Source organism: Caretta caretta, chromosome 1 (assembly GCF_965140235.1).
Source record: "Caretta caretta isolate rCarCar2 chromosome 1, rCarCar1.hap1, whole genome shotgun sequence".
In the NCBI taxonomy this organism is placed as follows: Eukaryota; Metazoa; Chordata; order Testudines; family Cheloniidae; genus Caretta; species Caretta caretta.
In genome coordinates, this window is record NC_134206.1 from 143574304 (window position 1) to 143646392 (window position 72089).

Here is a 72089-nt window from a genome sequence, read left to right on the forward strand (position 1 = left end):
CATGGCTAATTGGGGCCCGGCCAACTACACTTTACCTTCTTGGGCTTATTTCTTGCTGTTCCTGTGTGCAATGTATTTCCTTTTTGTTAAGGCTTTGTCGAGAACCGCCTGGCAGGCTCCACGAGTTATGACCTTGTCTGTCTGGGAGTTAATGGCTTGCAAAAGCAAATTGATGGCTACCATGAGTTGGCCGAGCACAAATAAAAAAAGAGGGGATGTAGGATTCTTACAGGGTTCATGCGCTTGGCAACATTCAGGGCACACCCTGAGTGTTGTGTAGGAGCAGTGCACACACGGCTCCTCTCAAGGGCATGAACCTTGGAAACTCGCCCAGATGACATGAACCGTGGGAAGCCTCCCAGGACTGGCCTCAAGGCCCGAGAGCAAGGAATGCGGTAGATAGAAATTGGTAAATAACAATATTAAACAAAGCCAGTGTATTCCTTTTATCTGTTGGAATATGTAATGTGCAGGAAGAGGGAGAGAAATAAAAGAGAGGGTGGAAAGCTGACAGGCAGACCAGCCCATCTGCAGACCAGCCTGCTTGCTTGCTTAAAGCCTTGTTCTGTCTTATATTTGAACCGCAACAGGGGGCTGCTGTAGTTTGGGACTGGATTAGTGACCCTGGAACTAATTAGATTGGGAATGGGTTGAGGATTTGGACCTTAAAGTCACATTACTGGAAGACCCCAGATTTACTTACCCAAAGTAAAACCCAGATTTGTGAATCAGCGGTTTGATATTAATAAGCAATACAATTATGTAGCCACATCATACAGAAGCACATAGTCACAACATTACTTTGTTACTCTACTAATTAAAAAACCTGACAAAGGCTAATACCAAAACATTGTTATGTGTCTGTGCAGGGCCAGCCTTTGGGGTGGGCCGCCAAAGAGGGCCAAGTGCTCAGGGTTTGGAGTCCCACCTGACCGGCTGAGGGCCAGCTAGGCTGATGGACGCGGCAGGCAGGCGAGCAGCAGTACTGGGAGTGGGGGAGCGGGGAGAGACCAAAGCTGCAGGGGACAGTTGGACGACCAGCCGTCCAAGCCAGGTGAACAGATGACTCCTCCTGCTCCACATGTGCAGCCGCTGATGTTCCTGCCCAGAGCTGCCCGGCCACTGGGACTGGGAGCATCCTCCTGTCTGTTGGGGGAGGAGGGGCTGATGTCGGGGTGTCCCCTCACCCGTGCAGCCGATTTCCACTGAGCTGGGGTGATGGGACATGGGGGATCAGTGTGTGTGCTGCTGCCCCACTGGGTTCCGAGCTGGGGCCGCTGCTTGTGTCTGAACACAAGCCTTCAGGTTACTGACCCCGAGTGCTTTCTTAAAGAGCCAGTGCACTCATACACTCAGGCTCACACACATTCCCCTCAACACAACACACATACTCTGTCACACACACATACATTCTCTCTCTCTCTCTCCCCCCCCCCCCCCCCGCAACACACACAACAGCAGGGCTCCCTGCATTCAGGTCACTTCCCCACCTGGGCTGTGCTGAGGCATCAGCAACTGCTGCTCTCCTGCCCTCTCCTTAGGCAGCCCCGGGGGTGCATAGGGCAGAGGAGCAGCAGTCCAGGGGGGAGCAAGCAGCAATGCTAGCTGGTTTGTGCAGCCAGATGTGTCAGTTTCCCCACGTGCATGCAGGAGGGGGATACAGAGGTTAGGGGCTCAGGAGGGAGGTGCAGGGGTAGGAGTGAAGGGGGCACAGTGAAGGTTAGGGGCGCAGAAGAGAGGTACAGGGGTTGGGCTGAAGGGGGAACAGTGCAGGGGTTGGGGGGAAGGGAGGGAGGGTGAGGAGCCCACGGGGGACCAGGGGCAATGGGGAGCACCATGTCCATGGGGGCCAGGGGCACCAAAATGCAAGTTCACCCAGGGTCCCTAAGGCCAGCTGTGTGTGTGTGTGTGTGTGTGTGTGTGTGTGACATTCCTAGTTAAAATAGCAAAGATCACTGTTCCACGCTGATGACAAATTACCATGCAAAGCATAAGGCGTGTAAGCATAGCATAAGGCATGCAAATCAATTCTACACTGTAAGCCATCTATAGCTACAGAGAGGTGGCATAGTCTAGTTGATAAGGCACTGGACTAGGAGTCAGTAGGTGTGGGTTTTATCCCTATCTTTGCCACTGACCTGCTATGTGACCTTGAGCAAATCACTTCTCCTCTGTTTCCCTTCACACCCTTTGTTTGTCTTGTCTCTTTTAGATTAAGTTCTTTGGTACATGGACTGTCTCTTACTATGTGTTTATACAGTGTCTAGCACAATGGGGCCTCTAGGCACTACCATCAAACAAATAATAATAACGTATCAGTAGATTCAACAACATATATGAAATTGTATTATGGCAGGGTACTGGATATCACATTTGTTGCAACTGAAAAACACCTACAGACAAAAAAAGTATGAATTCTGGTGAAGCATTACAATTAATGAAAGCATGGCATGCAATAACTTAGTAGTGCCATACTGCTCAATCAAGCTCTCATTTCCATGGTTTTCACATTGGAAATCATCAGGGACAAGGTCTAATCCACATGAAACACAGAAACCAACTCTGCACTCAAGTTTGTATGGGGATGATATGAAACTTTTCATATGCCAGCTGTCCATCAACAGACCATTAATCATCATTGTAGATCACACACTATTGAAAGCTGATATTGCCATGAATACCAGCTTATTGTACAATAACCAAGACATGAAAGTGCCACTATTTGATTCAACAATATGTGCAAAACTAAATAGTCACCAAAAGTTTCCTTTTTCACTCATTTTAATATTTCAGGGATAGATAGTAATTGGTTTATTAACAATAAAGTCTCTATGATTTGGGCAGTGATGGCTGGGGTGAAGCTAAGAAAGATGGTTTAACTGTAACAGAAATACACATATGTGGATATCTGGGTATCCAAATATGAAAGCTTTAAACTAGCTGCTAATGTATTTCTGATTTTTTTAAAAATGATTTTATATGGGTATAGTTACACCATTTATTCAGATTAGACTGTAGATGGAGCTAGGTATACAAATGTAATAGGTTATAATATTATACATTACTAGAAAAAAGTTGTTTTGTTTTTTTGAAGAAAGAAAGAAAGAAAGAAAGAAAGAAAGAAAGAAAGAAAGAAAGAAAGAAAGAAAGAAAGAAAGAAAGAAGCAAGCATTGGTAAGGTGCCCCATCAACAAAATCATTAACATTTATAACAGGCAGCAGATTTTTGACAGAAGCAACAGAAAATCTGTTAGTGAAAGAAGGGAAAAAATAAGCCTTAAACACCCAACTCAAGTTAAAATCCAGCCATAAAAATACTGAAAGGAAACCTGAATCAAAACCAAAATTTGAGTCACTCAAGAGAGACACTAGTATAAATCTTAAATGACTCATCTGCTCACTACCCATACCTCACGCTATGTCATCTCCAAGGGAGAACCCCACTGTGACATCACTACACACCTACCAATTAATCAGAGGGGTGGGGGGAATGTCCAGGCACATGGGGATGCCTGTGTCAGTGCCGCTTCAACTTTTTATGGCACTCCTGCAGCCTTTGTATGCCCCACCCTCCCACGATTGAAAACCCCGACGGGAATTCGATACCCTGCTCCGATTTATACATTCCTTCGGCTCTGCATCGCCTACACCCAACCTCCTCCTCCCTCCCGATCAGCTGCTCAGCTCGCCCTCTCACACGCCGCTCGCAGACCCTTTCCCGCGGCCGGCGGCTCGCCAAGGGTGCGTTTGGGGAAGGGGGGTTTTGCTGCCGCTCAGGGCAGAGGCCGGGGGAAGGGCACCAGCTTCAGCGGGGCTTCACTTTGGCAATGGGCATGTGCAGACACTGTGCACATGCCCATTAGGGCCGCATGAGGCCGGGCGGATTCTGCTGTTCCACCGGCAAAGCCCTCGCACAAGCCGCATCCTGAGAGAGCGGCAGAGCCAGACAGGGGGAGACCCACGCTCGCACTCACACGCGGCCAGACAGGGCGGGTGGAGGAATCGCCTAGACGTTTCTGGCTCCTGCTTTCTCCAGCGAGCGACTCCCCCGCTGCATGTGTTGGCCAAGCTAAAGGATCGCGTGATCCCAATGAAATACACAAAACTGTATCTCTGTGCTGATCCTGTGCCGGGAACAATGGGACCCGCGGCCGCCGGCGTGGGGCCCAGCCCCCAAAACGTGCTGCTAAGAGGATTTTTGGAGAGGTGAGGCTGGAAACTTTCCGGAGGAGCGTGAATGTACCAGTGACATGCCTGGCTCCCTCCTTCCCTGAGCGCCTGGTGATTTTCTGATTGGCAGCTTGTCCCTTGGAGGCTCACGGCGGCGCTGTCATGGGGCTGACATAAAGCGGTATCATCAGGTCCTCTTATTTCAAAGTGTGTGTGTTGTGGGGGGCGAGAGTCCTCTGCCTCGATCGACTCCGTTCTTAGTCATTTTGCTTTGCAACCGATCCGCTGTGACTTCTTCCAGCCAAGTTCCCCGCCCGACAGCTGCGGGAGGCGGTCAGCAATGCAACCCACCCGCTCCCGCGGCGGCCAGCTCCGGCAGGCAGGACACTAGGAGCCGCGGCTGAAGATGGGGCGAGGAGGCACCGCGGCGAGCCGCCGGCTGCCCTGAGGACTGACTAATCGTTTTCTGGGCGGCGGCAGGTGGGGAGGCAGAAGGGGGCGGGGGGTGGGGGCCGCCTGCTGAGCAACTTGTGCTGGAAAAGCAAGGAAGGCAACTGGCCCTGCGCTCCACGCGCGGCCACCTCCAGCCCCTCGGTGCCACGGGGCGCTGGTGTGACTCCCTCGCAAGCGGCGATTCCCCTCCGACCGGCGCGCTGCTTTAAAGCCAGACGGCGCGGAGTGTGTGGCAGGGGGCGGGGGACTGGCCGCCCGCAATCCATTCAGCCCAGCCCGGCTCACACGGGGGATCTACAACCGAGCAGCCGCAGCCCCCCTCCTCCCCCCCACCCCCCGCCCCCCCACCGCAAAGGATCCGGCGTGTGCTGTGTGGGTCTGTGTGTGTGTGTGTGTGTATGAGGGGGATTGTTGTTGTTGTTGTTGTTGTTGTGGCGAGCACGCCTCCCCTAGCCGCTCCATGAGGGGGAGTGGGCGCTCCGCTCTCCTCGCTGCCTGCGCGGGCTCGGAGACCAGGCGGCAACCAGCGGCCAGCCCCCGCCTCCCCGACAAACTCGGCTGTGCTCTGGCCACAGCCGCGGTGGGCTCGGGGCTTCTGGCGCTCGCCCGTGCTTCCCTTCGCCGCCCCAGCCCCGCTGCCCTTGGGTGCCTGCTCCCCGGGGCCGGCTGGCGGGTGGAAGTCAGACAATGAGGCGCTGGGAAACTCCTCTAGGGCACAGCCGCGTTCCGGGAGGCAACGAGCCTTAGCAGCCCCCCAGCGCACACACCCACCGAGCGCCTCGGCTCGGCCGGATTTTTTTTTTTTTTTTTTTTTTTTTTTTTTTTTGCCCGGCTGTATTTCAGGCCGGAGGGGCAGCTCCCGTCTGCCTGGGCTCCCCCGATGATTTTGCCTCGGCTCCGGGAGAGCTTCAGATCGCACCTCGCCCTCCTGAGCTCCCTCTGCACTAGGATGTTGCGGCAGGTTTTGCACAGGGGGCTGAGGACGTCTTTTTCCAGACTCGGCCACTTCATTGCCAGTCACCCGGTGTTCTTCGCCTCCGCACCTGTGCTGATCTCGATTTTGCTGGGCGCCAGCTTCAGCAGGTACCAGATCGAGGAGAGCGTGGAGTATCTCCTGGCCCCCAAACACAGCCTGGCCAAGATCGAGAGGAACCTGGTGAACAGCCTTTTCCCGGTGAACCGCTCCAAACACCGGCTCTACTCTGACCTGCAGACCCCTGGGAGGTACGGCAGGGTCATCATCACATCCTTCAGGAAGGCGAACATGCTGGACCAACATCATACTGATCTGATCTTAAAGGTAAACCTCTGCTGTATTCCGAGTTATTCGCCTCCTCCACACCTCATCTCTCTCTCCATCCCATCCCTCTTCTTTGAGCCAACCTTCCCCACCTTCCCAATGTGTGTTATAATAACACAGACACTGTCCAGATACACATTTATGCCTCTTGGGGTATGCCCTACCTTCCATAGACAATGTGTGTCTTGTGAACACAGCTACTAAGTCACATCCCAGCAACAGTTGGGATGACTACTTATTTTAAAAATCAGAAATCTCCCTTATTTGTGGATGAAATAACCTAGACAACGCTGTGTATTTTGGTGAATAAGGAGGTCAGGGCAGTTTGTTAAACAATTCTTCCAGCATTCTTTATTATTCTTACAGTCATGCCTGTGAGTTAAGTTCACTCTGAATTCAGTAACTGTTTTTGAAGTTTGAGTACAAATCTGTAAACTGCTTGGGGGAGAGGGGGGTTGCTCTGTATGGATTGCCAGGTATGGACTGCCTGTGACTTTCGGGTACAGAATAGCTTGAAACCTCCATTTCTCTTGGAACCAAATTACATACCAGATTGATCATTTTTAACTGGTAGTATTTCCTCCTACACTCATTCTCACAAGCCTTTTTTGCGTTTTTTTTTTTTTTAATAGAAAAAACAGCCTGGTTGTAAATTTGAGGCATTGTACAGTTTGTGATGTAGAGGATCAAGTTACATCAGGTTGCATCTTGTCATATAATTTATGTTGCATGGAATATGTAATCTGATGTAATGTGACATTTCATAATACAATTTAGCCTAACGTGTCAGAAATATGAATTTCTTTAATTTCATTATCTGGTCTAGACTGCAATAGTTGAGTAGGTTTTGGGGGGCAGGGAGGGAAAGTGGGATGGATGCAAACATTGAGCTGCAAGAGGGTCGAGTTCCAGAAAGAAAGAAGAATCTCTGGAACATTTGGAAATATTCAAGGTGTGGCTCTTAGAATCTACACACTTTAGCATTAAACTGTAGGAGTACATGTTAACATTGTTCCCCTGTGGAAAGCATAAAGACTGTCAACACTTTTCTCTTTGCTGAATGTCAAACCATCAAAACACGCAAAAGATAATGTTAATGTGAACAGTAGAGAGTGTCTCTCCTAAAATGAGAAGGGAAGTAAAAAAAATATATTCTGACAGAGTTCTGGGAGATTTCACTCTTTTCACTAAACTAAATGAGTTTCAGTGGATTAATTTTTCTTATTTCAACTATAGTACTATTGCACTGATCCACCCAAGTATTTAATATTTTTCCTTTTTGTTGTTGACATATCAACAAACAGCAATCAGCAAATAGACTTAATGAATGTAGTCTCAGTAAGTCTAGTAACATTTCAGTGGTAAATAAGAAAATTCCAGAGAGGACAATTTTCATTCCTTCATTTTCCAGTTTTTCTGAACTGCATTTGCATCCAGGATGTGCACATCCAGGATGTGTAATTCAGTCACAGATTAAAAGTTATAATGGATTTTTCCTCTGTAGTGCTATCTCTAGAAATCTGTAGTTTAATCAATAGAATAGTGACACACAAATAAATGTTACTTTGAATCTTTCCACAAGCAAACTTCTGCATTCGATTTATCATATCAGGGAGAAAGCTATAATTTAAAAAGTTCTATCAGTTTTAAATGCTGCCTCTTTTTTTTATAGCTGAAATGTTCCCACAAAATGATTATTTTTCACTTACTGAGATCATGATTAACCACACTATTGTCATTTGACTCCATTTACTTATTGTTAATCTGACATCATCAAGCATATAAAATACATTTTTACAGAAAATACAAAATACATTTGTTCTAATTATTGGTCTGTTTGTGGGCAGACCCAGGCACAGATAGCAGCCTAAAGAACCCTGTAGATGGCTCAGGAGATTGGTTATGAGCAGTGGGTCTAAACAGATCAAAATAGGAGGCGGAGCTCACAGCTCTTGCTCTTATGTGGTCATGCGGCATTGCATCGTCTTGTGGTGACAGGGCGCAGCAAGTGAAAGAGAATGAGAACTAGATGTAGGTTTTTATGCTGTACCTATCACCACTATATCTGAGCACCAAAAAGAACAAGAGCACAAATGTAATCTGAGGGGAGTTCATGTTTCTATACAGTCCAAAAGCCAGCCAAACAAAGTACTGTGACTACATATAGTGTGGGTGATGGCGAGGTGCTTACCCCACCTGTTTTATAACCGCTGCCACATAGACATGATCAGGATAGAAAATGTGTTTAATAATATCCTGCATTTTAAAAGGTTAAGACATTTCAAAGAGAGAATTTGAACAAATCATTGTGCAGTGTTTGTCTTTTCTTCTGTAGTGGAGGGGAAGTTGGCCTAGGGACAACAAGCTTTAGAGCAGTGGTTCTCAAGCAGGTGTACGCATACCTCTAGGGGTACACAGAGGTCTTCCAGGGGGTACATCAACTTATTTAGATATTTTCCTGGTTTTATAACAGATTACATAAAAAAAGCATAGTAAAGTCAGCACAAACTAGAATTTTCATACAGACAACATGAGAAAGTAAGCAATTTTTCAGTAATAGTGTGCTGTGACACTTTTGTATTTTTATGTCTAATTTTGTAAGCAAGTAGTTTTTAAGTGAGATGAAACTTGGGTACCGCAAAACACATCAGACTCCTGAAAGTGTTACAGTACTCTGGAAAGTTTGAGAACCACTGCTTTAGAAGAGGCAGATGGGAGACTTCAGGATGGGACACCCTGTCTTCTCACATCAGTTGCTGCTGTTCCAGCTACTAGCTGAAGCACTGGGAGTCACAGAAACTCCCCAGCCAGGCACCAGCTGCTTTTGCTGCATCTCCTCCAGATTCCCCTACCTGCTTTCTCCTTCACCTCACCAGCCAAGGAGAAAGGGGAGAGCTTTGGAGTGCTAGCGTTCCCCCACTCACAGAAGGAGAAGAAGGAGAGCTCTCCCCCTGCTTTTAGCAGAAGAATGTGTGCTCCCACACAGTCACCCTGGTAATGATATGAAACATTTAGTCTGGTTGGAATCAGAATAAGGTTGATAGCACTAATACTTACCATCTAACAGCTTTTTGGTGGCCTATCTAAAATGGTTTGGTGGTCTGTGTCCAGTTCCCAATGGACAGATGTCCACAGTGAAGCGGGGAGGGAGAAACTATCTTCACAACAGGCGCTGAAGGACACCTTGTTGGCAGTCTGGGAAGTGAGGTATGAAATGGAGAATAGAATGGAGTCTGAATCACCCTATCACTGGACCAGTTCAGACAATGCTGCCAAACCTAGAGACCCAGCCCTCTCCCCCCAGTGGGCATACTGAGTGTTAGTGTGGTGTAGGTGCTCACGCCTCAGAGCCAAGTACTGATGAGTATAGAAGCTACTACACATGTCCTAGCAGTTTTGTGATGATAAATAGTGCATTCTAGAGAATCAGGCCATCTTGCCCTGTATAACAGCCTGGCTTGGACACAATGCTGATTACCCTTTTCCTATTTAAGAGGAAGCCTCCATCCACTGTTCTCCTAACTCCCACCACAAACCAGTTCTAAACACACTGCTTGTTGCCTCCCCGAACTAGCACAGAAATTACAAAGTAGCAACAAAATAGCTTTATGGGCCTGTGACATTCATGAAATGTCTAATCCCTCTCACATCACATTGAGATAGAGAGACAAAGGTAGTAGGGCAGCGCAGGAATTTTATAATTCCATTGCCTATGCTGTGCCTGTTCAATAGTTAAATACAGGGCACTGACATCCTGCATTGTCAATCCAGACCCCTTTTCTGTCCAAAATGCACTATTTTGTAGAGAGGAGAGAGAAATGTAATAAAAATATAACCAAATATATTGTTTTCACATCTGCACCTCAACACAGACCTGCAAGAAGAAAAAAATATTTGGATATTTGGTCCAGGTCATCATCCAAAAACGTTCAGAGATCTTATGCAAAACTTCTCCCATTCTCTTTCATCTAGAAATGAAGCTGACAATACTGCAAGGGCTTCTTCTATTTTAGTATGGTATTTCCACTTTCAGAGGAAACCAGGAAAATTAAAGGCACACAAAATCTGCAAAAAACACTAGTCAGGCACTTTAAAAAAAAAGTTTGATTTAGATTCAGCTGGAGTTTGATGTCAATATCTGGGTCTTTTGTTTGAGCCTCTTTGCTCAGCCCTAGTCACAGTGAGCCCACTGTATTGCACATTAATTTTAAATTAATCTTTTTTTCTACTCTACCTCTGTTATTATATTGATAAGAAACACTATAAGAATATTTTTGTTAAATTTAAAGTGGCTTAAAGTTAAGGTAAAAGAGTAATATGCCTGAGAGCAAAAAAGGATTTTTATATTCACAGTTGTATAGAGATGTTGAGTTTTTGAGAACTACACTAACCTCACATTTTCAGCAGCAATGTTTATTTACCCCTTCTTTCACATAGCCTGCCATAGTGAGAGATAGATATTTAAGTAAATATCTAGATATATGTGGAGGTAAAAATTAGGATAAAATATTTATTTCTGAAATTCATAGCTCCTACTTATTAATAAACAGGTTAATTGTAGGGGTTTTGTACCATTGTACTCCCCCTTGTTATTTGGTTGTTGTTTCTTTAATAGGTTGTTATTTAATTATTTCATATGTCAGTAAATATCACATCTGCATATGGTAGATAATATTTTCTACGATTTCCTCATTCATATTCCGGATGGATAGTTTCTACAGATGGTGAAACTCATGGGGAAAATAATTCAGTTACGCTCCAATGTTTGCGTTATCTATAATCATTATCTTATAGATATGCTGCAAGTATAGAAAATCATTTTCAAAAGTCAATGGGGGCTGCTGGCTGCTCAGCACTTCTGAAAATAAGGACACCTAAGATTTTGGAGCGTAATTTTAGGTACCCATTTTTGACATCTTGGCCACCTCTTAGCTATAGTTAGTTTTACTAATACAAACACACATACAAATGTACAAGAAATATAGCTACGTGACACTGCATAGGTATGTATATAGCAAATTTTAACTATTTTGCTCAAAAGTTGAAAAACAGTTCTAACCATGGCCAAACTGTGAAGTGAGCTGAAAATAAAGGGCCAAATCATGCCTTTAGGAAAAGGCTGCAGAAAGAAGGAAAGAATCCTCATGTAAGAGGAAAGTGTATGAAAGCAGTGGAAGTGCAAGACATTTGTCCTAACAGCACAATGTCATGAGGCTAAAATGTGCCTTATGCAAAAACCAAGTGGAATTAAGATATGCAGTTAAGATCTGGGCACAGCCAGGTGAGAAAGAAAAATACATAGGAACATGGTGCAAGAACAGCAAGGAAATACAAGTGCAGAAACATCAATGTCAGCATTAAGTTACAGTGACTTCTGTGTGTGAGATGATACAGGCTGTCAGGAGCAGATCTGTCTGTACCAGGACCCATAAAGTTCCCTGCTGCCTTTAATTCACAAAGACCTCTAATTTACTCCCACACATGTGTGTCCCCAGTATCCCCTTCTGCCACCATTTAACAATAGCTCCTCCAGCTACTCTTTGCCTTAAAGAGGTCCCCTCTGCACTTCTCCTTTGGCCCTTTGATGATTTTCAACAGCAGCCACTATCCCTTCCCTGGGATGGCAAAGATCCTGGCACAACCTCAACAGCATGATGCCTCAGGAACTGAGTGGCTTCAAAGGCACAGAACTTTGAGTAATGCTCCTCTTCCAGTGGAGGAGATGACACGGACCAAAGTTTGAACTAAAATGATCATTGATGACTTTACAGCTTGTGACAGACTCCTTTCCCAAACAGAAAGAGAGTTTTATTTGGGACATTTGCCCTCTATAAAGACACGTACCAAGTTGCCAGCCTACCTTAATAATGACTCAAGAATTAGAACAAAAATTGGGGGGTGACCTAAATCTTCCCATCTGAGTGTTAAAACTGCAGCATTTTATCTTAGCTGTAGCACAAATGTTCTTCTTTCAGATGCTCCAAACAGGGATCTACCTTGGCTGTGCACCATGTGCCTGTTGGAGCAACAGCATCTGAAACAGGGTAGCCAAATGAATCGTGTTCAGCTCAATGTAGCACACATTCAGACTGAATTGTCATGACATTGGTTGAAATGAAGATCATATTGGGTACAAAAGCTTTTTTCCCTAGATTAGAAAAGAAAATTATTCATACAGTGTCCTTGGATTTGGAAAAAGAAAAGGAGTACTTGTGGCACCTTAGAGACTAACCAATTTATTTGAGCATGAGCTTTCGTGAGCTACAGCTCACTTCATCGGATGCATCTGTCTGTACCAGGATGCATCCGATGAAGTGAGCTGTAGCTCACGAAAGCTCATGCTCAAATAAATTGGTTAGTCTCTAAGGTGCCACAAGTACTCCTTTTCTTTTTGCAAATACAGACTAACACGGCTGTTACTCTGAAACCTTGGATTTGGAGCCACTAGGAAAATGGATGGAAATATGTATACTGGAAAAGCACACATTCCTGTAATACTCAATTGTTAATGCAAATAATATAGTAACTTAAGTAACTTTCTGTATTTTGAAAATCACTGAAGGATTTTAATTACATTGAAAATTGTTTAGTAGTTCTGTTCCCCTCATGTTTTGTGCAGATTACAAATAGTGCTGGTGAAAACATGACTTATTTAATTAATTGTAATGTCTCGTTCAGACTTTACAGTCTGGGTGAACATATATATATATACACACACACATATATATAAAAGTCCAGTATCCCATACTGTTTGTTTATTGCATATTCTCAAGTTACAGGTGAATTGCCGTTAGTCTTTAATATTTACTTATGAGCTGTTATGGTCTGTTGGTTTCATCCATCTGCTTTGTATGCAGGTTACAAACGCATACTGGAACTTCTTGTGCAAGACAGTGCTTTCCATCGCATTGGTGTACACTGTTACTCTAGACACACAAAAGTGAGGCTGAGAGTAGAATCTGGCCCATTATGAAATGTTTATGGCACAGTTACACATCTTTCCCCTTCATCCTTCATGTGTTCATGTTTTTATAATGAAGAACCCTTATTTAAAACATTGCTAAAGATTCAGGGCTCATTTCTGTCCACATTTGTACAATATGCAAAGTATTTCCCCCTGTAAATTAAGAGAGCTGTGTAAATCTGTTCTCTCACTTAATTCAGATGGATGCATTCCTCTTTACTGGGACAATTTTCTGAAAATATTCAATCAAAAAGCACTATGCAAAAATAGATGGAGATCATAGAAAAACAGAAGAACTTTACAGTAGTTCAATAGAGGTTTTTTCCTCTTTTTCCTTTCCATTGGCACAAGTTACCCGTAAAAATTACCAACAAAATAAACTAGACAAAGGCAACTTTAACTTAAAATGAAACCATAGGCTTAAGTAGCATTGCCAGCCGCAAGCATTCAGAAAATCATGAGATTGTAAACAATAATACATTTGGAGTTCTTTGTTTGCCTTCTGGGTTTTAAGCTTTGCTCGATAGCCAGGAAGGTATACGTTTTTTGGTTTTGTTTCTTTTAATGAAAGTTGAGATGATCAAATAACCTACATGACTTCAGGAGCTGGGGCTTTAAGAGAAACACCAAATACTGTGAGAATCACAATACAATTGCAAGAGTTGGCAACATGTAAGGTCATCTCCAATACTGACCATCAGATGCCCACTGATCCTGCAATTTAGAGACTAAACAAATTACAGTAAAAATATATATTTATGATATGGCATCACAAAGCTCAGACTCTCATAACAACATATGTCCCTATTTTTGTCAAATTACTCATTTTAGGAGGAAAATATTTCCATCTAACTAATTTTATTTAGCTAGCTATTTCTCTACGATAGGTCAAGTGACACAGCATAATCCAGTGTGACGCTATGTATTGTCACCCATAAAATATTATACCACATCATTTGAAAACAAAACCAAAAACAAGTACATTTTTGAAACCCAGACAGCAAGCAGCAAACATTGTGTGAATCAGGTAAAGCACAGTTCACGCATTACCACTATCCAAATTATGTCTGGCTAGTTTTACACATGCTTAGTTTTAATAATCTGACTCCATTAAAGTCAGAGTCTCTTTAATGGGAGTTGAATTAGGCCATAAGATTCCAGTTGATTTTTGGTAACTCATTTGCCTGGAAGTAAATTTATACCATTAACCACAGAGCCTTAAAACCTGTAACAGACATGGGACTATATGTGGTTCTTCAGCTGCTTTCTCTGTGCTGTTCAGCCATGGCTTTGATCACAGTACCATGTTGTATAGCATGGTTTTACAGGATTTCTTGGAATGCATCATTTTGCAAATGAATCAGCAGTTTCAACCCTTTCATCTGGAATATAATTTGTTTACTTTAAAGGGACATTGCTAACTTGAATTTTTATAATATGTCTTTTGATAGAGCCCCATTTACATAGTATGTGCAGACTTCTAAATCAGAAAGTTCCTTTTTTAAAAGGGGAGGAGGATTTTTCCCCTTTCTGAGTTTAAAAGGGCCTTCTGAATGGGCATAAGGGCAAAAACAAACTGTCTCCTTTGTCCTGAGCATGCCCCTGACTGCTGCCTCTTTGCTTTCAGTTCCAGAGTTGCTGTTACTGATGCTACTGGTTAATGCCCTCTAGCAGTTCCTGGAGAAGGACTTCACCATCATCAGAACAGTGAAACTGACTGTAGAGAAAGGTCCTTATTCTCAGTTTCTCCATTCCTGCACTTGAGGCAGATATGGGGGGACTGGGAGCCAAACGTTACTTTAAACTACCTTTGCATTTCCCATATTTGGAGCTATGCAGGGATCTAGATGATCACAGTGGTCCCTTCTGGCCTTGGAATCTATGAATTCGTGCCCTGCCCAACCCAACCCCTGCCCTAATGTAAGTTATAGCAGCCTTACATTCTATTTCCCTTTGACCTCCTATAGGTCTTGGGAAGCAGAAAAGTGGGGGGACTGGGAATGTGAATTTTAGTTGACAATGCCCCTCTAAGCAAGAAAACTTGAAGGGTGTCAATTATTATTTAATTCATGACAGATGCACTTTCAGGTACAAGAGCAAAACCAGCATGCTATCATGGCTGAAGTGATACTACAGAATTCTCATGTGCAGTGCTTTGCTGCACCAGCGATATGCTGGGTTCTAAAGTTACACCGTTAGTGAACTGAGAAACCTGTACGCCATGATGAACCAGCACCACTTGCCCTTTGAGGATCTCGGATAAAAAATATTTGTGCAGATTATATTCATATTACTTCAATTCTCCCTTTCTAGGTATAAGACTATGAGGGATGGGAAAACTGATTAGGAATAAATAAGACTGTCTGACCCGTCCTTACTCCAAGCTTCGAATGTCACATCTTTTTAAATCCTTATTACTCACCATTAAACTACTTTGCAATGTCTAAATGTATCCTCATGCTGTCCCAATTAAACAGTAGTCACAACTATTCACTAAACTAAACACTTTCCCGAAGGGATGTCATAATATACCTTGTTCAAATGAAGTTGTATATAGTGTAATCATTTAACTTCATAGCACCTTTCAGCACAAAGCATTTTACATATTCTGTATCCTACAAAACAAAGAGTTTGGATTTCTGCTCTAAATGAAAAATTCAATGCCAATCTAACAATCAAGTTCCTAAAATGCCTTCATATAAGGAGAGCCATGGAACTGCAGCTGTCTCTGGGAAAGAGGGAAGTAGCCAACTGACACACAGGCTGATGGATCAGCGTGGAGAGGTAGATATTCTATGATGCTGCTGCACCAAACCAAATTCTTCCCGAGTGTTCCTTAGTATTCACACACAAGCAAGAGTGCTTTAGTTTCTAAGATCTGGTCTGAAAACAGCACATAGTAAACTGGAGGGTACTGAATGTATCTGCTTCCAGGATGAAGGTGTGAGTCAACCTTCTTTATGGCTGAAACAGTGCTCAGTGCATGTAGAGGGTGGGGAGGATATGAAGGGAAAGGTGGTTTTACACCACTTTTCCACCCATCTCTGATTCTTGGCCAGGGGTCAATTTGGCTCTCGGCACAATTTAGAGCAGCCTCAGCGCTGCTCTAAATTGCACCATCTTGTAATAACCTTCAAGGGCCGTTATACTATCCAGGGATTGGCAGAGCACAGTGCATTCTGGTTGCTCCCCTTCCTTCCCTGATGCATCCCTGGAATGTTCCCTATGCTGGCAGAGTGGGGAAGCCCAATAGCCATCTCCAGGTTACTTGAGCCTTCTCCTAGGTCAGAAGATATCCCGTCTGTCTGGCTAAGCCAGTATTATAGCCCATTTGCTCTGCCAGTACGCAGAAAAAAGACCACACTACATGATATGATCTGGTCTCTGAATCAGAAATGATGGCCTCCAGGGAGAATGAGTATTTCAAATACCATGTTTAGCTACTAGCTTTTTAGTAAAGATAAACAGAATTGTTGGCAATACAAATTATTTTCTAACCTAAATAAGAAAAGGTTTCGGACACACAAGAAAAGGAAATACAAGAGAGTTGAGGCAAAATAGATAAGTAGAATAAATAATATATATTTTAAATTATATATAATATATATTATTTTAATATAGATTTTAAAATAATATATATTATTTTTAAAAGTTATATCATTGTTTGGGGGGGTTAAATTGCAGCATCCTACTCTGTGCATCCTTCCTCAAAGAGATCAGTTGCTAATCTAATTCAGGCAGCAAATAATTCCATTTTAAAAAGTATTTTATTCTTGTCAGCTACACTTCTATAAATGGCATTTGTTTTTACAAATATAGTTGATGAAATATATTTATTGGCTGCTACCACAAAAACTCTAAACAGATATCTACATTTGATTTCAGGACACTTCCCTAACACCATGAAGTTGAAGGATATATTCTGAAATAACTGTTGCATTAGTTTTCAAACAGAACAGAAGCCTTTCAACTTGGGACAGTCTCAGAAGACAGGAAGGTGACCCATTACCTCCAGCATTTTCCTGTGAAGTCTTCTATTTTGTTTTGCAGGACTTGTGCAAAAATCTTTAATCACAAATTCCTATTTGTAATCTCTCCATGAGGGAGAACTTAGCCTGCATACTCTGGTTAACATTATATCCTTCCAATCCTCTGGAGAGGTTTGCTGTTTCATTTCCTTTTCCCAACCTAGCTTCACGTTGTCAGTATTGCGCTATAATTTTACAGAAAATAAAAGTTACTCAAATACAAGTGAAACAAGCCACATAATTGCAAGACAAACAAGTTCAACGGGCAGGAATTTTGTTTCTTCTTACACATATTGTTTATATCATAAGAATTGGAGACAATTTCAACTAGATTTATCCCAATAGTGGACTATGTAAGATAATTACAAGATAATCGAATCACTGGTAAAATAAATAATACATGGTATGCACGTTTTTCTACAAATATGGTGAAATTCTGGCTACACTGAACCCACTGTGTTTAGACAGCTAATCCATCTCCACCAACAGAGCCTGCAAGCTCCATTGTTATTGTGGGTACCTTCTCTCATTTTCTTTTTCAATCACAGTTTTCTTCTACAGAAAACATGTGTGCTAAATACTGCTTGAATTCAGTCCCTTCACTGTCTGTATAAACTGAGAATCCCCCGGGATTCTGTGGATGGCAGCAAATGTAATATAAAGAGGAAAGGATTTTTTTCTTCCCTAGGACAGTGCTCTCTGTCCTGCCAGGCAGCAGGTCAGATTATAATTACTCATCATTTAAAAAAAATTAGAGACATTTCTAATTCAATCTCCCAACTCATCAGTAAATGTGTGTTAATATCCCTGCTTTACAGATGAGGAAACAAGAGACTTTCCTGACACCAAAGAATCAGGAGAACCAAGATCTTTTGATTTACTGGCAAACCCCTGCACTTTACAAGCAAGTCATTGAGCTTTTCCATATGTCAGTTTTCCTGTCTTTAAAGTTGACCTAATGAGAACACTTTGCACCTACAGAGGGCTTTTCCATCTATAGATCTCAAAAACAGCAAATGTGGTCAAGCAAACATGAGTAGACAGCTTTTATAGGCTATACACACACAAGCACTTAGACTGGATCCTTTTTTTCTAAGAGGAACTGTGCTCAAGTGAATGAGACATGAGTCTATAATCTGATTCTGTTCACAGCTCTGCCACACACCAAGTGATCCTGGGCAAGTTAAGTCAGCTTTGTGCCTCAGTTAACCCATCTGAAAAATGTCAAAGATATTGTTGGCCTTCTGCAAGGAGTGTTGTGAGCCTTCACAAAAAAGGGATTGGGAAGTACATTGAATTATTAAAACCAGTCAGATAAAGGGATGGAAATTGAATTTGGGATATTCTGGCTCCCAGCCCCATGTTTACTCCCCTACACTTTGAGAAGGCAAGGGGTCCCTTTGACCAGATTCCATGTTTCCCTGAAGCATTTTCACAGCAGTCTTGATCATTTCAGAGTAATTCAGGGGCCTATGGAGTGTAGCACTTTGAGCTAGATCCCCAGGTGAGCCAGAGCAGTGCACCAGGAGAGGAAGGGAAGGACACCTTCCTACCTTCCTGATTTTGAGAGCTGCCAAACACCAAGCCAGCTCCTGGTGCAAGTTAGAGCAACCTCAGCACTTTTCTAACTTGCACCAGCTGATAATGGCCCTCAAGCGGTTGCTCCATCAGCCAGGATGGTCGGAGTACATGACATTCTAGCCCAAGCCACTCCCATACCCTGTGTAAAGAGTGGCTATCATACGGGTGGCTTTTCATGGAATCTTGCCTCCTTACGGCAGGTTTAAGTACCCTTTGCACCACTACAGCAGCACAAAGAGGACTTAACTCGTCCTGAGGATCTGCCTCTATAAGTTTATCAGGGTACTATATGCAAAATAAACAATATAGTTTGCAAAGATTCCTAACACTGCCAAGTTAAAACATTTTTTCACCAGAATACTGAATGGGCCTTCACTATACTTAAGGCTATTCCCCTGCCAAATTTCAACCTTCTAACTCCACCTGATTTAGCTGGAAGCTGATTCAAAAGAAGTCACAAGATTTTATTTTATTTTTCCCATGGGGACAGTGCAATTTTCCCACTCTTTTCCTCTTTCAAAAATAACAGCCTTTTTTGCTCACATTTTCCAGAACAATTCACTTTTGGTCAGAGATTAACCATGGAAAATTTCAGCCTAAACAGTATGCTTCAGAAGAATACAAGCACCTCTGAAAAGGAGCTGGGATACAACTGTAATGTAGCAGGCCCCAACCAGCAACTCCTAAAATAAAAGGTTTTGCTAGCTAATATGTTCTTCCAGGAGGCTGTAACGTCTAACTTTAGCCTCCCTCATCATCTCAACTCTTTGCTGTAGTTTGGGTGGATAGGACTACAATTTAATTAATGCCAGATAGTTTGGTCCTGCTATCCTGACAATCCTGGCACATAGGACATGCAGCTGTGATCTTTCCTTTGTCCTGAGAGAGGGTTAACTCTCCCACTACCAGTCAACAGGGTCTACTACACTCACCCTAGTGGCACATTGAAATGACCTGTCATGTTGCTTTTCTGTACTGCATTCCTGATAGTTGTCTGATGCAGTGGTCATTTAGCAATCCTGATTATTATTACATTGCCATAATGTAGCTGGTCTGTAGCTGTGTCTTTTGCTTCACTTGGAAATGAAGCATTCTAGTTTATTGGAATGATATTTTGTTTTGTTTTCGGAGAGGGTGAACAGCAGATGCACCTAGCATTTATAGAAGTCAAAACATAATTGAGTTATGAGTAAAGGAAATTGGGGGAAAATATCAGTACTTTAATGCATGTTTTGCATTTTTATAATGTGCTTACTATTAATATTGTAGCAATTAGAAATTTTTTTTGCCTAGAGTAAATAGGAAATGGACCGAGATGACAAAGCTGCTGTCATTCTGCCTGCTATGGTGCACAATTAACTGATGAATAATGTGTGTGATTTTTCTCCTCTTTACAGTTGCACTCAGCTGTGACCAGGATCCAAGTACAAAGACCTGGTTTCAATTACACATTTGCCCATATATGTATCCTGAATAATGACAAGACTTGCATAGTGGACGACATAGTGCATGTACTGGAGGAGCTAAAGTCTGCTCGATCTTCTAATCGAACTAATTTTGTTATCACATATCCAATCACTCACTTAAAGGATGGCAGGGAAGTGTATAACGGGCACCAGCTTGGCGGGGTTACCGTGCACAGCAAAGATCGGGTGAAGTCTGCAGAAGCCATCCAGCTCACCTACTACTTGCAGGCGATCAACTCTCTGAATGACATGGTAGCAGAAAAGTGGGAATCCATCTTTCGTGACACTGTCGAACTTTTCCAGAAATCCAACAGGAAAGTCAAAATGTATCCCTTCACTTCGTCTTCGCTGAGGGAGGATTTCCAAAAGACGAGCAGGGTGTCAGAACGTTACCTGACCACAAGCCTGGTCCTTGTGGTCACTTTGGCCATACTCTGCTGTTCCATGCAGGATTGTGTCCGCAGCAAACCTTGGCTTGGCCTTTTAGGATTGTTAACGGTGAGCTTAGCCACACTGACTGCAGCTGGAATCATCAATCTGACTGGTGGGAAATACAATTCCACCTTCCTGGGAATTCCCTTCATCATGTTAGGTAATTATCTCATTCTATTTTTTGGTGGGGGTTTCTGGTTCTTTGACATATTTCATGGGCAGCAGAAAAGAAGCCAAGTATCACTGCATGAATCCCAGTACCCATTCACTGTGACACTGCAGTGTACTCCTCCTCATCATGAATTCATCTGGTATTTGCAATAATAATGCTTATGGACATTAAAAAAAAAGGCTCCACTGGGACTCGGTTGTTCTGTAGCACCATTTGGTATGACATTCTGCTCATGTGGCAGATAGAGACAAGTTTGTGCTAGTGAAGTATATTATGCAAGAGAGGGGAACCAACAGCAGCTTCTCTGTGGAAATTTGATTATGTTTTTTGGTACTCAGCTTTATAAGGAAACCTTTGCACAGGACCCTTTTGTGAAATTAAAATATCAGCTGCCTTGGTAAATAAAAGGGGCACTTTTCATTTACAGAACAATAACTGTATCCCCTTGAGTACACACTGTTGTTTTATCATGGGCTTATGTTTTAATCAGTCTGTTTAGGGAATAAATGCAGTAGTAGGCAGTTTTTTGTGGCATTTCACTTGAAAAAAGTGAATTTGCCAAGGCAGTTTAAGTAGCAATATGCACTGTCTCTTGCTGACCAGGCCAGCTCACACCATTCAGCATCAAGCCCTGCAAATGATTAAAGTATTGACAGACAATGAAGATTGTCCTGTACAGACCTGGTGGCTGGTGGCGTTAAAATAGAGATTTCTGTCTGTCTCTATTTTTATACTCCACTCACCCACCATAATTTTTTGGGTATCAAGACTAGGAGAGTCAGACTGTACCTGATCTGAAGTCAGTGGAAAGACTTTTATTGACTTCAAGTGTCTTTTGATTTAGGCACATTTTGAGGAAACTTGGCACTAAATCAGAGCAGGCAGAGGACTTCACTAGTGGACATAAAAAAGATAGCTGGAAAGCTCATTCTGTTTGCTTTTGCATTTAGTCCATGAATGGTAAACACTTTGTACACTGCAGGTGTCTGATGTGTCCTTGTTCGCAACATTATTAATTTGTGAAGAATACCTCATGCATTGATTTGATAGTTTTCCCAGCTGAAAATCAGTGTGCAGTACTACACATTTTCAGCACAAGTGAATCTCCAATTATTAAGTCACATCATGTAGTGATGTTACATGTTTCAGTAGGATTGTTTTATATTCAAAACTAGGCCTACTATGATGTTCATATAATATACTTGTGCTCCTGACATGTTTAATTGAAAGGATGTTACATTTTATAAAGCAGCCATTTAGGTGCAGAATATACGTAGTGAAAAACAGAAAGCAGACCCTCAAATGTCACATCAGAGGCAGCATGTAATTCTGATTTTCAAATCACATCCAAAAAATTAAAATAAAATGTAACATGATCAAAAAGAAATATCTTGCAGGAATTTTCAGTCACAGGGAGGCTAGCCATCTGCCCTGTTTTCATATATTTGACTTTATGTAATGTAAAAATGCCTTGATCAAACTAAGGAGATTATGCAAAATATCCTGTTTTTCTGTGTGTGTTATAAAGAGAATATTCACTGCAAAAATTAAATCTAAAAGTCCATCCATAGAAATGAAAGTATTTTGCATGGAGTGACTTTGAAATATGAAATGTTAGCTAGATTAAGGGATCAAATCTCACTCTGCTTGAAGACAACCTTTCACATTTTTAATTCATTGGCAATGAATATGCTGCAATATGCACTTCTTGGGGGGGTAGAAGGGGCGAAAAGTTAACTATGGTAAATTTGCATGCAGTGTTGTTCTAGCCACGTTGGTGACAGGATATTTGAGAGATAAGGTGGGTGAGCTAATACAGTTTTACTCCGGATCTCCTCTGATTGCCAAACACTATAGACCAACATTATTTTTTAATTCAAGTGTATTACTCTTTTTTTAGGAGTGAGTTTCTAGCAAGTAATTAAACTCTAAATAACTGTCAGAACCTAATAGCCAATTTCACTTGAATCCTCCATATGCTTTGCATGGATTAATATAAACTCCTAAAAATCAGACATGGACATGAAGGACAGATATACATTTTTTAATGAGAACTGGTTTAATCAAGGGGACAATTGGAAACACAATTTTTTTTCTTCTGACAGCAAAGTGAAGCAGGACATAGAATGATTCTGAACAGATTTCAACAAATATTTCACATATATACATTTAAAATATAAAGTCTCCCTTTAGGTAACTGAAGGCTAGAGGTTCAATCTAACATTGATTGTAGTCAGTGAAGATACTCTCAGTTAACTTCAGCAAGGACTAGATCAGACCCTAGATTTACTAACCTTCAGAGAATATAGATTTCTGATCTGTGGTTTAGTGTGGTAGCTACTATTTACCCATGTTTTCTTAGCTGAACATAGGCTCCCAGAGTAACACAGTGGCCTAAAGAGTGAGTACGATCCTGGGATGCATAAACAGGGGAATCTCAAATAGGAGCAGAGAAGTTATTTTACCTCTGTATTTGGCACTGGTGGAATACTGTGTCTAGTCCTGGTACCCACAATTCAAGAAAGATGTTGGGAAATTAGAGAGGGTTTTGGAGAGCCACGAGAATGATTCAAGGATTAGAAAACATGCCTTACAGTGATAGAGCTCAATCAATTTAGTTTAACAAAGAGAAAGAAGGCTAAGGGGTGACTTGATTACAGTCTCTAAGTAGCTACATGGAGAGCAAATATTTAATAATGGGCTCTTCAGTCTAGGAGAGAAAGGTGTAACATGATCCAATGACTGGAAATTGAAGCTAGAGAAATTCAGACTGGAAATAAGGTGCAATTTTTTAAAAGTGAGGGAATTAACCATTGGAACAATTTACCATGGGTCATGGTATATTCTCCATCACTGACAGTTTTTAAATCAAGATTGGATCTTTTTCTAAAAGATCTACCCTAAGAATTATTTTGGGGAAGTTCTGTGGCCCGTCATTTACAGGAGGTCAGACTAGATGATCACAGTGGTCCCTTCTGGCCTTGGAATCTATGAATCCATGATCTCATGACTACAAGCAAAAAGTTGACTGAAAAAAAATACTTATTCCTGATACAAATCCTGACCTTACACAGATGCCACTATGCCACCACTGTGATCAAGTACAGCTGGTCAAATAATATTTCTCAAATAATTTATTCATTACATTTCACAATATTTGTCCAGTTATTCACTGAATGTTTTTAGATGATTTGCCCAGTTACATACAGCCAGACTGATAATTCAGGTTTCAGAGGGGTAGCCGTGTTAGTCTGGATCAGAAAAAACAATGAGGAATCCTTGTGGCACCTTAGAGACTAACAAATTTATTTGGGCATAAGCTTTCATGGGCTACAGCTCACTTCATCAGATGCACGGAGTGGAAAATACAGTAGGCAGGTATAAAAATACAGCACATGAAAAGATGGGAGTTGCCTTCTAAGGTGCCACAAGGATTCCTCATTGTTTTTACTGATAATTCAGGCAATATATTTGCAAAACAAAGTATTCAGTTAATTTTGTACTATTTTTAATAGCTTATTGACAAATCCTTCTCTTAATTATTTACCTTGTGTCTGCCTCAACCCCTCCAACAGTGAACAATCTGTAGTGCAGAAAAGGTAGCTTCAGTTTCTGTATTTATTGAATTCTTTGCCTCACTAAGTCTTGATTGTGGTGGCTTTTATGTTGTGGACAGGCTTCTGTACCACAATTAGGATTCATCAATGCTTATTAAAACAAAGCAGAAATCAAATGAAGTCGTTGAAACAAACAGGCTTCTGAGATATGCTATTCAGTGAGCTTCAGCACTAGTCAGAAGTACAACAGGAGCCTCTCCACCTGGTCCCAAAAGGGCAAGATTCTACTCTCACCATATACGAATGAGATTTTAGGCACAGGGAGGACAGGAAGAGCTGCAAAGATTGGAATCTTATATGGCTCTGACAAGTGCTGTCTCAGCCATTGAGCTAAATATGGGAATTTTTGCAACAATCTTGTTTTCACTGTGAACATTTTGCACAGCTCTCGGTTAAATAACTGCTTCTTGGAGCAGCTAGTCCTGGAACCCACAAGAGGAGAGGCAGTTCTTGATTTAGTCCTAAGTGGAGCACAGGATCAGGTCCAAGAGGTGAGTATAGCTGGACTGCTTGGTAATAGTGACCATAATATAATTAAATTTAACATCCCTGTGGTGGGGAAAACACCACGGTAGCTCAACACTGTAGCATTTAATTTCAGAAAGGGGAACTACACAAAAATGAGAAGGTTAGTTAAACAGAAATTAAAAGGTACAGCGTCAAAAGTGAAATCCCTGCAAGCTGCATGGAAACTTTTTAAAGACACCATAATAGAGGCTCAATTTAAATGTACACCCTAAATTAAAAAACATAGTAAGAGAATCAAAAAAGAGCCACTGTGGCTAAACAACAAAGTAAAAGAAGTACTGAGAGGCACAGAGGCATCCTTTAAAATGTGGAAGTTAAATCCTAGTGAGGAAAATAGAAAGGAGCATAAACTCTGGCAAATGAGGTGTAAAAATACAATTAGGAAGGACAAAAAAGAATTTGAAGTACAGCTAGCCAAAGACTCAAAAAGTAATAGGAAAAATTTTTTAAGTACACCAGAAGCAGGAAGCCTGCTAAACAACCAGTGGAGCCACTGGACGATTGAGATGCTAAAGGAACACTCAAGGACGATAAGGCCATTGCAGAGAAACTAAATGAATTCTTTACATCAGTCTTCACAGCTGAGTATGTGAGGGAGATTCCCAAACCTGAGCCATTTTTTTTAGGTGACAAATCTGAGGAACTGTCCCAGATTGAGGTATCATTAGAGGAGGTTTTGGAACAAATTGATAAACTAAACAGTAATAAGTCACCAGGACCAGATGGTATTCACCCAAGAGTTCTGAAGGAACTCAAATGTGAAATTGCAGAACTACTAACTGTGGTCTGTAACCCAGCTTCTGTACCAAATGACTGGAGGATAGCTAATGTAACACTAATTTTTAAAAAGAGCTCCAGAGGTGATCCTGGCAATTACAGGTCAGTAAGCCTGACTTCAGTACCGGGCAAACTGTTTGGTTGAAACTATAGTAAAGAACAAAATTGTCAGACACGTAGATGAACATAATTTGTTGGGGAAGAGTCAACATGTTTTTTGTAAAGGGAAATCATGCCTCACCAATCTACTAGAATTCTTTGAGGGGGTCCACAAGCATGTGGACAAGGGGGATCCAGTGGATATAGTATACTTAGAATTTCAGAAAGCCTTTGATACGGTCCCTCACCAAAGGCTCTTAAGCAAAGTAAGCTGTCATGGGATAAGAGGGATTGTCCTCTCGTTGATTGGTAACTGGTTAAAAGATAGGAAACAAAGGGTACGAATAAATAGTCAGTTTTCAAAATGGAGAGAGGTAAATAGTGGTATCCCCCAGGGGTCTGTACTGTGCCCAGTCCTATTTAACATATTCACGAATGATCTGGAAAAAGGGGTAAACAGTGAGGTGGCAAAATTTGCAGATGATACAAAACTACTCAAGATAGTTAAGTCCCAGGCAGGCTGCGAAGAGTTACAAGAGGATCTCAAAACTGGGTGACTGGACAACAAAATGGCAAATGAAATTCAATGTTGATAAATGGAAAGTAATGCACATTGGAAAATATAATCCCAACTATACATATAAAATGATGGGGTCTAAATTAGCTGTTACTATTCAAGAAAGAGATCTTGGAGTCACTGTGGATAGTTCTCTGAAAACATCCACTCAATGTGCAGCAGCAGTCAAAAAAGCGAACAGAATGTTGGGAATCATTAAGAAAGGGATAGATAATAAGACACAAAATGTCATATTGCCTCTATATAAACCCATGGTATGCCCACATCTTGAATACTGCATGCAAATGTGGTCGCCCCATCTCAAAAAAGATATATTAGAATTAGAAAAGGTTCAAAAAACGGCAAAAAAATTATTAGGGGTATGGAATGGCCACTCTATGAGGAGAGATTAATAAAATTGGGACTTTTCAGCTTGGAAAAGAGACGACTAAGTGGGTATAGATAAGAGGTCTATAAAATCATGACTGGTATGGAGAAAGTAAATCAGGAAGTGTTACTTACTTTTCTCATAACACAAGAACTAGGGCCCACCAAATGAAATTAATAGGCAGCAGGTTTAAAACAAATAAAATGAAATATTTTTTCACACAACGCACAGTCAACCTGTGGAACTCCTTGCCAGAGGATGTTGTGAAGGCCAAGACTATAACAGGGGTTCAAAAAGAACTAGATAAATTCATGGAGGATAGGTCTATCAGTGGATATTAGCCAGGATGGGCAGAGACGGTGTCCCTAGCAGAGTGACCAGACAGAACCCATAAAACAAAATGTCAGACCAGAGACCCTTTTCTTGAATATCAGCCAGGTAAAGTTTGGACTAGAAGAGAGGGAGTTGGAAAGTCTGTGGGCTCACTGGCATCTGGAAGAAGCAGATCGAGATGGGACAAGGGGCTATATGAAGTCAAGAGAAGGAAAATGGGGAATTAAGCTGATGACCAGATTGACGTGAGCATTGTGAGCAGGAGAAGGGAAATTAAAAAAGCAGGGTAGGAATTGGCTGTGTTTGAGGGAGAGAGGGACAAGGGCAGAATGTGAAAGTGAAAAATGGAAATGAAAGGAACTCTAAAGGTCTAAAGATGTTCAAGCTTGTGTGTAACTAAACAAAACCATGAAAATGTGAAGAGCAGTGGAGGTTCAGGTGGCCCTTCCCAGCATAGTTTGAAATACCAAGTGCAATTTCCTGCACTTTGGAAGATTTTAGACCAAGATTTGAACAAACAGGTAGTCTACCTGCCATTTCTCTGGAACTCTGAAGTAAACTACTAGTGGTGAACTGCATTCTGTTAAAATGTAACCATGCTCAAAAATATCCTGGGCTCTAAAAGCACTCATCATATTCTTCATCAGACACAAAAAATATTCATATATTCTTTTAAAACCTTGTGTCAACATTAATTTCACATACAGAAACATTATTGTCCCATACTAAGTTCCTGAACAGCGCTCCCAAATTTCCTTAATTCCACATTTAAAGGTACAATACACACAAATGTTTGACTTTGTAGAGTATTTTGCCACCAATCTTTGTCATAAATTAATAAAAATGAGAAGCTTATGTGTCTCCCTTGTTTTTATTCTTTTCACTCAGCTTTCTTTCCTTCTCTATCAGCCTGTCTCTCTTCCATGTCTTTTTCTCCTAAGGAGAACTTTATCTCCCCTCTAAATGTGTGTCTCCCCAAGTTTCTGTCCCTCCACCTCTTCCCCTTCCATCTCATTCATTCCTGTTCTCACTTTCCCACAGTCTTCACTCCCACATCCCTTTACCCTGCCGAGGTTTGTTTTCCCTTGCTTCCACTCTGCTCTCTGTATCCTGTTTACTGTCTCTCCATGTTCTGTCTTCCAGCTCCCACTTCAACCCTATATTCTGATTTCTCTCCCTAAGCTTCCCTCATCATTTTTGCTATTTTTCTCTGCCTTTGCTTAGGCTCCCATCTCTTTCTTGACTTCATCTTCCATTTCTTTCCCATTCTCCACCAGCTCAGTCATCTGCCCCCAGTCTAACTTCAACAAACTCCAGCCTAAACAATCCATCCTCTGCCTCCTAAACTTCTAAAATTGCTACTTTGCCCACAATCCGTACCCTTTCCCCTCGTCTCTCCAGTGAACGCTCTGGCCCTGAACAGTTCTTTGCCCTGATCCATCTTCTGCCCCCACTACATCTCTGAATACAATATCTGCCTCCTCAGACCCCTGATCAGTTCCCCAGCCTGTCCTCCGCCCATCCCACCCCTGCTTATCCCCAATGCATTTTCTGCCCACAAAAGTCCATTCTGTTCTTCATCAATCCATCCTCTGAACCCCTCAGTCCCTCCTTTGCTCTTCCAATCCAATCTGATCCAACTGCATTCTGTCTCCAATTGATTTTTCTGCTTCTCTCATCTCCCTGCTCCCTAATCAATTGATTCCCTACCTACCCCAATCATATTCCTCTTCCCAATCCATCCTTTTCCCCTCACTCACTTTAACAAATTTTCAGACTTCCAATCCATCTTCCGCAGTCCCACCCCATCAGTCCTGGAGCAATGTTTCTAGTCCTTTGATTATATGAGCATAAATCCCCCCCACAGCCATGCCTGTCCCCCCGTCCCCCCGATCTCAACCTATACTTTGTCCCCACAGATCTCCAAACAAATTCATCATCTACCCCCAAACCCACTGGCAATTGATCACCCATCTTCCCCAAACAACTGCTGCTCTCCCTCCCTCCATTCTGCCTCCAGTCCATTGAGGAAAGCAAAGGAGGCATTAACATTTGAAAAAAATGTATTTAAAAATACAAATAGTTCCCAAACATTTTATGCCATGTTCTCCCAGCTCTCTTCAAGTGCAAAGAAAATACATAGCTTACAAACTGGGGTGAGATCCACGGCAAATATTAGTGCAGCAAGAACTGTGTTTTCCCCTATAAAAGGTCAGGAAGCAAAAGTATGTTGTACTCAGATACATATCCTTGTCCCAAGTGAAACATATCAGAGATGGTTCAGCATGGGTATAGGCATCAATTTAGGAATACAACCTCCGTTTGCCAGAAGCTGGGAATGAGTCACAGGGGATGGATCACTTGATGATTACCTGTTCTGTTCATTCCCTCTGGGGCACCTGGCATTGGCCACTGTTGGGAGACAGGATACTGGGCTAGATGGACCTTTGGTCTGACCCAGTGTGGCCATTCTTATGTTCTTAAAGGTGTTCCTTGCAAAAAAAAATTCTTTTTAAAAAAATCAATGAACCAAATTCTGATCTGTTACATCTGTGCAACCTCAGCAGCTTCCATGACTTGCCTGAATGTAAGTGGGAGCAGAATATGGCTGAATAATTTAAACATTATGGCCCCAAATCATCAGCACACTTAAGCATGGGCATAAATGCTTTGATAAACAGGAATATAATTATTTAAATGCTTGAAGTTAGATACTTGAATAATACTTTGCTAAATCAGGGCCTATATACTTTTAGCCTCCAGAAGTATGTAATGACAAATCAAATTCTTCATAATTATATTAAACAAATTATATAGGTGGCCATGAACTGCAAAGCAGAGATCCAGATTTTGATTTACCATAGCCTCCCCAACCAAAGTTTTGGGGTGTTTGTTATCTGGGCCCAGGCCAAAGTGATGTATCAAAATACCGTGGATCACCATATCTAGTAAGTGTCATTTAATGATTCCTGATCCTTAAAAATATATCCACTTCCTCAAAAGCACTGTGTGTTACATATCAAACCATTTAAAAATAAGCTGTGCTCATGAGACAGTCTACATGTTATTTCATATAGCTATAATTACACATTGATCTTAGACAACTGAAATGAAAATTTCAGTGTTAATCTTTCCATTTTAAAAAGGCAGTCTGTTATTCCTTTAGAAAAACTGTACAGTTTGTTCAAGAAGATTCAGCTCTTTTAACTAGCCACATTCACTGAAAGAAGCATCCATGTAAAATAATTGTGGGATGTCAGACTGCCAAATATGGGGAAAGATGCAGTAAATGTTCCACTGACTTATATTTAGCTTCTGATTTAAAAGTGCATGTAATGCATTAAAATAGGCATGGAAAAAACAGTTCATCAGAAATAAAAATGGCCTAAACTTTCAGCCATCCATAAACTGATCAAACATTTTGCTAAGTTTGATAAAATACAGATATGTGCAGTGCCAACACTCACAGTCCTCTACAAGCCTCTTTCCTTTGTCAAAACATTCTTTGCAGTCTCAGCAAATTGAGGAATCTCTGCTGAGCCAGCAGCAATCTTCAAAATATGCAACTTCTCAAACTTCCTTAGGCTCAGAGGAGAAGGTAGTTCACATGGCAGTTAAAGTCTAGAACATGTGAAATTTTAGCATGGGTATAGGCATCAATTTAGGAATACAACCTTTGAAGCAAAATTAAACATTGTCAGAATCTACCTGGTTTTGATCTCCTGGTGTTTTTCCCATGTTTCATGAAAAAATGTTCCATGACCATGAAAAAATTTAATCAAATTTGGGCATGAAACTTTGTTTTAAAAATAACTTTCTAGAATCTGAACATTTTGAGGAAGTTTTGTGATGCATTTTGAATTTTGAGCCGGGCTGGTCCCTGGGCAGAAAGGGAAGTTACATGGCATATATTCATGTTTGCTGATTGGCTGAGCCTGTCTCAGATGCTCAAGAGGGTGAGCAAAAACCAATTTGACTCTTTTTCTCGGGGGGGGGGGAGGGTGTGTGTGTGTGAGAGAGAGAGAGAGAGAGAGAATCCCATGTGTCATAACAGTCTTGTGGAGGACAGCGGATGTGTCCCTGAAATACCAGAGCGGGGAGCAGGCCCATCTCTCTCTCAACCTGATGTAGCCCAAGGATGCAGTATATGACAAAGGCCCAAAAGGAGAAGCATAGAAAATTATTTATTTAGGAAACATGCATAAATGCTGTGGGGTTCCTTCCTTTAGTGTAAATAACTTCAGTCATAACATCAGTTTCATGATCCTGTTGTAAATAATTTTCAAAAATAAAATGTCAGGTTTCAGCATAACAGCCGTGCTAGTCTGTATTTGCAAAAAGAAAAGGAGTACTTGTGGCACCTTAGAGACTAACCAATTTATTTGAGCATAAGCTTTCGTGAGCTACAGCTCACTTAGTGTACACTGTAGCTCACGAAAGCTTATGCTCAAATAAATTGGTTAGTCTCTAAGATGCCACAAGTACTCCTTTTCTTTTTTCAAAAATAAAATGAGACACCAAATTTGTATGGAATATAACTCATTTTGGACCTAAAGTGAATGACATTTCTCAAAATGAGAGACAACTGTGAGGTATGTGTAGGCCTGTCATCTTTGGGCAATCGGACAGGGTGCTGGGAGGGACAAAGGAAGAGAATCTGTGACTAGGCCTGTTGGGGCAAGGGTGACTGTGTAGGGACAGAGGTCCATGGCAGGTTCGGGGAGTTGCCTATAAATTTGGACATTTCAACTAAGTATCCAAGATAATCTCTAAACCTGAGATTTCCCCATCACTAAATTTACTCTGTCTCCTATTTTTATGAAGTTTTTCAATGTTATGGGCAGTTTACTGTATGGTTTTCTATGTTAATCTGTTCTATTCATTATCCTGGATGCAGGGCAAAAAGTATTTAAAGGGATAAAATTAGTGCATTATTGAATTATATTGGTTTCAGTGTTATTAGGCAAATGGGGAAATTGGAAGTGTTTAAACTACTCCATATTCCAGTAGACCATGGATCCAAAAAAGAAAAAACATAACCCAGAATCAAAGATGCTTTGGCTTCTGAATTCAGATCCAAAACCTAAGATTTTGCCCAAACTAAAATACACCCAGCCTCATTCCATCCTTTGGTAGTATTCCTGTGTACCATACCCAAACAGTGGTATTTGGCTGTTGTGTTACACACAAAAATTATTTTTACATGGGCAGGTTGACATGGCCTCAGTTTTCTTTTTGATTGCTGTTGCTTCAATTTTATATATTTCATGTAAGGTCTGTCAAGAAAACTCATTTTATTCTCTGTTGAGAAGGTCAGCTCACAGTACCTTCTGCTCTTGCCTAACAGTTATTTTATTTAACTTTCATTTGCTAATCTCAAGTACTTTGAATATCAGTGGATAGAATAAAAGGAAGAATCGGTAGTACTTTGCATATGGTGACATGACAGCAATGGGAATCTGTCTGGGAGGTCTGTCTTACTTTGTGCCTGCTGCCCTACGCCAGCTGCTGGCATTCATGCTGAAAGCTCTTCTCTCTTGATTAAACGTGGTTTGGCGCACCTGAATGCTAGGGAAACTTTCTCTGTTTGCTTTTGCTGTGTGTCTGCAGTACCAGTGTCCCCTTATGTTTCCTAGCAGCATGATTGAAGTCTCTCACATTCTATGCAACTCACCCCATTCCTCATGCAAGGTAAAGTATCCCTAGATATTCTGTGGTCCAAACCCCTGCACCATCCTCCATCCTCTGCAGCCACAGTATACTCCCCTCTTCTTCTCTGTATCCATAACAGGTGTGTGGTTAACCAAACAGAATGTTTCTCTTTCTGTTCCTTTCATGCTCTCTCCACAGCTAAGAACTCAGCCACAGTACTGTGTGTTGGAGGGGGTTTGCGCATTTTTCACACATTTCAATGTGAAAGACCACTCAGTGGCAGATTTTTGAGGGCACAAATGGCAATTAGGCCCCCAGCTCCCATTGAATATCAACATGAGTTAGACCCCTGGCTGTCTTTTGTGTCCTTGAAGATCTCCCCTTTAACAATCCAAAAGTTTGTTTTGAAGCGTAGACCAGTATTTATTAGTGATCAGCAAATCTCCAAAAAACTTTAAGAACAGATTCAGTTCAGAGAAGCATATAAAAAGTTTGGATCGTCATACATAAATAAATAACCAGCCAGCTAAAAGCACATAGCTAAAGAGCAGCATAAATCTTTTTCAATGTGCTAAAAGAAACATATGATCTGACATTTCAGCCTCAGCCAGTTCTCTCTCAGAGTGAGTGGAGTAATCCACAAGTTGAAATAGAATTGACATTCTGACGTTTAAACACCAAAACAAGCCTTTGACATGGAAGCGTATTGGATTATTTTCTTAAGACAAATATTTGAACTGTAGGAAAAAGTGGTTTTCTCAAACGGTTTTCTGCTACCAGATTAAATATTCAATTTAAATAAAAACAGATTTTGAACCATATTTTGCCTTGCTTATCTCTGCTTCTCAAAATAAACTTGTCTCTTAGATGTTTTTCTATTTATAAAATGTGCTGACATTTTGCTGTCACAATAACAAACACAAACATTGCATTGGATCAGTATCCAAAAATGAACGCTCCAAAAGAAACAGTTCCAACCCACATTAAAAATATCATCCTCTGAACTCCCAGTCTACCCAACCAGGTCTCTTGACTCCATTAAAGTCAATGGGACTACACAAAGGGCATAAAGTTAGCCATGTGCAAATGTCTTTGCTGGATCGGGTCATAATTCCTATACAAGCTCCACATGTAGAGCTTTTGTCCATTTATTTTAATTGGATTTGGTATGCTGCATCATACGCTGATTGGGAAACATAATATATGGATAGAGATTTTTTTGAAAGTGGACATGATTAAAATATGTTGTGTTCAAAGTTTAATGATTAAAACATAAAATAGAATCTATCAGATTATAGGTTTCTAGTGTTATTGCTCATGATCATATTAAAACTAGGAAGAGAGATTGTGACTAGATCATTGAAAAAAAAAGAACTAGTTAAATTCATGGAGGATTGTTCCATCGATGGCTATTAGCCAAGATGGTCAGGGATGTAATCCCACGCTCAGGTGACCCTACACCTCTGACTGCCAGAAACCAGGAGGGGAAGATAGGGTGGGTCTCGCCAAAGTTGCCCAGTTCTCTACTCTCCCCCTGAAGCTGTGGTACTGGCTGCTGGAGACTGGATACTGAGCTAGATGGACCAACGGTCTGACCCAGGATGGCTATTCTTATTTCACTCCAGTACTTTACACGTACTTCTCCTTTTCCATATTCCTCTATCTGTTATATAGATCAGGGTAGAGAGACAATGGAGATGAAGTATACATATCTTATGTGCATGTGTTTGTACATACTAAGGACTTACATCTAGACAGTAATTCTGGTTTGAATGGTACTACAGATAACATAGTTTGTTCTTTTTATAGCCATTCCTAAAGTGTATGTCGATTGTTATTTGTCTGTCATGATAAAATACTATTATTTATATTATAGTAATTTATATAAATATTTTCATTTTTAGCTTTAGAAAAATGACACCACTCACCCTGGTTTATTATTCTGTGATAGGAAATATTGGGGAAGAGTTGCATTTGCTAGAGCCCTCTTTGTGCAAGTTTGGGAGAGTAGAAATCAAAAAGGGTATGGCCTGACCAATATTAAGTGTTCCATCCCAGAACAGAAAGTTGGCCCTATGCCGCCTTTCCAAAAAGGTGCATTCTTCAGCAACGTAGGATGGGTGAAATATTCTGTGTCTACTGTGGAACACCCAAATGACCGAGGATGAAATTCACCCCGGGCAGAGGGCCCACACAAGTCCTATTCACCACCTAAATGCCATATCAAGTATTTTGAGGGCTTGTGTGGGTCCTAAGTGATACCTAAGGCTTGTGCTAGTGAATTTCACCGTGAATGTGCAAGATAAAGTAGTGTATCAAGCAGTTTGACTAATGGCACATGCATGTCTGTTCCAAAGATCCAAATACTATAAGGTGAGTGCACAACTGGTTGAAAGACCATTCTCAAAGAGTAGTTATCTCTCACTGTCATACTGGGAGGGTATATCTAGTGGGGCTGCACATGGCTCAGTCCTGGGTCCGGTACTATTCAATATTTTCATTTATGACTTGGATAATGGAATGGAGAGTAGGTTTATAAAAAATTGTAGATGATGCCAAGCTGGCAGGGGTTGCAAGCACTTTGGAGGACAGGATTAGAATTAAAAATGACCTTAAACTGGAGAATTGGTCTGAAATCAACAAGATAAAGACAAGTGCAAAGTACTGCACTTAGAAAGGAAAAAAATCAAATGCACAACTACAAAATGGAGAATAACTGGATAGCGGTAGTACTGCTAAAAAGGAGGGGGGGCTATAATGGATCAAAACTGAATATGAGTCAACAGTGTGATGCAATTGCGAAAAAGGCTAATATTCTGGGGTGCATTAACAGGAGTTATCCCACTCTACTCAGTACCAGTGAAGCCTCAGCTGGAGTACTGTGTCGGGTTCTGTGTGCACACTTTAGGAAACATGTGGACAAACTGGAGAGAGTTCTGAGGACAGCAACAAAAATGATTAAAAGGTTCAGAAAACCTGAGCTAGAGGAAAGGCTACAAAAACCTGGACAGTTTAGTCCTGAGAAAAGACAACTGAGGGGGGATCTGATAACAGTCTCCAATATGTTAAAGGCTGATATAAAAAGAAGAGTGGTCAGTTGTTCTCTTGTCCACTGAAGGTAGGACAAGAAGTAATGGGCTTAATCTGCAGTAAGGAGATTTAGGTTAGGTATTAGGACAAACTTTCTAACTGTAAGGGTAATTAACCTCTGGAATAAGCTTCCAAAGTAGGTTGTGGAATCCCCATCATTGGAGGTTTTTAAGAACAGATTAGACAAACACCTGTCAGGGATGGTCTAGATTTATTTGATCCTGCCTCAGTGCTGGACTTGATGCCTTCTTTTGGTCCCTGCCAGCCCTACATGTCTATGATTTTATTATATTCTTCCTTGAGGTCCACAGACCCAGAAGAATGTTGTCCTCTAAGAAGAGCAAGCTATTGTACATTTGCTATAGTTTTCCTTATCAACATGCATTGATCATGTTTGTACATGACAACTTTTACCTCTCACCAGTGTTCCTCTCTCAGTGCAACTAATTAACTGTGTGTAAATGCTGCAACATAGTCAACACAATCACTACACAGGTGGATATTGTTAAACATTTCAATCTCTATTCCTTTTCTCCCAAATGGATCCCATATAGGACTCAGACAGACAATGTATCTGGAAACAAGGAGCCAGATTCTTAGTTCATGTAAATGAAAATCTGGCCAATGCACTCTAATTTTTGATCCATAGAATAAACCAATGAATGAACCCTAAACTGGGATGGATATGGGCATACCTGGGTTTGTGACTATGATAATGATAAAAGCGTAGAGTTATGAGCTTCTGTCAGGAAGGCAGCCATGTTTCAGACTTGGACAGCAGATAAGGTAATATATGGTTTGCTGCCATCTGCAGTGTGGACATAAATGTAGAGTGCTACCCAGGCCAGTAAACAGTTACAAACTCAGTAAAAAATGATAGTGTAAATTAACTGTGGTTCTAGTTCAATCAGCTTCTTTGAATTTTATTTTTCTCGTCAGGAAGATTTTATCTCAACTGTGTGCTCACTCTTTTGCTCTATGTGCATGTTCATGAACATTTTGAGACTGCTATTCACTGGTGTGTTTTAAGTTCCAACCATATTTGAAGGGAGAGGTCACACCTGGCAAGTCAGATAAGATTTTTACTTTGTCTTTGATTGGCTGTTCTTAACCCTGGTGATCAGGAAGGCCAGCAGTGGCCTTTTCACTTAGCTTCACAGAGGGTGGAGCTGGGTTTTAGGTGAGCTGTCTGATCCTGCTGGAAAAATTATGGAGCGAATCATCCCAGGCTCTTTGTCTAATTCTGGAAGGCAGTCACGTAGCTGAGCAGAGCACAGTTTTATTTTTTATTCTATCAGCTAGTGGAATCTAGTGTGTCTTCATTATATCATATACTATTACTGTTCTAGTTTTGTAAAAGAAAATTCCCTGGGCCTGATTCTGATATCCCTTACCTAGGTTAGCTCTTTTGACTTCAGTGGAATTATTTTGGATTTACACGGATGTAAGTGAGATCAGAATCAGGCCACCTGAATCCATGTGCAGCAGTTTCCCACACATGCATAAACCTTGCATCAACATCCATATCTAGTCCCTGTGACTGATTATCCCAGGAAGACGGTAGCCTAGATTAGCTCATTATTATTCTTAGTCTTTAATGCAGAGGTCAATCATTATTAATGTTTTGTGTACAAGTGTGCTAAGATGGGGCAAATAAAACTAATTATTCATAAAATCATGGGTGGAGTTTGGGGGGCAGGGTGGGGCATTGCACCCCCAAAACTGCAAGCATCAGGCAGGCAGCCTGAGTGTGCAATGAGTTCTGCAGAGGAGACAGGAGACTTCTCCCAGCTTGGGCCCCTGTGAGGCAGGGAGTCAGAATTTTGTTTATAAACAGTATCAGAGGGGTAGCTGTGTTAGTCTGTATCCACAAAAACAATGAGGAGTCCGGTGGCCCCTTAAAGACTAACATTTATTTGGGCATAATCTTTCATGGGTAAAAACCCCACTTCTTCAGGTGCAGGGAGTGAAAATTACAGATACAGGCATAAATATATTAGCACAAGAAGAGAAGGGAGTTACCTTACAAGTGGAGAGCCAGTGTTGACAAGGCCAATTCAGTCAGGGTGGATGTGGTCCACTCCCAATAATTGATGAGGAGGTGTCAATACCAAGAGAGGGAAAATTGCCTTTGTAGTGAGCCAGCCACTCCCAGTCCCTATTCAAGCCCAAATTAATGGTGTAAAGTTTGCAAATGAAGTGTATCTCAGCAGTTTCTCTTTGCAGTCTGCTTTTAATTTTTTTTGTTGAAGGATGTGTACTTTTAAATCTATTATTGAATGTTCAGGGAAATTGAAGTGTTCACCTACTGGCTTTTGTATGTTGCCATTCCTGATGTCCTATTTGTGTCCATTTATTCTTTTACGTAGAGACTGTCCAGTTTGGCCAATGTACATGGCAGAGGGGCATTGCTGGCACATGATGGCTTATAGCACATTGGTAGATGTGCAGGTGAATGAGCCTCTGATGGTGTGGCTGATGTGGTTGGGTCCTATGGTGGTGTCGCTAGAGTAGATATGGGGACAGAGTAGGCAACGGGGTTTGTTATAGGGATCGATTCCTGGGTTAGTGTTTCTGTGGTGTGGTGTGTGTTTGCTGGTGAGTATTTGCTTCAGGTTGGAGGGCTGTCTGTAAGCGAGGACTGGCCTGCCTCTCAAGGTCTGGGAGAGTGAGGGATCGTTTTCCAGGATAGGTTGTAGGTCGTTGATAATGTGCTGGAGAGGTTTTAGCTGGGGGCTGTACATGATGACCAGGGGTGTTCTGTTGTTTTCCTTGTTGGGCCTGTCCTGTAGTAGGTGACTTCTGGGTACCCCTCTCGCTCTGTCAATCTGTTTCCTCACTTTCCCAGGTGGGTATTGTAGTTTAAGAATGCTTGATAAAGATCTTGTAGGTGTTTGTCTCTATCTGAGGGATTGGAGCAAATGCAGTTGTATCTTATTGGCTGTAGACAATGGATTGTGTGATGTGTCCTGGATGCAAGCTGGAGGCATGTAGGTAAGTATAGTGGTCAGTTGGTTTCCAGTATAGGGTCAGTAGGTTTCTGGTATAGCCAGTAGGAGAACACTTCAATCTCCCTGGACATTCAATAACAGATTTAAAAGTAAACATCCTTGAACAACAACAAAACTAAAAAAACAGACTGCAGAGAGAAACTACAGAGCTACAATTCATTTGCAAATTTAACACCATTAATTTGGGCTTGAATAGGGGCTGGGAGTGGCTGGCTCACTACAGAAGCAGTTTTCCCTCTCTTGGTATTGACACCTCCTCATCAATTATTGGGAGTGCACCACATCCACCCTGACTGAATTGGCCTTGTCAACACTGGGTCTCCACTTGTAAGGTAACTCCTTTCTCTTCATGTACCAATATATTTATACCTGTATCTGTAATTTTCACTCCATGCATCTGAAGAAGTGGGTTTTTTACCCACAAAAGCTTAGTCTTTAAGGTGCCACCAGACTCCTTCTTGTTTATAAACAGAGTGATTAACAGGTAATTAAGATAAGAAAGGGCTGTTAGGGTGTTTCCTAAAGTTAAATGATCTGTTCCAAGCTTGATGAACTGCAAAAAGAAAGTAGCCTACATGATAGAAAGTAATTGTAGATTTTTCTACAATGATTTCAGTTGTTGGATTCAAGTAACAAAGTTACTAATTTTTTTTTGAGATGATAACTGATTTTTTAGACAAAGGAAATGCAGTAGATATAATCTACCTGGAAGTTAGTAAGGCATTTGATACAGTTCCACGTGAGAATTTATTAGTTAAATTGGAGAAGATGGGGACTAATATGAGAACTGAAAGGTGGATAAGGAACTGGTTGAAGGGGAGACTCCAATGGGTCATACTGAAAGGTGAACTGTCAGGCTAAAGGGAGGTTACTAGTGGAGTTCTTCATCAGTCTTGGGACCAATCTTATTTAACATTTTTATTACTGACCTTGGCACAAAAAGTGGAAGTGTGCTAATAAAATTTGCGAATGACACAAAGTTGGGAGGTATTGCCAATGTGGAGGAGGACCAGAATATCATAGAAGAAGATCTGGATGACCTTGTAAACTGGAGTAGTAGAAATGGGATGATTCTTAATAGTGCAAAGTGCAAGGTCATGCATTTAGGGACTAACAACAAGAATTTTTGCTGTAAGCTGCGGACTTATCAGTTTGAAGTGACAGAGGAGGAGAAAGACGTGGGTGTACTTGTTGATCACAGGATGACTATGAGCTGTGAACGTGATGCAGCCGTGAAGAAGGCTAACATGGTCTGGGGTGCATCAGGCCAGGTATATCCAGTAGAGACAGGAAAGTGTTAGTACCATTGTGTAAGGCACTGGTGAGACCTCATCTGGAGCACTGTGTACAATTCTCATCTCCCATGTTTAAGAAAGATTAATTCAAACTGGAACAGGTGCAGAGAAGGGCTACTAAGATGATCTGAGGAATCGAAAACCTACCTCATGAGAAGAGACTCAAAGAGCTTGGCTTGTTTAGCCTACCCAATAGAAGGCTGAGGAGAGATATGATTGCTCTCTATAAATACATCAAAGTGATAAATACCAGGGAGGGAGAGGCATTATTTAAGTTAAGCACCAATGTGGACCTCAAAACAAATGGATATAAACTGGCCATCAACAAGTTTTAGCCTTGAAATTAGGTGAAGGTTTCTAACCATCAAAGGAGTGAAATTCTGGAGCAGCCTCCCAAGGGGAGCAGTGGGGGCAAAAAACCTAACTGGCTTCAAGACTGAGCTTGATAAGTTTATGGAGGGGGTGGTATGACAGGACTGCCTACAATGGTGTGTGGCCCATCAGCAACTGTAGCAAAAATCCTGTAGCAAAAAGCCCAATGTCTGTAGATAGGACACTAGATGGGGTGGTCTCTGAGTTACTACAGATAATTCTTTTCCAGGTATCTTCTTGGTGGATCTTGCCCACATGCTCAGGGTCTAACTGATCACCATATTTGGGGTTGGGAAGGAATATTCCCCTGGGTCAGACTGGCAGAAACCCTGATGGTTTTTCACTTCCTCTGCAGCATGGGGCATGAGTCACTTGCAGGTTTAAATTAGTGTAAATGGTGAATTCTCTGTAACTTGAAATCTTTAAATAAGGAGTTGAGGACTTCAGTAACTCAGCCAGAGGTTAGGGGTCTATTACAGGAGTGGGTGGGTGAGGTTCTGTGGCCTGCAACATGCAGGAGGTCAGACTAGATAACCATGATGGTCCCTTCTGACTTTAGTAAGAGTATCTGAAAAAGAATATACATTACAATTTTAAACCTAACCAGTGTCCCATAAGTGACTTGCCACAAGATGTCAGAACATGTAAGTATTAGAACTGAGTAGGTCTAATATTTATTTAATTTTCTTTCTTGATATAGGAATTAAATATAGTGCTCCTGTCAGATAATTTCTAAGTTATTATCTGCAAAAAAAAAAAAAAAGAGAGAGAGAGAGTTTTCAGTTGCCTAAGTAGCCCCTGCAATCACAGTTAAAGTCCCCGCCCTCCCCCCAAAAAAATCTGAAATGGTGTCCCTGTGTGGTGGCACAGAATTTTTTCCCCTCCCCCTGCCCCGCCCCACCCATGCACGTCCCTGTTGGCTTGACTGGAGCCACCCTCCAAAATATAGAAGTCAAACTACACCTAAGCATAAAATGCTACCATGTGTAACAGACAGCCATGGAAGAGTAGAACTTCCTCCTCCATCTTTAGCGGGTGTCCCACTTTCCAAGGATAGTAAACAAACACTTGAAACCAACACAGGGCAGTTCCACACCACAACGTACTGCTATATTCTATCTATGTGCCTGTAAAACTAAAGTTATGTCTATACTCGCGTTTTTGTCGGTAAAACTTTTGTCGGGCAGGGGTGTGAAAAAACACACGCACCCCCCGACTGACAAATGTTTTACTGACAAAAGCACTGGTGTGGACAGCGCTATGTCAGCGGGAGACACTCTCCCACCAACATGGCTACCACTCCTCATTAGGGGTGGTTTAATTATGCCGGCAGGAGAGCTCTCTGCTGCTGGCATAGAGCGGCTACACGGGAGACCTTGCAGAAGCACAGGAGCAGGGGTACAGCTGTGCCGCTGTAAGGCTCGTAGCGCAGATGTAGCCTTGTGAAAGGGAACTAATATTTGATTCCCAGTCTCTCTCCTTGTTTTCCTTTCCTTTAAATACATACATTGAATCTTTTTATGGGGGCTGTGAGAAAACCCACATAATTTTTGTATAAAATTAAAGAGAGCACATTGCATTCTTTAAACAAAGACAATCTAACAGCAGCTGTTATTTTAGGCTGGCAGTGTTGCCTAGTGGAGAGAGCACTGGACTGGGACTCAGGAGACCTGCCACGGGGCAATTCATTTCACTTCCCTGTGCCTCAGTCTCCGTGTTGTAAAATAAGGATAATGATACTGACCTCCTTGATAAAGTACTTTGAGACCCTGATGAAAAGTGCTGTGTAAGAGTGAGGTATTATTTATGACCTTATTTTCTAAAGACAAAGATGGGTGAGATAAAAACCCCAGGCTGCTGCAGAAAGTACAGTCGAAATGTGTACAGCCTGAATTCACAGAAGGGCTTAAGCACTGCAACACAGACATGAATGAGGGAGGCAAACTAGTGACAGAGGATGTGGAAAAAGCTAATGTACTCAATGCTTTTTTTGCCTCTGTTTTCACTAACAAGGTCAGCTCCCAGACTGCTACGCTGGGCATCACAAAATGGGGAAGAGATGGCCAGCCCTCTGTGGAGATAGAGGTGGTTAGGGACTATTTAGAAAAGCTGGACGTGCACAAGTCCATGGGGCCGGACGAGTTGCATCCGAGAGTGCTGAAGGAACTGGCGGCTGTGATTGCAGAGCCATTGGCCATTATCTTTGAAAACTCGTGGCGAACCGGGGAAGTCCCGGATGACTGGAAAAAGGCTAATGTAATGCCAATCTTTAAAAAAGGGAAGAAGGAGGATCCTGGGAACTACAGGCCATTCAGCCTCACTTCAGTCCCTGGAAAAATCATGGAGCAGGTCCTCAAAGAATCAATCCTGAAGCACTTGCATGAGAGGAAAGTGATCAGGAACAGCCAGCATGGATTCACCAAGGGAAGGTCATGCCTGACTAATCTAATCGCCTTCTATGATGAGATTACTGGTTCTGTGGATGAAGGGAAAGCAGTGGATGTATTGTTTCTTGACTTTAGCAAAGCTTTTGACTCGGTCTCCCACAGTATTCTTGTCAGCAAGTTAAGGAAGTATGGGCTGGATGAATGCACTACAAGGTGGGTAGAAAGCTGGCTAGATTGTCGGGCTCAACGGGTAGTTATCAATGGCTCCATGTCTAGTTGGCAGCCGGTATCAAGTGGAGTGCCCCAAGGGTCGGTCCTGGGGCCGGTTTTGTTCAATATCTTCATAAATGATCTGGAGGATGGTGTGGATTGCACTCTCAGCAAATTTGCGGATGATACTAAACTGGGAGGAGTGGTAGATACGCTGGAGGGGAGGGATAGGATACAGAAGGACCTAGACAAATTGGAGGATTGGGCCAAAAGAAATCTGATGAGGTTCAATAAGGATAAGTGCAGGGTCCTGCACTTAGGACGGAAGAACCCAATGCACAGCTACAGACTAGGGACCGAATGGCTAGGCAGCAGTTCTGCGGAAAAGGACCTAGGGGTGACAGTGGACGAGAAGCTGGATATGAGTCAGCAGTGTGCCCTAGTTGCCAAGAAGGCCAATGGCATTTTGGGATGTATAAGTAGGGGCATAGCGAGCAGATCGAGGGACGTGATCGTTCCCCTCTATTCGACATTGGTGAGGCCTCATCTGGAGTACTGTGTCCAGTTTTGGGCCCCACACTTCAAGAAGGATGTGGATAAATTGGAGAGAGTCCAGCGAAGGGCAACAAAAATGATTAGGGGTCTGGAACACATGAGTTATGAGGAGAGGCTGAGGGAGCTGGGATTGTTTAGCCTGCAGAAGAGAAGAATGAGGGGGGATTTGATAGCTGCTTTCAACTACCTGAAAGGGGGTTCCAAAGAGGATGGCTCTAGACTGTTCTCAATGGTATCAGATGACAGAACGAGGAGTAATGGTCTCAAGCTGCAGTGGGGGAGGTTTAGATTGGATATTAGGAAAAACTTTTTCACTAAGAGGGTGGTGAAACACTGGAATGCGTTACCTAGGGAGGTGGTAGAATCTCCTTCCTTAGAGGTTTTTAAGGTCAGGCTTGACAAAGCCCTGGCTGGGATGATTTAACTGGGAATTGGTCCTGCTTCGAGCAGGGGGTTGGACTAGATGACCTTCTGGGGTCCCTTCCAACCCTTATATTCTATGATTCTATGATTCTATGACATGCATACACGCTCCCTCCCTCAGCCATTTTGTGTGGAGTTAGGTATACTCGGACCACACCTACCGGATGGCATCCCATTCGGTGAGAAAGGTGGGGCAACACCTGTCTTAACCTGATTTGAGGATCAAACTGGAGTTTAGGTGTGAGATACGTATTCTGGGATTCCTGCCTGAGGCAGAAATACTGCAGACATTTACGCACCGAGTGAGTTTAGGCACCTACAGGTTTAGGCAGCAGCTGTGTAGGGGTTTTGTGGATTGCAGTAGCACCTAAATCAGGGGTGACTCTCTGTGACTCTGGGCCTACTCTCTGAGCTGCTTTAATCAGTATTGCTGTGATGGATCTCGAGCAACAGCAAACATGACAAGGGGAATCCTGTGTCCCAAAGGACTGGCTCTTTAGTGCAACAAGAGGATTTTTGCCTGACTTTCTCCAGTGCTATTATTAGTTATTTGTATTATTGTGGTGCCTAAGAGCGCCAATCACAGACCAGGACCCCATTGTGCTAGGTTTTGTAGAAACACAGAACAGACAGTCCCTCGCTCTTATTTTTCCAATACCTCATTGTCATTCCTCCAACAACCTCATTTTCCCCTTCAGATCACACTCTCCAGCCTCCACAGCCCTGTCTTGGCTCTATCTCTACTCATCTTCCTATTACTTGTGCCAGCTAATGCCACCAGGTCCTGCACCATCATGTCTCACTTTTCCTCTCCACCCAGAGTGAATAAATATTTGAGAGCGTATTCACGGCTCATTTATTATTGCTATTTACACAAAAGATTGGTTAAAAAGAGTTGTGAATAGTGAACAAACTGGTATAAACAGAAAAGGGGACTCTGCCTGATGATACAGTTAAAGTCACCCAGCCAAGCAACAAAATCAATACCTTTTGATCTAGGTGACCAAGTGGAGGGTACACACAGTGAACTATGAATAGTAAGTAAATGTTTGTAGTGAATAGTTTGCTAATAACCCATTGGCTAAATGTGTTCGCACATTATTTACTGCACAATTGTGAAAAACAAATCAGTACAAATAATGTATTGGATAACTAATTAGCAGGAAAAGGTTTAAAATAACAGGATTATTTATTTGCAAGGAATGATTTGATCACCTCTAGCTGATGGCTTATAGGACAGACATCATAACATTGAGAGAGAGAGGAGCAATAGAAGTCAAAAATAGATGGGCAGATGTGGTAAAAATGGAGAACATGAAATCAGCATAACCACAGAAGGAAAGCCAAATTCGTACAAAATGCCTCCATACACTAGACAACAAGAGCTAATCTTTAACATGCTGTGCCTAATTACCATATGAAATTAAGGCCTGCTCCTTTCCATGGACTTCTGTGGGCACTGCATCAGGCCCTGCGTGTGACTGCATGTAAAAACTGTGACTTTGGGTTAGACAATTAAGGACACTTTGCAGACTTCCCATTTTGAAAATTAGGCCTTCACTACCCTTCACAAATATTGTACGTTACAGAGCATGGTTGAGAAATACACAAAATTCAAACCGAAAATACCAATCCATAATGTACGGAATGTATATAAGACAAAAAAAGTAACCCATAAAATAGGATGATATGCGAGGCAATCATTTTTTTCAGTTAGCTTTCTAGATTATATGCATTTGAGCCTCACTCATTTACTTTAATCATTTTATTAATCCAGTTCCTTTTCAAGTTATCCTCCACAATTATGTAAAAGCAAAGTAGAAAAAGTATCCTAAAGTATTCTATTATTAAAATTTGTCCTTGTTGTAAGTGGCAATCAGAAGCATAGGCGCAGAAATGAGGGGTGTGTGGGTTGCTGCAGCATCCCCAGGTTTTATGAGTGGCCACGGGCCCCATGCCCAGGGCTCCACTCCCCGGCTTGTGTCCCTGGGTTCAGCCCCATGCCCCGCTCCCCAGCCACTGGCTCCACACATAAAACCTGGGGGTGCTTCCCATGCCTATGCCCTCCTCCCAGCCCTCTGTCTGCACTCCACTCCCCAACCCCTCACCTGGGCTCGGGTCCTGGCCTCCGGCCCCACTCCCCAGCTGCTGGTCCTGTACCTGGGGCCCATGCCCAGGGCCCCACCCACCAGCCCCACTCCCTGGCCCTGTGCCCGGTCGCACCCCCCACTCTCAGGCCTCTGCTCCTGGGGCCCCACGCACCTGGCTCCATTCCTGGGGCCCCGCACAGCTGGGACTCTGCTCTTGGCCCTGCACGTGGGGTCCCTGCTGCTGGCCCCTGCCTGGGGATCCACTCCTGCCCCCACACTCGCCCCCAGCTGTGGCCTCGGCCACCTTAATCCCTTAATCCTCTTGGTCCCCCCAGAGACACAGTCCTTCCCAGCCTCAACTCGGGGGGGTGGCAGCACGGACAGGAGTAAGGGGGCTGGCTTTCAGCACCCCCTCTACTAAAAATGTTCCAGCACCACTGATCAGAAGTCAGTCATCAGACATTACTATTATCCAAAACATACAAACAAAAATCAGGCCTTACATCATTTTTAACTATATCTAAATTTTGGTGTATTGCAAGGACTAAAGCCTTCCAAATTAATGCTTCTGTTTGAAATTGTTATGCAAGACCTTATTATTGCTGGAGCATTTTTTTTTAAAATGTGTTCAAACTAAAGCTCATGGTGAAAGTAATTTGTAATACGATGCTGCGTGGAATAGTCAGACATGCCTGTCTGCAGGACTTATGGGAACCATAAAGAGATTAAACCTCTCATTCCTTGCTTTGGCAAGTGATCTGTGACTTTTAAATAAAGGTCAATCTGTCTTTACAAAGAACACAGTGAAAGCAAGTTTAATAGTTTTCCCTACTGAACCTAGAACATAACTATTTAAAACATAATTAACAACGGGGTGTCAGTCGCTGATTGTACTTTTTCCTTTTTCTATGTCTGGGAAGTTTTGGCATCCCCAATTAGTTTTAATAGGGGGCACTGTACTAGCTATCAAATTGACAGTCTTGACCTGCCCTCCAGAAGCAGCTGTAAAACAATATTTGGACAAATTAAGATAAATGCCTCATTGGAAACATGACTAATGTTACTACAAAATGGATATTCATGTTTTATGCCATGATGTAGATTTTTTTTAATCTGATATGCATGAGGGCAAGCACTCTGTTACTGTAAATAAGAGACGCTGGAGAGAAAAGACACTAGTTACATTAACTCATTTTAGTTCCATATTTCAAATTTCTCTGTTGTTTCAAAGTATCTGTGAATAGTGATTTCATTGTTTTCCGTTATTACCAGAATGGACAGCCATGCCATCAGCTCAAAACTTAGATATGCTAATTCCTGCAACAAGGCCAAGGTTGTTATTATCAGTTTTGTGGATAATCTGATTATGTAAAGGGGGCTGACTATAAGAACTACTTAGGCAGGGGTGTCAAACATACAGCCCACAGGCCAGATCTAGCCAATGGTATGTATGTATGTGGCCTTCATGACACACACATGCTCAAGCATCGATTTATTTTTTAAGAAAATTTTCAGCGCTAATGGTGGCAGAGATAACCTTCCAAATGTAAACCAAATGTAATCAATGCAAAGATGTCTGCCCAAGTTTGCAGACAGTATGAAACAGTAGTGCAGAGATGGAATGCCTCGGACCCTGAATCAATTATTACAATCCAATTTACACTTCGATGCCCTCATTAAATACATTTTAATCACTGAACATTGGTAGGGGAAGGAATGAGGATGAAGATGAGAGCAAAGCAAGCCTACTGGGTTGGGAATTGGGCGTTGCTGAAGAGAAGGAAATGCAGAGAAAAAAGCAGAGTAGACTCACAAAGGCAGGGAGGGGGAGAAACACAAAGAAAGCAGGAAGGGAAAGGAAGAAAAACAAAAGGGAGATACAGTGGCTGGCCCAAAGGGGAAGTCTTATCACTGAATGACAAATGCAACAAGAAGAAGAAATCATAACTAACTAAATTTTTAGGCCCAAATTCACGAAGGGAGTTAGGCACGAGTCACCTAAGCTAGCCAGTGGGAGATGCTGACAAGAGGGGAGTATCCTAAACCCCACCCCGCTCAGAGTCAGGCACCTAAGTTTCCTGACTCTAGGAATGAGGATCCCAGTTTGTGGCTCACCAGTGAGACAGTCACTTCTCTGCAGTCTGGACTTAGCACCGAAGTCAGTTTCTGACAGAATGAGTTAGATCCTGCCCCACGCCACACAAAAGAGCCAGAGAAGGTGGTGTCACCACCACCCCATCTTATAACCTATAGCTCAGTGATTAGAGCACTCACCAGTGATGTGGGAGACCCATGTTCAGTTCATCCCTCTGCTGAGGGGGAGAAATGATTTGAACAGGGGTCTCTTAACCCTTTCAGGGTGGGGCTCTAACCACTGAGCTATGGGATATTCTGATGTGGGAATCTCTCCTGTTGAAGCTGTTCCACTGTGGATAAACACTTAAAGAGTCATTGGGTGAGAGAGTGTGAGCATGATTCTTCAGGTTAGTGGTCAGAGGACTCACCGGGGAGTGGGAGACCCAGTCCCACTGCTACAATAAATCCCACCCTTAGTTCCCACATAAAAACCATATTTTCATTTGATCTCTGTGCAAACTTCAAACTGAAACCAATGGGCATTCCACTATGAGAAGTATACAGTCCAGAATATGCACCCAGGCCCATAATTAGCTTAGAATTTAGCCTGGGGGAGGGCTCAAGGAATTGTTAAAGGGGTGCAGAGACACTGTCAAATCATCCAAGCCTAGGACTAGTATCCCAGAAATCCTGAGTCTAAACACTGACGCCCCTTCAGGAGTCACTCTATCTCAGTTTTCCTAGATCAAATCAGTTTAGTACTTACGTACTTCCCAGAAGTGTATTTTTAGAGTTGATTAGGTATCCATCAGCTGGCATTTTACAAACTTCAACTTATTTCTAAACATTATTTTTACAGAACTTTTCTCCTCTAAAATACGTCTAGTTGTGTCTCATAACTGTTCCCATCTGATAGCTCTTTGGTGATGTATGTAAACTGAATCTGTGTTCACAGTTTAGTTCTGCTGCAAATGAGTAGATGTCCACATCACCAAAACCATCATCACAATTGGTACCTTTGTTGGCAGGTCACAATAGAGAGACCAAGGATTTAATGGGCATATAGGACAAAAGAACCAGAGACACAGGGAAAGCCATGCATTTTGCCAATCCTATATTTGTTCTGTGGTTAAACAGAGGATTTCAGTCTCCAGGTCTTTCAGTTCAGCTCTTTCATGAACACTATATTTATTTTAAGAGGTAATTAAATAAATTACAACATTTAGGGTTTGTTGAAAAATTAAATGGATCTGCATTTAGTTTTGCAAACTGTGTAAGTATACACATTAAAGTAAGGAAAATAAAGCATTATGTAGTTTTGTACATATAAGCTTGTTATAATCCTCATTAATTCTGCTTTTGTAAAATTTATTCATGCTTTTTTTGTTTGCTACATTTCTATGATTTATCTTTTTTCTAGCCAGAGGATGTGGCAAGGGACTGGGAAAGTCTGTGATTGATTCACCCAGCAAACCTCAACTCAGATACAGCATTCCTTCACTTTATTTTTTCCTAGTTTTTCAGCAAGAAGACCAAATAATGCCCAAGCTCATCCGGTTCCTAATCACTTGTTCTAATCACTAGTCAGATCTCACCACCTTAAAACATTACAAACTTATTGAATTTCAAAGCATCCTCCATCTCAGGTGCTCTTGAAATCTAAAACCAATGTCTGAGAAAAACAAGTATTTTACCTGGTTACCACCAACCTAGTAACACAGATGTGTGGAAACTCTAGTGAATTCTTTACAAAGACATTAGGCTTCCACATGTTGATCCTTACCAAAAATACATGATGAAAATACTTGGGTTTGCTAACGGCTTTTTTCATGATTAATGTGCTTCTGCAATTTACAAAATCTTAATATTTTTTATTCCACAAGACCTTTGCTACTTATAACTGGGGGCCAATTATAACTCCTTTGTGCCTTTTAGCATGTCCATGTTAAAATTTTTCCATGCTGTTTTGCCCTTCCTGACTAAAAAGATACAGACCTTAAACACTTGCTTTGTTCTTTATTCTAGGTCATGGGTTATATGGGACTTTTGAAATGTTGTCCTCCTGGAGGAAAACTAGAGAAGACCAACATGTTAAAGAGAGAACTGCAGCTGTGTTTGCAGACTCCATGCTCTCCTTTTCTCTCACCACTGCCATGTACCTGGTCACTTTTGGAATAGGTGCCAGTCCCTTCACTAACATTGAAGCAGCTAGGATTTTCTGCTGCAATTCCTGTATTGCAATTTTCTTCAACTACCTCTACGTACTCTCCTTTTATGGTTCCAGCCTGGTGTTTACTGGCTACATAGAAAACAACTACCAGCATAGTATCTTCTGCAGAAAGGTACCAAAGCCAGAGGTGTTGCAAGAGAAGCCTGCGTGGTATAGGTTTCTTCTGACAGCCAAATTCAGCGAGGACACAACCGATTCAGAGGAACCAAATACTTACGAAAGTCATCTTTTGGTGTGTTTCCTCAAACGCTATTACTGTGACTGGATAACAAACACTTATGTCAAGCCTTTTGTAGTTCTCTTTTACCTTGTTTATATTTCCTTTGCCTTAATGGGCTACCTGCAGGTCAATGAAGGGTCAGACCTTAGTAACATCGTAGCAACCGCGACACGAACCATTGAATACACTACTGCCCAGCAAAAGTATTTCAGTAACTACAGCCCAGTCATTGGGTTTTATATCTATGAGTCAATAGAATATTGGAACACAAGCGTTCAAGAAGATGTGCTAGAGTATACTAAAGGGTTTGTGAGGATATCTTGGTTTGAGAGCTATTTAAATTATCTAAGGAAACTCAACATATCTACTGGATTGCCCAAAAAGAATTTTACTGACATGTTGAGGAACTCATTCCTGAAAGCCCCCCAGTATGCCCATTTTTCAGAGGATATCATCTTTTCAAAGAAGTACAACAATGAAGTTGATGTAGTGGCTTCTAGGATGTTCTTGGTGGCTAAGACAATGGAAACCAAGAGAGAAGAACTTTATGATCTCCTGGAAACCTTGAGGAAACTCTCTCTCACATCCAAGGTGAAATTCATCGTTTTCAATCCATCATTTGTGTACATGGATCGTTATGCCTCCTCAGTGGGAGCCCCCTTACAAAACTCCTGCATCAGTGCTTTATTTCTGCTCTTCTTCTCGGCATTCCTGGTGGCAGACTCTCTAATCAATGTCTGGCTCACTCTAACTGTTGCCTCAGTCGAATTTGGAGTCATAGGTTTCATGACTTTGTGGAAAGTGGAACTGGACTGTATTTCTGTGTTGTGCTTAATTTATGGGATTAATTATACAATTGACAACTGTGCACCACTGTTATCAACCTTTATCCTGGGCAAAGATTTCACAAGAACTAAATGGGTAAAAAATGCCCTAGAAGTGCACGGGGTAGCTATTTTACAGAGCTACCTCTGCTATATTGTTGGTCTGATTCCTCTTGCAGCTGTGCCTTCAAATCTGACCCGTACACTGTTCAGGTGCTTGTTTTTAATAGCATTAGTCACCTTCTTTCACTGCTTTGCCATTTTACCTGTGATACTGACTTTTGTGCCACCATCCAAGAAAAAAAGGAAAGAGAAGAAGAATCCTGAAAACCGTGAGGAAATAGAGTGTGTCGAAATGGTGGATATGGATAGTACCCGAGTGGTTGACCAAATTACAACAGTTTGACTTGCTTGTTTGTTGTCTTTTCACAGTAGGTCTTATTGAGAGAAAAGAGATCATTATTGACTAAATATTGGATTTTTGATTTTTCTTTTCCTAAACTAAAACCAAGAATAGCCAAAATGGTGGGGGGGGAGGGAAATTGTACATTAATTGGCCTCCATAACAAAGGTATTATTAGTGAAAGAATTTATACACACACACAAAGAGTGTGAATTTTAGTCCCTTGACGTAAGATCTAATAAGGGAAGATCGGTTACTAAGAACTGTTCTGCCATCTCTATACTGCAGATACAGCTATTATTATTGCTGAGCCAAATCAAATTGAAAGGTCAACTGTCAAGGCTGAAGTAACGCTCAGTGTTCATCCGGAGGTAAAGGCTTTACAAACTTTCTGCACAGCAATAATTCAGCTCAATGAGTCAGCTCTGATAGGTCTTAGCCATCACATTGAACTTTTCTTTTCTCTTTTCCTCGAATGAAAACGGTCGTGCAAGTTTGTATAACAGAAAGCAAATTTAACTAGGGAAGAAGGCTGTATGCAGCAACCAGACACTTTCAGAACAAATTTGTGTTACAAATCATTTTCTTTTCTAAAAATACAGTTATTTTAAAATGTAATTCATCCCCAAGAACATTTTTAAAGTCATGGTTTTTGTAGCTGTTCCTTTTTAAAAAAACAAAAACAAAAAATGTCAGTGACTCTGGTATGGTAGAAGATGTACAATTCTATTTTATGAATGACTTGCTACTAGTTAAACAAGGGATCTGCTTTACCAACCGTAGTTTTGTTAGTACTGTACTAACATATGCCACTGGCTCTAACAGCAGATAAAAGATGGTGTACTGAATACTTCAGCACCAAAATCCATGAAACAAGCCTCAAATACCTAATGTCACCAAGGAAAAGTGAATGTTAGGGCTCCTTTAATAAGAGTCTCTTTCAGGCCATTCACTCGTAATGCACACTAAGAGGATTAATGGATAGTTTTACATAATGTATAACTTAATCCCTCAATCTTCCTAGAGTAGCTGTAAAGCAATAGCCTTTACAGTTATGGGCTCTTCCAGGAGACAGCAGACCACAATGTGAGTTATATATTACAGTTCAAAGGTAGGACCACACTAACGGTATCATGTTTAACTGTCTCCCCAAAGAACCTGTATCAAAGGGGCCTATTGAAAACACCACATTTTTTTTTTTACATATCTGAATCTTTTTGGAGCATTCTGTTCTAAATTAATAATTATGTCAGCATCTGTGATGTGGAGTAATGTGGATAAAGAAGCATCCTCATCCCCACCCCCACTTAAGAACCACAGGACACTGTTGTGCGGTTTTATACCAACCAGTCAGACCCCCTTCTGGGAACATAGGTCAACTGACTTGGTTTTGCTAGAGCAGTCTAAATTAGTCAACTAAAACCAGTAACATGCAGCTGGCTTTTGTGTGAGATGTTTGAGTGACTATTCTCTGTTAACATCTGTCCAGAAAGTAAAAGTACTTGAAAGTATTTCAGTAACTGGGAAATTGTTCACTTAAATCATGGGTTGTGGAACTCAAACTGATGTTTTCAGGTGCTGTGTGGCTTGGGCTAACTAGGGTGCTTTAGTTTCAGGAGGCTGCATGTGTTACACAATGATTAGTGCATCCATTGTAATGAATTGGTGGTTTGCCCATCACTGCCTAGTACCATGCTTTAGCACGAATTCAAAATGGCTCCCATTAGACCTGTATGAAATCCTCAGATTCCATTTTGTGAATTTTAATTTTCAAAGAGATATTTCTTACAACTTTTTGCTTAGCCAAAAATTCAGACCTTTTACCATGAAGCAAAGTTTGATGACTATCTAAGAGCAACTGGAAGCTCTAATGCAACTTCATTCTCGGTGAAAAACTATCAGACGTTGTCAGACCTGTAGAAAGACAACAGAACCTGGGGATGGGTGGAAAGGTACTTTGAGGCGCGCTTGATAGCCTCCTTAAGGACCTGTTGTTTGAGGTTTTTGTTTTGTTTGTTTTTGATATGTTCTTTAGGCTCAAGCCTTGGTCTATAGTTTCCAGCCAGATGGGGGATGGGAAGAGATTTGGGAACACAGAAAATCAGCTTTGTTTTGGTAAAAATTCAAGAGTTTTCCTGTGATTGTCTACTCTAAAGTGTGATTCTTGTCTACCTGTTTCACTTCCACTGTCATTTTTTTCCACAGAACTCTAAGCACACTGTTGCTTTTTGTGAGCTGAACTTTGAGAGTCCTTTGAAAGGTCCAATGTTTCATATCTGTTTCTGAGCTTGATGTGAGTAAGTCTTTAAATTAGGTCCCCAGATGAATATTTATTTCAAATTTTATGTGACAGTCATTGTCATTCAAACAACACTTAATTACCCTGCATTAGAACTGTTCAACAGATAGATAAATACCTATTTATTGAAGTTTAAAAGCTAGTGTAACTATCAGTAGATTTACCAACACACACTATTATAAACTTCTTTACATTTAAGTTAAATGAATAGCTGGGACTGTCTTTAAGTGCTCCTGAGGGAAGAGATGCTTGTAGCTTCATAGGTCTCTCATTAAATCTGAGTAAAGTGGGACATTTTGATATCTCAAAGAAAGAAGGCAAAAAAGAGTTAGAACACCTACTCTTTTGTCCCAAAATCTGCTGGAGGGAGGATGTTGAGGCAAAGTGGTATCACCCTGTTTTAGAAGGCCATCTTAGTTTAAGCAACCAGTTTTTGTCACACCCCTGAGTGATCCCTTGCCATGGGTTTCACTGTGTTTTTAACTGCAGTACAGAAGATCCCTTTTCTGGGGAAAAAAAAAAAAAAAAAAGTTCAGTCAGTGTCTAATACTGGGTTTCTGTCAGGCACTGACTGAAAGTTAAATGAGATATTTTATTATCCTCAGATAAAGCTATTATTCTGACTTTTTATTTTAAACAGGTATAAATATGATTACCCTTCTATTCAGAACATAAATTACAAACATTAAAATTTCCATTTAATACCTTATTGTTCAGAGCAAATTTCTAATAATGGACAAGCATCTTAAAAAAAAAAAGAAAGAAAAGAAAAGAAAAACCAAAATGCATATGACCATCAAGTTCAGTCTAGTCTTTCTTGCAAGATTATTCCCTATGGTGGCTTAACATGAGTTCATTTTCAGTTTACAAGTATTCCATTCTGCGAAAACACTGAGAGAGAAAAACTGGAAAATCTGGAATAACTTCACTGTAAACAGAAATTGGCCATGGCAGAATTTTCTGCCCAAAGCTTTATCAGAGAATTTTCTAGTTGGATTAAAATTAGAACTGTGAAAGCTGAGAAAAACCTATCTGGCAAGGAACAGCTCCTTTTCCAAAAACAAAGAAGCTCAGTGAGGTCAGTTTTATGAGCCTAAAGGGAGAGTGCATCACTGAAGCAGCTTGATATGTCTATGAAACATACCAGCATTTTCTTCAGATCTGAGAGCCTTCCTGATCCAGGGCTGAATTCAGACAAAATGGATGAAGAAGTGGCAGGCTGTAAAGTGACTGTTTGTCTTTTTAAATGCTGTTCTGGATTCAGTCTCCTCCTTCCTGCCAGTTGCCACATCCTACCCCAACCAAAAATTTGATTTCATTCGTTTAAAAAAAATAAAAGTTAAAGCAATGTCACAACCTGATAGTCCGTGTTAAGAATGATGCCCACATCCTTAAACAATAGAGAAGCAAAGCCCTCTGTTAAGGCTGAGTTCTACAAAAGGAAACACTCTAGTTATTTCTAGCTTTCAAATGTTAACAGATACATGGTTTCCTGTTTCTTAAAGTTTGAAAGTAGATAAAATTACTTATGGGCCAAATCCTCCCACAGTAGGCCTTGTATACAGTTCTACTTCATGGGGATGTGGAGACTGGAAGCAGAGGGCATGGATAAAGAGTCCAGGCTCCCTGTGCTTAACGGAAAGGCTACAGCTATTCTAGTGTGGATAGATTTTGGAGACCAGATTGAGGTACACACTGGGGAAAGTGTAAGCTGTGCTCCTTGCATTAGTGACTGTTGCAGGATCCCAACGATAAGCCCACTCCCCACTTTTTTCAAGACTTTGCACAGTGGAGAGGATTTGTCCCCAAATATTTCCTGTATAGTATTACTTAGATATCAATACTTAATGCACTAAGTATCAAATGATACTATTATCTCCAAACAAGATGTATTTTTCCCCCTTTTCTTTTTATAAATACTTAAATTTGCTAATAAATATTTCTAGTGATAAAGTTATCTACCTTTGAATGTTATTAAATTAGGAACAGTATCTATTCATTTCAATTCCAGTCATGAAAACTGACTACCCAATATGTCTTTGGTGAAGCAGACTGGTAGCATCAGCAGGAAACAAACAACTAATCCACTTACCATAGGTGTACGTATGGGCCCTGAGCCTGCATTCACCCACACACAGATGGACCCTTGTCCAACTGGGGCGCTGCACCGGCACAGGGGTCGACCTTCCTGACTCGGATTGGGGCCTTAGGTTTAATTCTGGCAGAGCATTGCGTATAGGAACCCACCCATGAAATTCATTCACCGCAGCGCAGAACTCTTCTGATCCTATCCTTGCTAGAGCCATGGTAGAGGCTGCTCGGCAAGCCTTGCCTACTTGCAGATGCAGAGAGGCGCTCCTGACTGCTTACGCTGAATCACGGGGCATGGCTCACATATTTTTGCAGATATTCCCCCTTATCCAGCAGTGGCACCTAGGCATGCACACATAGCCCTACATAGTTTAGTCATGCTTCTAGCTGTTGCTACATAAAGGATGGGTGCATAATGATGATTCATTTGCAAGCATATATTGTGTGGCCTTTTGGGAGGCACATATTTGTTAAACTTGAATTTGTCTCTGATAGTCTGCCTTCTAAAAATCTTCACAACCATTTGTTTGGGGGGGGGAAACAGATACAAAAAATTCTAGGTCATTTTGAATTTTCCAGCTCCAAGATATTCACAGGTCTTAATCCATGTGGTAAATTAATGTCTTGCAAAATTTCAGGTGATTTTTGGTTACTATTTTTGTATTAATTGAGGGAAAAAATTGTATAACAAATCTCAATGTACAGCCAATGCCTAAAATAAAATGTCTCTCTCTCGCGCGCATGCTCTCTGCTTCCTGTGCTCCCAAACTGCTGCAGAATCATATTCTGTCCCCTAATTAAGAAACTGATTTATCGGGCCAAATCTTAAAGCTGTGCACTAGGTTCTCCACGAGGGCCAGGTGGAGAAGGAATCTTCCCACAAGTCTGCACATTAACAGCAGAATTAGCGAATCTCTCTCTCTCTCTCACACACACACACACACTTTTCCTCCATTGGCCTTTTCATGCTATAAGTAGGGCCCTACCAAATTCACGGCCATGAAATCTGGTCTCCCCCCAAGAAATCTGGTCTTTTCTGTGCTTTTACCCTATACTATACAGATTTCATGGGGGGAGACCAGTGTTTCTCAAGTTTGAGGGTTCGGACCCAAAAGGGAGTTAAGGGGGGGTCACAAGGTTAATTTAGGGGGGTTGTGGTATTGCCACCCTTACTTCTGAGCTGCCTTCAGAGCTGGGTTCCTGGCCAGCAGCTGCTGCTCTCCGGTTGCCTATCTCTGAAGGCAGCGCTGTTACCAGCAGCAGCACAGAAGTCAGGGTAGCAGTACTGCAACCCCCCTAAATTAACCTTGTGACCCCCCTGCAACTCCTTTTCGGGTCAGGACCTCTACAGTCACAACACTGTGAAATTTCAGATTGAAATAGCTGAAATCCTGAAATTTATTATTTTTAAAATCCTATAACCACAAAATTGCCCAAAATGGACCATGAATTTCAGGCCCTACCTATAAGAGGCCCCCACAGCACATAGCCCAACAGCAGCACTGGGACATTCACTCTCTACGCAGGGTCCCCATTACTTGGTACAATGGAACAAAGACAACTCCACAGCAGGCAGGTCCCTCCATGTTCATAAGATTAGCCCTTTAAATATAAACAATAATATTATTCCTTTGCCTTAGCCAATTCCTGCAGCAGAATTCCAGCCCAACCGTGATTTTAACCAATTATTTAAAATAAAAATCTGGAGATAGCTGCAATTTGTTTGAGTGGCTCAAAATGCAGCATTATCTTGATGGCCTGAACAATGGTTCCACCATTATTGCCAAAAAGACTGCTCTTAAAATCTTCCTTACCAACATCCCCAGACCTGAGAGATACACTCCTCCTGACATTTGATAACACAGAGGACATCAAGGCAGATCCCTGTCCATTCACAGCTGTGAATTCTTCCTGTGCATGTCTTTCTTCCCTCTCTCACACACACAGGCCAGTCATTGATTTGTAAAGCATTGTCATTTAATGTATGTGGCCAGATTTTCAGAGGGCCCAGCTCCCATTTACACATCTAGATGAAATGACCAGGGAAGCCGCTGAGTTCTTTTTCAAATCTGCCCAGTAATTACCACCTTTATTCACCTTCCCTCCTTTTCCCACTCAGAGCCTCCCACCAATACTGGAAAGCCAGAAGCCAGCTTCCCTCCGTGCTTTCCCTGAGCTGATTGTCATTCCTTGAGGTCCATTTGGACCGACTGCTTCAGAACTGAAGTAAACAATTACACTGAGTGACAAGTGTGTTAGCAGCAGTTGCTATGTCACATCTGGGTGCAGCAATCAGCTGAAAAAAATGTCCACTCAAAAGAGCAAGCGAGCCGGACACAAGCCTAAGACACAATGAGAAGCAGGAAGTCTGGGAGTTGCAGAGGGTTTGACTGCCGGAGTTTTGCTCTTGGACACTTTAATTTAAATGGAGATTGTGAGTCTGGAAGACAAATGTCAAATTCAGAGGTAGATTGTCAACTTAGTTACCATTGCTGCTCTAGTCCATTTCAATAATTCTTTATCAAATTATCTTACAATCTAGATTTTTATGCATCGATAGCATAAATTCTGGCTGTAACAAAAAAAAACATTGATTTTCTGATTGCTAATCTAATGTAAGAGAGGCTACATCATCTTTCAAGAACTCAAGGAACAAAATTTTAGTACAGTGCTAATGTGTATCTCCCGACGTTACCAAGAGCTGTGTGACTAATTCTCCATGCATGTAACTGACTAATAATACCTTTTTTAAATGTACTAATATATTATTCCTGAAACACACATTCCTGCCTATAGTCATATCTTTAGGAGGTAGGCACATTGGATCTGATTTTTAAATAAGTGAGGTGTGCAGTTGTGCAAAAATGACATGTCCACATTTCATGTGCAATTCCTATGTTAGGGCATGCAAATCAGATAGTTTTAACTACAAATTAGCATAATTAGTCACTTATGCAATTACCTGATTTGCCTGAGCAATTGCAGTAACTTGCACACATAAACAAGGCGTAAATTTCCTGTGCACATAGAAACTCCTGTGTGCTAACATTTGCACTCACCATTTAAGGACGTGCAAGTGTTAGCATTTGACTCATTAGAAAGAACTGGGTTTATTTTGTTAGTGAAAATATGAATACTTGCTGGTGTTAGACAACAAGCTCGTGCACAAGTGTTCCCTTTGTAGCAGGTGTTTGTGTGTGGGAAGTACAGATGCATAAGAAATTTTACACACACACACACAGGTGGTGGTATAGGTCCAGTTTAAAGTTTACCCCTAAAGGAGATAAAGAGTTGTATAGCTAAAGAGCTATCTTGCCATTTGTCATATCCTATGTGTATATAACTTTGTAGCATAAAGGTATGCAAAGTATTCCATAAATGTTCTCTTTGGCCAAGTGCACTACACTTTGTGTCTGAGTTGAGCAGGCACAAATGTTCCCAGAAAGCAAATTTCAAAGTTGCATCAGTGAGTTTGCATAGAATCAAAATTTTAAATGTATACATATAAAGATTTGTGCCAGAAGTATTTGAACACTGTCCAACCAGGGAACAGAAGCAATACCATATGACTTATCTGACCTATCACAAATGAACAATCTAGGAATAACAAATGCCAAATATTTACAGAGCACTGTTCACAATCAATCTATGGACAGTTATAAATAGTGTTCAAAAAAAATCAGTCAAATGCTTTCACAAAGTGACTACATTTGAGAATATACCAATGTGTTTGCTGATACTATAAACAAAAGTGGTTAAATTTGTCAGATAAATTATTTAACAACCAAATGTCCAACAAATACATATGCACTTTATATAGTATTTATACATACACACACACAGATTGCAGTATGAAATGTTGAATACATTTCAGCCCATATGCCCAACTCAACTCAGGCTGGTAAGAGTAGCAGGAACAGCCAATCCAGCAATACATTTGAGTGTTGGTTGGCAAAGCTACTTTAGTGGCCTTGAAAGCAGTAATGAATCAGCACAGGGGGAGCAACAGGGAAGCTGTCAAGGAGTTCAGGAAAAAAGAAGCTGGATGAACAGATGCACAGCCAGAGGTGTTGAGGAAGAAATAAACAGACTATCAAGTGACCAAGACAGAAATGGTGTAGAAGCTGTTGAGTTTGAAAGAGAAAGGATGCACTGGTGAGCAGACGGAGATAGCAGTATTGCTTGAGTGTGTGTGCAGGATATGGAGCTGGAACATATATTAAGATTACCTAACATAATTTATACAGTAAAAAAAAGTCTATAATTCCATCTCTTATTTGTACTGGTAACTATAGAAGATGGTCCAGCTTGACTCTCATTGTATGTGGCATCAAATTTCACAGCTGCCTATATAAATAACATATATAAAATCAAATCAGAAGTAGACTTAACATCCCTGAGCTTTTGGGTAAAATATGGAATCTCAGAATCGGAACCCAGATCCAGAACTAAATTCTGGAGAACTCAAAACAGAACTCCTCACTGATATTTATAACATAATTTGGAATGAAAAAACATTCTGATAATTTGACCCTTTGGGTCAAAACTCATTGGCCAATTATTCCCTTTCAAAATGTCTGTATTCTAATAATTGAATGAGAGAGAAAGAGAGAGAGAGATTTAGAATCCTAGCAAAAGGATTTTTATTTTATATATATATAAAGAATTATTGAGGATTATAAATTCTAAAGAAGCAAATGACTTAACATTTTTAAAACCTACATCTTCCCTATAAAATATTCATGTGTTGGATGGTTTTGGTTTTTTTTAAATGTCATCAATCTTTTTTCGTGCTCAAAAGTGAATCCATGTGGTACATTACCTGTCACAGGAAGTGGGAAATGTCAGTTCTCTCAGAAGATTCTTGAGTCAGGATCATCTGCAATTGAATTTTTCCCTTTTTTTTTCTTTTTTTTTCCCCTTTTTCTTCTTCTCAGCGTGTTATTTATTGATCAGATTGTGAGCTGTCCCAGCATTGCCTATTCACACCACTATACAATTCAACATACCGTGACTCTTATTGTGACTTTTGAATCTCTCCATCTCTGCTGATTCCTTCACCTGTTCTTACTGTGAGCGTCCCTACTGCAACTCCCAGGGGAAGTCAGACACTGTGCTGCTCTCATGCCTCTGATATGGGTAACTGACACTGTGAAGCTCACTTGGGTTATTCTGGGGAACACTTCAAAGCCGTATGTCCAATACACACCTTGTTATTGTTTATTGCCCATGTACATGCATACGTAGTTTCTAGACAGACATTAGACTATTATAATGCGGCACTAGCAGAGGAATGGAATACAAAACAAAAGAGGTGATGCCACTTTAGCTATTTGTTAGACACATCTGAAATACCTTGTGCAGCAATGAGGGAAAGATCACTGCCTTGCGGACAGTGACAGCCAAGCCTGAAGAAACTGGTTTATAAGGAAAGGTTAAAGGAACTGGGCTTGTTCTCTTTGGGAAAAGAGAAACTTGAAGTTGATGTAATAAGAGATTTCAAGGCTTACAGAGTTCATTTCCGCCTCCCCTGCCCCCTGGTATGTAGTTCAAAAACTAAGGTACTGAGTCTAAAACAATGTACGGAATGAAAATATATAAGAATATTTAGGGATAGGTATTTCACAGAAAGGATAACAAACACACATTTGAAATGGGTAGTTGACAGGAAAGACAAGTGACATGGAGACAAAAAGTGAAATAAAAAAACACCTAGATTTATTTTAGAGAAGACAATAGAAGAGCATTATGTAAAAGCCAAGCAGAGAAGAAGCATTCAAATATACTCACAGCCCTGAACAAATCTTCAGGTGGTCTGTTCCATCAGCTTGCTGAAAATAAGGTAAGAATTTTAAATTATTGATTTTTACAGCCTACCTCACTTTAAACTGGGGGACTGGGGAGAGAGAAAAATGTAAAACGTGACTGGGGAAATTCTTTTCAACAAATAACTCTTGGTGATTAATTAGCTGCAAGTGAAGAGATGAAATTTAAATATACTTAAAACTAAAAGACCAGAAATTCAGCTAGTATAAATCAGTATATCTCCATTGGAACTATGAAGATTTACGCTGGCTGAAAATTTGGCTTTCTATGTTAAAAAATCAGGTCCTCCTTCACTTAGCTGCCAAGGGCTGAGAGTACACTTATTGGTTTCTCCTCTAAAGTTGGTAGTATCTCTTAACATTGACTGGAATAGTTGGAAGTACAAGAAATGCATCCCTATAATACCTCAGTGGGTAGGAGACCATCAGCTGTTGAAAGAGAAGCAACCTGAGCCCACTTGGAAGTGCAAAAGGCCTTTAGTTAACCTTTTGTTTAAAAAAAATGAAAACATATTTTAAAGGAAACTATTTTTAAAAGTGTTCTTTAAAAAACTTACAAAAAAACCCAGCTGTGTCTTTCTTTAACTTGTATAATGTTTTATAAAAGCAGTAACAGAGACACCTGTACTGGATGCCTGCACATCTCTAGCACTTAATGGCACTCAGCCTTTGGCTTCATACCTTGCAACCCAGCTGAGAGTCATGTGACAAGATTTTGTTCTCACAGTTGCTTGCTGAAAAAAACTTTATTTGTCTGTGAACAAGTATTTACATGCATGAATTAGTATATTTGCACTACAAGTGCTCACCCACATATCCTACTTTTACTGGGTTTGTGTGTTTGGAAAAGAGGGTGTCAGAGACAGGAAGAGAATAGGAATTTGAGAAAAACCATTTTTAAAACGAACAAAGGCCCAGATCTGGAAAGTGGCATCTGATTCAGGTGCATGATTTTTAGGTATCTAACTTCATGTACCTATGGCCTGATTGTTAAAGGTGTTGAACATTCACAAATCCAGCTGAAGTCAATGGGAAGCTGGTGTTTTCTGTACTTCTGAAAATCAGACTATGGCAAGTACTACTGCTGGCTGGAAAACATTTTTCCCATGGAAAATATCAACAAACATGAAAAAAATTGCGTTCTTTGAAATTTTCAGCAGAAATTTTTGATTTTTCAATAAAAAAACTCTGAAAACCAACAATTTTCAGATGTCATCCTTCCTGTTTTATGATCAAAAAAATAAAAATTTTGAGGAAACGGACACATTCTGCTGAAAATTTCATTTGGTCAAAACCCCAATTTTCCATTAAGAAAAAAAAGTGTTGATGGAAAGTTGTCTACCAACCCTTGAGGCACACAAAATCAGTGGACATTTTCCTTAAAAGTGGCCTAAATAAACACAACTGAGTGATCACTCATCATGAGCAATTAAGAGAAGCTAAAGGTAGGTAGAAAGGGGATGTCACTGCAGAAGAATCTCTGTTCTGAAGTCATGAAATGTTTCAGCCCAAGCCATGGAGCAAGGTATTTGCAGTGTGGCCAGATATTAAGGCAGTTGTGGAATCAGTGTCTAGATAGAACTGCCCTATGGAACAACCTCTAAGTGTATGTAGTTCTGTGGTAACAAGGATATCCATCAGGTTGATTTCAAGATGCTGCTGGAAGGAATGATAGCCACCAGCCCTAACTCCATCAACAGGGAAAAACAGGAGGGGGCAGGGAGCACAGCAAGCAGCAGTATCAGTCAGGAAAGGGGAGGCCCACAGCAACAGTAATTAGCTGCTGTGAATGTGACAAGAGAGAACTGAATGCAGACAGCCAATAAATCTAGGTTACAGCTTTCTCTATCCCTCAGTAAGGAAAGAGTCCAGCTATTTAAAAATCTGGGCTCCACCATTTGTTACCAAATATTCATACTTGTGCAAAAAAGGACAAGAAAAGCTTTTCAAAGTCCTAAAATTTCTTAGACTTGTTTACCTCCTGCTACTGTCTCTCTCACTGAAGTAGCTCCAACTAACGCTCTTTCTCTGTCTCAAATCCTCAGTTATTTCTTTAGGTACTACCATAGCTCCTATTGATATGTTAGGTCATCCAATAAGCAAACATAATCCATAGCACATGATCTAGCTGACCATGCACAGAGCTCAAATAGCAAATACCAAAAACTGATTGCTTGAAAGAGCACTTGCTACATACAGCTTGTAAACATTCCAGAGGTCCATGTTTGCTCATAAAACTGTTCTTTTAACAATTATGAATAATGAACAAATCTGTAGAAATGAGAATCTATTTGTGGGCAATTTGCTTATAAAAAATAGGCCAAATAAAATGAACAAATAATTTTCCCAACAAATAATTTCACTATGTCTAATTGTGAAGATAAAGTATCTCTGTTCAGATCCATCTAAAGAGAATGCTGGCAAGATGTACAGAATACATAAAGAAGAAAGCAAGAATGCATATGATCCCAGCGTACCTCTTTAGAACCTGGCAGTTGACCTTCCCGGGCTGAGAATAATGAGCTGTTTGGATGACTAGTACTGCATCCAGTGGCTGATTGTATTTTCCCCCCACAAAAAATGTAATCCAACTCTGCTAAAGAGTGCCAAAGATAAATATTGGCCATGGGAGGCTTCGCCATTAGCATCCTTTCAAGGAGCATGAAAAAGAATCAGAACATTGTAATCAAATGAATTTGTGATAGCTCTTCACTTTGAATTTCTTTAGAGGAGGTTTTTTAAACCATTGCCGGGGGGGAGGATCAGAAATAAAAATGTTTCAAAGCCCAGAATTTACTTTAATATATTTTTCCTTACAGACAAACTGTCCCCAGCCCCTTCTTCTTTTTCTCTTATGAAATTCCCAGTCTTCAGCTATTGTGGCTCAATAGCTCCCCTAACATACTTTTGCAATTGTAAGCACTCAGGGGTTCCACTAAAAGGGTGGCTGGATGCAGCTTCAGGACTAATTGTATCCTACAAGGTATAGAATTATGCACCAACAGCTAAAAGGACACAATTACAAGTTGAACTATTGTGACACACACTGTGTAATGTCATACAATCAAATGCAATGTTTAGTAAATATAAACCTCTTTGTCATTTTGTATTTATTTATACAGGTTTAAAAAATAAAGCACACATTTAAAAAATATAATTTCTCTACTGTATCTCTGTAATAATATGCACTTTTCTGAGAGGCTGAAAGATGAGGAAAAGATGAGTTTGAGAAATAGGGAATGACTATTAGATTGCATTAAACTGCAAAGAGAATATTTTCATTCAGCAGCCTGCCATAGCTTCTTTGGGGGCTGTTTCAACCTACCAGGCCAAATAAGAATTGGCTTGTTGAGGAACCAAAATTCTACTGATTAGCGAGACCTTAACTAGGTCATCACATAGAAGAGTGAAATGCTCCAAAGAAGCTGTTATGGTCCATTGGGTTGATAAAAAAAATACTGAAGAGCTTATAAAGTTAGATTCCCCCTTCTGCTACACAGCACATGTGGGAGTAAAAGGAAAAGAAAATGGATTGAAAAGCTGTGAAGCTAGTGGACAAGGAGACACATCATGACACACTCCTTCCCCTTCCCATAAGCCAGTGGAAGTCACTCTGCAAGGACACCAAATGGTGGGCTGCCTGGAGGTTTGAGGGAATACTATGGCTTCATGAGGATGAACTTGGGGAAGAGCTGCTGTCTGCAGCAGGCTCCTTTCCAACTCAGCAGATTTCCAAGAGGAAATTTCCAGGGGGGTTAATACTGTTCTAAGCAGCAAACCTTCCAACCTGAGTCTTTCGCACGGCAGAGAGGATGATAAAGCACTGGGACAGCCAAGCAGCACAGGTCCTCAAAGCAGGAGGAGGACAGGGACCAGTATGGAGAGCCAGGGACTCAAAAAGTTGTCTCAAGATCCACGGATTTAGAGCATGATATTCCTCCATAAACTCAGATTCCATGGAATTTAAAGGGGGTGCCTCTCATTCATATGAAGATTTTTTCCTATCTGTATCTTCCTACTCCCTTTCCCTTCTCTTCTCCCCCTCCCCCCCACGTGCCCCCAGCCAGCCCACCACATCCCCTTGTGAGACATACCACAGCAAAGGGAGCACATAGGTCAATTTCTACATTTACACAACAGCCCTTTCAGGCCAAATACAGCTCTGACTGAAATGGGCATAACGTCCATTGATTTCAATGGAAGGTCAATGATGTTTTTCATGCAATAGGATTGACTACATGCTCCTCTTTCCATGTGAAAAACACAAGAAAGAGTAGGGGAGCATATGCCCCAAACAATAGTATCTTAAGCACCAGTAAGAAAGCTATCATGCATGACATTTTTATTAGTACTTTTAAAAGGAGACTTACTACCTTTAAAACAAATTAAGGCCTCAATCCTGCAAACACAATGGATTCAATGGGACTATCCACAAGCTTAAAGTTAAGCATGTAAGTAAGTGTTTGCAGGAATCTGGCCTTAACTAAAATAAAATTAACCACAAAGAAAGGAAATTTAGAGTTGACTCCTTTATAAATCTCCTTCCATTACTCATCCCTTCAAATGCAAATACTGGCATGGGATTTGATGTATAGTGGCCACCACTAAACAAAATAAATCATTATTTGCCAGTGGTTGCCATGCAGTTTTTGAGAGGCCAGTTTTTTTACCTATTCTTAGAATAAGGCCATGTCTACACTACTACTTATGTCAGCAAAACATATGTCGTTCAGGGGTGTGAAAAAACACCCCCCCAAGCAACATAAGTTACAGTGACATAAGGGCCGGTGTGGACAGTGCTATGTTCACTGTCTATGTTGGCTTAATAAGACTAAAATAAAGAGCTCTTTCGTAGCTTGTATTTTCTCCCTGCAAAGATACTTACGGTAATGAAGTCACCTCTCAGTCTTCTTTCTGATAAACTAAATCAATTAAGTTCACTATCAGCCATTTTCTCTAGCCCTCACATTATTTATGTGGCTCTTTTCTGCACTCTCTCCAATTTTTCAACATCCTTTTAAAAATATGGAAGCCAGAACTTATGCAGTATTCCAGTATTTGTCTGGACAATGCTATATACAGAGGTAAAATCACCTTACTACTCCTACCCTAGTTGTATATCCACGAATCATATCAGCTCTTTTTGCCACAGCATTGCACTAGGAGCTCATGTTGAGTTGATTGTCCACTCTGACCCCTAAATCCTTTCCAGAGGAACTGCTTTCCTGGAGAACGGCCATTGTTCTGTAGGCATGGCCTGCATTCCTTGTTCCTCGACTTATAACTTTGGATTTGGCTTCATTAAAATGCATCTTGTTTGAATGGGCCCAGCTTACCAAGTGATCCAGATTGCTCTCTATAACTGCCCTGTCTTCATCAGTAGTTACTGCTCTGCCAATCTTTGTGTCATCTGCAAATTTTATCAATAGTGATTTTATATTTACTTCCAGATCATTCATGGAAATAGCATTGGGCCTGGTATGGACTCCTGCAGAACCCCAATAACACCACCCCCATTTAATGATGATTCGCCACTGACAACTATTTTTAGATTCATCTGTTAACCAGTTCTTAATCCATACAACATGTGTTTTGTTGATATTGCATAATGCTATTTTTTTTTTCAGAATGGCATGTTGTACTATGGCAGGTGCCTATCATAAGTCTATCAACCAAACTTACAGTCTCATCAAAGAATGAAATCAGATTAGTTTGACAAGATCTATTTTCAGTGTTGACTGCATTAATCATATTCCTAACCTTTAATTCTTTATTAATTGAATCTCATATAAGCTTTTTCATTATTTTGCTAGGATGACCTACAGTTACCCAGGTCACCCTGCTTGCCCTTTCTCAATATTGGCACAACATTACAACTCTTCTAGTCTTCTGGAATTTTTCCCAGTAATCCAAGACATTAAACATTAATAACACTGAGCCAGAGAGCTCCTCAGACAGATTTCAGGAGCTCTTGGGTGCAAGTTATTGGGGACTTTTGATTTAAAAAATGATTATCCGTAGCAGATTTTGTCTAACATCCTCTTCGGTTACTAATGGACTGGAAAGTACTACATCAGATACGAGTATATCATCCAGATTCTTTCCAAATACAGAACAGAAATATTTATTGAATATTTCTGCCTTTTCAGCATCATTATTCACAGTACTACCACATCCATCTAGTAATGGTCTATACCACTGTTATTTCCTTTGTTTCTGATATACTTTAAAAAAACTTGTCCTTGGCCCTGCCAAATATGGATTTTTCCCTGCTGTCTTTAGCTTCCCTTATCAATTTTCTATACCTCGTTACTTCTAATTTATTCTGATTGCAGTCTGCTTCCTCTTTTTTCCATATGTTATTTTTTTTCCACTTTCCTTCTTAATCAGGATGGGCTTTTAACCAAAGTTATTTCTCTTTTTCAACTGTGGATAGATCAAAGAGCTATCTATTATCAGAAATCCCTTCCACATGTAGGTACTTTTAGATAAGGATGTTGAGAAAAGGGGGTTCTGTGCAAGGATCAGGGGGTGAGGCTAAGAAGAGAAAATGAGGATTGTGTGCAAGGACGCCCTGTGTTAGGGAGACTGGGCTTTGCCTCTGGGGCTGGAATGGGGAGCACAATCCCTCTGCAAAACATTAGAGCTTGAACAACTCCCCACAGAGCTGCTGAGAGAGAACAGACAGGTATGCAGGAGGAGTCATTAAAGTCCAGAAACATCAGTGCTTATAAGTGACCCCCCCTGACTCCATCCATCCACCTATTTATCTAGCCCCAGTCTTTCCAATATAGTCCTTCTCCCCACTCAGGACAGTGCACCTACTGTTTCCCCATCTGCCCCTTCCCAATCATCTCTATCCCTTCACAGCTCTGCTCACCCTCCTCCCAAGCTGCCTCAACCCCAGAAAGAAGCAATGTGGGAAGTCACCACTGTGTCTTGACGCTTGAGGAGACACTTGACATGTGTGAGGAGAGCACAGAGATGTGAGGGGTCACAGAAGAGTCAGTGGATAAGTGAGAAGTTGAGGCCGAGAGCAGGGAATGGGGGAGGGGAACATCTGTATTCTACTATCCATCATCTCCTCAGTTCTAGAAGAAAAACAACGAGGAGTCCCTGTGGCGCCTTAGAGACTAGCACATTTATTTGGGCATAAGCTTTCGTGGGCTAAAACCCACTTCATCAGATGCATGGAGTGAAAAATACGGTAAGCAGTATAAATATTACAGCACATGAAAAGATGGGAGTTGCCTTACCAGTGCTAACGAGGCCAATGCAATCAAGGTGGACGTCACCCATTTCCCAACAGCTGACAAGAAGATGTGAGTATCAGCAGAGGGAAAATTACTTTTTGTAGTGACCCAGCCACTCCCAGTCTTTATGCAGGTCTAATTTGATGGTGTCCAGTTTGCAAATTAATTCCAGTTCTGCAGTTTCTCACTGAAATCTGTTTTGGAAGTTTTTTGTTGAAAAAATGCCACTTTTAAGTCTGTTATTGAGTGTCCAGGGAGACTGAAGTGCTCTCCTACTGGTTTTTGAAAGTTACAATTCTTGACATCTGATTTGTGTCCATTTATTCTTTTATGTAGGGACTGTCTGGTTTGGCCTATGTACATGGCAGAGGGGCACTGCTGGCACATGATGGCATATATCACATTGGTAGATGTGCAGGTGAATGAGCCCCGATGGTGTGGTTGATGTGGTTAGGTCCTATGATGGTGTCCCTTGAATAGATATGCGGACAGGGTTGGCAATAAGATTTGTTGCAGGGATTGGTTCCTCGGTTAGTGTTTTTGTTGTGTGGCGTATAGTTGCTGGTGAGTATTTGCTTCAGGTTGGGGGGCTGTCTGTAAGAAAGGACTGGCCTGTCTCCCAAGGTCTGTGAGAGTGAGGGATCCTCCTTCAGGATAGGTTGTAGATCCTTGATGATGCGCTGGAGAGGTTTTAGGTGGGGCCACTTCCACCTTAATTGAATTGGCCTCGTTAGCACTGACCCCCCCCCCACTTAGTAAGGCAACTCCCATCTTTACTTACTTTATTTTTGCTTACTTTATTTTTATTTTTGCTTACATCTTTGCTTACTTTATTTTTCACTCTATGCATCTGATTCAGTGGGTTTTAGCCTACGAAAGTTTATGCCCAAATAAATTTGTTAGTCTCTAAGGTGCCACAAGCACTCCTCGTTGTTTTTGCTGATACAGACTAACATGGCTACCACTCTGAAATCAGTTCTAGAGGGAGGTTTGACCTTGTGGAGCAGGAGTCTGTGTGAATGCATCCAATGAAGTGAGCTGTAGCTTACGAAAGCTTATGCTTAAATAAATTTGTTAGTCTCTAAGGTGCCACAAGTCCTCCTTTTCTTTTTGCGGATACAGACTAACACGGCTGCTACTCTGAAACCTGTCAATAGTTAAGGCTGTGTAGCAGGGTTTCTGTTTAAAGCCCAATTTTCAAACCTCTTTGAAATCCACATGCATGATTAGATTGTCTTCAAATCTGGCATGGCAATTCAGGGTCTGGGATAGTTTTTGTGAGCCAAGTCTGCGGTCATTTTCTCAAGGACCCACCAAACATTGTGTGATTTTAAAATTAAAACCTTTGCACACGGGTAGGAGGAAGAACCTAAAACTGACAGGACTGGGCTGCCCCGTGTGTGAGCTAATATCCAGCATAAGCTCTAAAATTTACAAAAAGAAGCTAGTTATTGGAGCTGGTTTTGTGTTCTGGAGAGCGCAACACCACAATGATTGAATATCTGGGTTCTACTGGGCCTAAGCACATAGTCATAATGAATAATTTATCTGATGAGTTTGGACTCTTTTTCTGTTCATAGAATATCTACAAGCAGATCAGTTTTCTCAAATATACTCAAATTATTTAATATTATTTAACAAAATTTTGATGAATTTTTTTAACTCTATGGATTAACTGCTGTCATTCTTTCCAAGTGTATGCTTGTGAAATTCACTGCAGTGAAGAGATGTATACCACTTACAAGGCTTAAGTAGGACATACATGGTGCATAGGTCTGGTGGGGGGTTACTGCATAAAGGTGAAATTTACATCCAATTTTACATCTACTTGAGCTGTGTTGTGTAGTTATGATTGGTCAGGTAAGACACAAGGTTTTGTTTCTGTTCTCTGTCTGGGACCCCAGTCCTGCAAGGGTCTGAGCTTTCTGGGGCCCGTCCAGCAACGCCCTTAAGCATGTGTTTAACTTGATGCATAAGTAGTGTCACTGCACTCAATGGGATTACTCATATGTTTAAAGTTAAGCTAATGCAGAAGTACTTCACTGGATCATAAACAGGTGCTCAGTACCTAGAAGGACTGAGCCCTGAATGCGCATGTGAACATTTCTAGTGCAAATACCCACATATTTGAATTTCCACAAGTACTTGCACATGAGACTTGGAAACTGAGTTTTCTGGACCATTCATAGCAGTTCACTTCAATTTCACTAATGTTCACAAATATTAAAAGGGACATGAACATGATCCGGGGGGATACGTTTTAAAATTAATTTGCACAGAAAATGTTTAATGTTGAATTTTTTCTTCTAATCACCTCCTGCAAGGATCCAAATTTCAATTCTCTTTCCCCACAGCTGACGTCTTATCCTAATCCCATTAGAGTCAATGGGCCTAATTTACCATTGCACTGCATCATGTGGAGTCATTTGCACTTGCTCTGTACAGGAGTAAATGAGGACAAAATCTCAGGGCAATGGTGAATCTGGCCCAATGGGAGTTTTGCTGTTGACTTCAGCAGAAATAATGTAAGGCTCCTGCCTGTAAAATAAAGGGCTAGTCCAAAGGGGCTTATAAGGTTTCCTGCCATTTCATTCAAGCATAAAAAATCCATCTTTATATTCTCCATGTAATGTACAGATAATTGCACTATTCCTTCAGTAGAAGGTTAGTGAGCACTTTCCCTTGAGGTTGATGGTAATCTATACACTAGCCAACGGGAGGAGCTTTCATTCGACTCTCTCCTTTAGAATTGTATGAGATGAGAAAAATCAAAGTTGTCTCTTCCAGAAGATTTTGGGTGGCCAGTGAACATTATAAAGGTGAACATTATGAAATACATGTGCTGCAATTAGTACTTCACAGCAGCACCTGCTGTATTATATGCTTAATATATATCAGTCCATTAAACACCTCATCATA

At 41.2% G+C, this 72089-nt stretch overlaps 1 protein-coding gene across 3 annotated transcripts; it reads left to right on the forward strand.

Moving 5' to 3' along the window:
- Nucleotides 1-3842: 3842 nt before the first annotated feature.
- On the forward strand, nucleotides 3843-56830 carry PTCHD1 (patched domain containing 1). 3 transcript variants are annotated; one of them, XM_075131935.1, is made up of 4 exons: nucleotides 3843-4650; nucleotides 5698-5923; nucleotides 19894-20554; nucleotides 50051-56830. In XM_075131935.1, the coding sequence occupies exons 2-4, from the start codon at nucleotides 5888-5890 to the stop codon at nucleotides 51703-51705; spliced, it is 2352 nt and encodes a 783-aa protein (XP_074988036.1). In that variant the 5' UTR covers nucleotides 3843-4650; nucleotides 5698-5887; the 3' UTR covers nucleotides 51706-56830. The 3 variants fall into 3 exon arrangements, with proteins under 3 accessions (XP_074988036.1, XP_074988034.1, XP_048718971.1); XM_075131933.1 differs by having other exon boundaries at nucleotides 3843-4206; XM_048863014.2 differs by lacking the exon at nucleotides 3843-4650 and having other exon boundaries at nucleotides 4658-5923.
- The last annotated feature ends 15259 nt before the right edge of the window (nucleotides 56831-72089 follow it).

Bases quoted from the DNA above. Each gene is read 5' to 3' on its own strand.
- PTCHD1 (XM_048863014.2), top strand. From the start codon at position 5,504: ATGATTTTGCCTCGGCTCCGGGAGAGCTTCAGATCGCACCTCGCCCTC. The intron at 5,924-19,893 runs GTAAACCTCTGC...TCCTCTTTACAG, and splicing joins ATACTGATCTGATCTTAAAG to TTGCACTCAGCTGTGACCAG. The intron at 20,555-50,050 runs GTAATTATCTCA...TCTTTATTCTAG, and splicing joins AATTCCCTTCATCATGTTAG to GTCATGGGTTATATGGGACT.